This window comes from Barbus barbus, assembly GCF_936440315.1.
Source record: "Barbus barbus genome assembly, chromosome: 23".
Classification (NCBI taxonomy): Eukaryota; Metazoa; Chordata; class Actinopteri; order Cypriniformes; family Cyprinidae; genus Barbus; species Barbus barbus.
Window position 1 is genome coordinate 28152462 of NC_136751.1, and position 72089 is coordinate 28224550.

Below are 72089 nucleotides of genomic sequence, written 5' to 3' on the forward strand. Positions count from 1 at the left end.
GCTTAGTGTTAGTTAGTGATCTCTAGAGATCATTCACTTTACTTTAACTAATCTGTCCTGATTAGACAATACACCCTGACTGACTTCTGGAGGTTTTATAAAAGTGGTCAACAGGGGTCATTGGGGGTACTGCAAGAGGGCTCCCAATATTTGTCTGATCTAGATTTTGTGAAAAAATGGAAATATTTCAACCAAAGCTGAATTTAAGGAGCTAAAGTTTAGCCAAGTTTCACCGCCACTCCTATGCAAAATTCTAGTGCTCAAGTATGTGACTCATTCTATGCACATTTATAATCAATATTTTAATGGCTTGTCTCTCAATTCACCTTGGTCTAAAAAGCATACGTCAAAAGGTCAGCCATCACGGAAAGGTCAACATTACAGGTTGGACTCATCATAAATAAACATTAGCCAACCTATTACCATTACTCACACACAAATGCCCCAACAAACCAGCAAGACATTGACTAGAGACAAAATAGGCATTTTAACCAATTGTTTGGTCCTTTTTAAAATAGGATATGAAAAGTAATGGAAATTTGTAAAAAAAAATCTATAGCCAGTTAATTCAGGGATGGGCAACTTCAGTCCTGGAGGGCCACTGTCCTGCAGAGTTTAGCTCCAACCCTAATCAAACACATCAGAACAAGCTAATTAAGGTCTTCAAGATCATTAGAAAGCTACAGGCAGGTGTGTTTGATTAGGGTTGGAGCTAAACTCTGCAGGACAGTGGCCCTCCAGGACTGAAGTTGCCCATCCCTGAGTTAATTTTATTTATTTAATAGTTATGCTCAGTGTTATGTAGGATCATTGTGTTTATTCATATTTTGAGTTGGCTTTTTTTTTTTAAATCAACATTTTATATTTTACTTTATTTCTTTTTTTTATGTAATTTTCATTACTTTATATTATTTCTCATTTTCATTTAAGTTTTTTAAGTTTAAGTTCCTCATCTAATTTTTATATTCTATTTTGGCTTTATTTCATAACATTTTTAATAGTTCTAGTTTTACTTAACTTATTCAATAGTCATTTATACTAAAATAACTAAAGGTTTATAAACAATTTTCACTCAGAAACTGCTAGCAAATTTCACAATTACAAAGAATCTGCAAATAACACGTCATATTAAACATGAAATTTTGAATTAGAAAGACTGAAATATTTTCTTGTAAAATGTACTTTTTTTGGGGGGGGGGGGGGGGTTATCTTTTCTTTTTGGTCAAAAGCATCACAAGCTGCATTTACTTTATCAGTTCACTTGCATTTGTTTATTGCCAGATTTCGCTCTAAGCTGGTTTTTACTGGTTTGCTTAACAATACTATTCACCAACTAAACTTGAACATTCTCAAAATCCTGATGAGAACACCATCTTCCAAAACTCAACATATGCCATTCACGTTCTTTCAGCAGGGAAAAAGCAGGGCTCTTCGAGTTAAAACACTCAACGCTATCAGTAATGAAGTAATAAAAAGATGTTCACTTTTTCAGTCGTTTGAAATTCTTGCCTCCAGGCATCAGGATTCTTTAAATGATGTAAAACACTCAGATGGTAGATGTTTGCTTGTCCTTGGCAAAACAATCATTGACCGCGGTTACCTCTCCACGGTGCAATTTTGAACCGCGAACGAGGCTCTGACAACAAACAGACGACTCGACTATTTTCTGACAAGAGTCTCTCTGAAATGTCTTCTTGATGGCTGTCATGTGTTGTCTTTGTTCCTACCAAACGTACATCTCAAGACTGTCGCTCTCTCTCTGTCTGTCTCGCTCTCTGTCCCGTTTTAACTCGGTGGTGTTCGACGGCTGCCGAATCAAGGCTCTCTGGGCTTGTTGTAGGACTTTTTAGAAGTCATATGAGATTGTAGTGTCTCGCGAGGCCTACCAACATCAACGCTCAGCCCTCAGGTTCTTCATTCAAAGTCACATCAGTATCTCTGTGGGACCTGTTGGAAAAAAAGAGAAGAAATACAAAGGGAAAAGCGTGATTTTTTTTCTTACTCTATGCAGAATTACAAATAAAAAAAGATCAAACCGTCTGGAATATCTGAGGGTTCGGAACCAGACAGACGTGTAGAGAAGCTACAATGAGCTGGACTACACATAACGCGACACCTTCATGATGAGAACAGAAGTTGACCTGTGTCTAAAGTTTTACTCACTTTGTTGACTTCAAGTTACTTTGTTTTCATTACCCTAAAAAGGAGTGTGTATGAATGAGCATGTGATGTGATAAATAGATGTAAGTTCTCTAAACTAGAATGCTGCAGGTGAATCCTAAAACTCATAAAACTCATGTTCCATGTCCCAAAGTCATTGGGTTTTTGGTTAAATTCCTGATTCTAAGACATTAAATACATCTGTAATACCACACTCATGAATTTTAAAACTTTTACTTGTCTTGAAAATGTGAACAAGTGGCTATATGGGGCTACAGAAGTTGTCTAGGACATTAAAGGTCATCATGCCAAATAGAAAATCTCTTAATGTTCTTGCAAACTAGTCTAACTCAAACGTTCTGACTGGTAGATTTACAATAAAGATTTGTCAGAAGCTTAGTTGTGGTGGTGTTGAAGTTATGCAACCATTGTATAGTTTGTTTATAGTCTACCTTTTATCTTTTCACGTCTAGTGATTGTTTTTTAGGCTTTGGAATGCATAAACATTGAGTTCTTTAATGAAGATTATCTTAACCCTTGTGCATCAATAAAAAAAATGTACACTTAGGTCCATAGTGGACAAAAATGTCCATGTCAAAAACACGGTCATAAAAATTGTTTATGTTTATGAAAAAAGTTTATGAAAATGATTTATGAACAATATTTTATTTTATGAATATTTTATATATTAAACATTTTGAACTCTAAACCTGCTAGAAAATCAAAGCCATAAATCTAAACCAGTTGTGTTCCAAATTTGAGGCTGATATCTCAAAAAATGAGCTTTCAGTAAAATTTTGTTTGGGCGCAGTACCAAATTTTCCCCATTAGATGCCAGCAAAACTCCGCTGGTGCTCACAGTGGTTGGATTTGTGATTTGCAGTAGAGTTTCTCTCTCTCTCTATTTTTCCAAGAACACACACATACACACACACACTTTTTTTATGACACACATACAAACCACACTCTGACATCTATACCAACACACCCACACAATTATAGCTGCATTATTTATCCAATTGGCTCTATAACATGCAAAAGCAGAAAACAGGAATAAAGCGAGTATTTGCTTTATAGACCCTTTATAGACCAAACCTGACAAAATGGCACCATCCTGTAAAAAGATGTATTTTGAAGCCATGCCAACAGAATGAAAGCCTGTTAACAAAAATTGCGTCATTTTACAGTTAAATGGCACTGCGATTAAAAATAGCATTGGGTTTCAATGGGGACATTTTTGTCCAAAGGTTGCTGAGTGGTTCACTTTTTTGGACCTAGTGTAAAATAGATTTATTAAAGGAAATGAGGGTGGAATATTAAAATTCCAATAAAAATACACACCTGAGCCAAAATGTATGTAGTTAGCATTAACACAGGCAAAATTATCAAAAAAAAAAAAAAATGTCCATAAGGGTGCACAAGGGTTAATTAAAAAAAACATGTACATTGTTAGCCACAGAGCTTATTTTCTGCAGTAAGGCTCATTTAAAAAAATAATAAAAAATAAAAAATCCATACTTGCTTTTTGTCAAGGGAACTAGAGTGATGAGAACTTACAAAAATACATCAACCCTGGAGCACTGTGTTGCATTTCTCATGGTTTCCACAAGGTGGAATCTCTAAAATCTCTCAAAGTCCACAGTCGCATTTAGAACAACCAGACAGAATATGCACTGATTCTTCAGGGGAAATCTGTGGAATGGATTTAAATCAGACGATTTGAGGACTACACTGCAAAAATGAGTTCCTTCCTCAGTATTTTTGTCTTATTTTGCCATTACAAATTTCTAAATATTCAAATTTCTATACCCTAATTTAGCCATAAATTGCTTATGTTTCTCTGTTTTAAATCACTTTGCATAAAAGTATCTGCTAAATGATGTAAACATTTTTAGATCAAGATACATCTACTTGGTAACCAAAATTACTTGAGAGACTTGAGTCTTGTTTTCTAGAACAAAAAATAATCATTATGTGAATTTATACTTAAAATGAGACAAACAAAAAGATTTTCTTATCCATTGACAGATTTTTCTTGTTTTAAAAACTCACTTAATTTTGATATTATTTTCAGAAGTGACTTAAGTATTTATGTATGTATTTTATTTATTATTTATTTTATTTTTATTTATTTTTATTTATTTATTTTTTTTGGGGGGGGGGCAGTCTACACTCAAATTTTGCATATTTGTAGTCAAATTAATGATTTTGAAGAAATGTGATCTGGCCTGAAACACACTGATGGTATTTCATCACCTGCAGTCAGTCTGTCGTAAAGATTGTGTCAAACATCTCAGCATAGAAGTTGGCTGAAAATGATACCCCTCAATGGCTTCTTCGACGAGTTCTTTTGATCTTGTGGTTTTATAAATGACTTTTGTCACAGGCAGGCATCAGTGGTGCGCTTTGGCTCGTCAGATGAGGGTTGACGCCTCAACACTTCTGATTAGCATATAACACAGTCCTCTGCTCTCCACACCTGTGTCGTGATCATTCACCTGTTAAACACGCCTCTGCTCAGTGTTGCTTGTGTTAGGATGATGAGTGAGGGGTGTTTTGGCACCTTGTCATGTCTGCTTTCACCACACCTTGTTACTCGTACTTCAAAAAACCACAAGGAGTCACTTATAAACGTGTTTTTCTGTTCTGTCAGGGAGAGAAGAGATGGAATTAATCACACAAACATAAGCAATTACATGTCATTTGTCCTTATGTAATTACTTTGCTGATCATACCAGTGTAACACGTTTAGTAGCACGTTTAGCACCTATACACTGTAAGTTCCTCGAAGAACCCACACAAGGTTTCTTCTCAGTTGTTTAGTATCTGCTATAAGACACATGTTGTAGGATATGCTATGAAGACATGCATGCACACCTAAATGATTCTCAAACAGCATTTTTTGAGATTAATTTGCTGAATTTGTATCATATTTAATTACTTTAAAGTTTCATTGACCTCATTAAATGCTCAGTTTATGGTACAAGCAAGACTTTTGAAATTGTTCCCAAGCTGAGGACAAGCAGTTCTTTGGGTGGAGCCCAACAGATGTTCTGGTCCAATGAGAATAGCCCTCCATTTCTCTCTAGCGGTGATTCGGTTTCAGAACAGAGAGGATTTTCTGTCAAAGCCTGAGGTTTACAGATAAAAACAATTAGAAAGTTTACGTAACGAGAAAGATTTTAGTATCATTGATATACTATTATGGTTTTAGTTTTATCTAGTTTTATTTTTATATTTAGTTTCTGTTTCTTTAGCTACTGTTTTTGCTTTATTTTTGTTTTATTTGTCATATTTATTTATGCTAGTTTACATTTATTTAGTTTGTTATTATTATTTAGTTTTGGGGACCAGTAACTGTTTTGTCACCACATTCCTCGAAATCTACCATGGTATTTTGGAAAGTGTTAAAATATTTATTTGTAGCTTCAATCTGCTGGAAAACCATTGCTGCAATGAGTGACTTAAATACATTTGTGCATCACTGTCGCACATTCTGTTCACCGTCAGAAGAGTGCTCTGTTGAGTCTCATCTCATAAGAACTGGAGCTCTGTTGGTCTGATGCTCTGACATTGGTAGGCTACCGCTTACACAACTGGCACAAAAAATGTGTGACATATTAAATGAAAACTATATAAAGCTATCAAAGGTATTGTACATGTACCATGGTGATATGTTGATCCCATGGTGGAAATACAATTGTGCTCTTTGAAGTAGTACTGTGTAATATTACATGGTATACAAATGTACTATTGTCTAATATTTAAGTTCCTTTTTTTGTAAACTCATTTAAGTAATGTATCTTGTAAGTTTCAAAGCATCAGTCAAGAACACAAAAGGAAAGCTGATACAGATGAAATGTGATCTAACGTGTTAGAAACACTAGATGGCATTGTTGATCTTTCCCAGAGGAATGAACTGCTTTCTCTTCATCCAGTTCACCGGGAAATTAGCCGTTCAGAACGATACTGAGGTTTATTCATTGCCCCACTTGTTGAAATATGACACTAGTTTATATATTTTCCCGTTTCAGAAACTTTCGTCTCTCTCTCTCTCCGTACTGTGGAGGTGCATTACAGACACCAGAGGGCGCGCGAACCAAAGTCTCATCAGTTTCTTTGTGAAGGTTTTTGTGTCAATGAGAAAATATTATACTGCATGTAAACGCACATATATTTACTTTACTAACTACATTTTTTTTTTTGTAATCTGGAATTAGTAACGGACTACAACTTGTATGTAATCCAACCAGCACTGTGTTTGCTTGTTTGTTTATTTACGGAAATGTGATCACTAATATTTGTTTGTTTGAATAATATTATTTAAATCATTTTAAGTGTGATACAAGCCCAGGATTTCCAACTTAAACTACACCAATCCTGAAGAAACAGTGCTTGTTCTCTGGTGGGCATGAAAACTGGCTCATTTTTCAGACTTTCGCTTTGGCTGTTTTCACACAGACTCTGCACACGCGTGGATCTTTCTGCATGTGAGTTATCAGGGCAGAATGAAGTGTGGTTTCTTTTCATGCACGCGCATGCATTCATATTTGGCCATATTGGCTGATTTTTGCTCGTGCATATGGCGAATGGATGGTGCACTGAAAAACTGGTGCGTTTAGTCGTGCGTCAGACACAGAGGTCCTCCCCTTGTGTTTCCATGTTACTGCCCCCCTCTCTCTCGCGCTCTCTATCCCCCTCCCTTCCTCTCTTCTCTTCTGGCATCCCCCATCCCCCATCGCTTTATGTGCTTCTATACAGCCTGAAAAATCAACCGGAGGAGGAAACCTTCACACTCGCGGAGAATAGACTGACCCTCAGCAACCAGAAGATCGCTTATAACCGGGATCACAGACTGGATCAGTGTGACCTATCTAAACCATCTCGCACTGGTAAGTCACGTTTGATGTAGTTTTAATTTCTAAAGTCCAGAAACACCATCCAACCACCATTAGAGCTTCACTGCCATCAAACAGCAGCAATGCTTTTCTCCTGCCAGTGTGTGTGTGTGTGTGTGTGTGTTAGTGATGGTGAAGCTCATTCTAATTTGTCTGATGGTGATTTAAGAGAAAACGAAGGCGTTCGCTTCACCCATTCGAGTTAAGACTATCGATTAACGGCGTTTTCGGGACGGATCCGTGAATGAGAGGGATTTTTCAAGCTGACTTTGTTCATTCCCTTGTCATGCATTTGGACATTCCATAGAGCTGAGACACAGAGACTCTCAAAATGGTGTCTGGAGGAGTTTGAGGCCTTTAAATGCACGAGAGAGCCGATCATAAGCGCTGTTATGAGACGCGATCAAAGAATCAGACGCATCCATGTACAACAATGTAACAGCGATTATGACGCAATAAAGATCTTTTGTTGATCGGTGCTACAATGTAACGCGCGTTCCAGCGACAGTTCTACTTTCTCCTTTTTTTTTTTTTTTTTTTTTTTTTTGTTGCATCCATACACGATGCTTTCGGTTGCAGTGCTATTGATTTTTACGGCGTTATCGATTTAATTTTGGCATATTTTTGCCATTGCATTCCTGGCTGATCGATACAAAGGGAAACAGCACATTGGTCAATGTAGAATAGCAGTCAGTGTGTTTTGGTCATAATCCATCAACATTTCTGTGCATGTTTATGAAATTAATTTCATATCTACAGTATGTGGGTACTTTGTGTGTTAAACAATATGCAAAACAATATTACGTATTACCTCCTTCAGTTACAGATATAACAATGGATGTCAATTTACCTCGTCCATTTGTTTAATAAATATCATTTATTATACTGAGAGAAAGAGAATATGAAAAAATAAATCAATAAATAAAATGTATTAAATTATTTAAAATATATAAATTAGTAAGCAGCTGCTCAAAATGTTTATTTTAATAAATAATGAATTATTTCTAATGGATGTTATGTTTTTATTGAGGTAGTCTAATGATTTATCATCGTGTCAAGATGCAGAAATAAAACAATTTGGACACTTAAACAAAGCTCCTTAAAATATTTATATTTTTATTTGAATTTAATGTGTTGTTTATAATTTATTTATTTTTTATTGAGGTAATCTAATCTATTTATAATTGTCAAATGCAGAAATGTGATTGGACACTTAAATGTAAAGCTCTTCAAAGTACTTATATTTTAAAATACTTATTATTATTAATGGATGTCATGTTTTTATTGTTGTAGTCTAATTATGTATTTATTGTTTCAACTTAAACCTAACATGAAAATAATTCCTATTGTTATATATATAGAGATAGATATTAGTGCTGTCAAATGTTTAATCGTGATTAATCGCATCCAAAATAAAAGTTTTTGTTTACATAATATATGTATGTGTACTGTGTTTATTTATTATCTATATATAAATACACACATATACAGTATATATTTACATGTATATGCATTTATATATTTATATTCTTATATTTTATATTATATATAAATATATTTAATATATAAACATAACATTTTTCTTAAATATATACATGCACGTGTATGTATGTGTGTGTGTATATATATATATATATATATATATATATATAATGCATTTTTCTATCTCTAACCAACAGACGATAAAATGTAAAGTTACCCAACAAAAATGTGAAATGTTCATAATCCAAAGGCCAGAAATCTGACGTTTATTAATCTCGGATGTTTCTGCTCTGCATCTGTGATGCTTGGATTGGCTTCCTCATCATGTGCCGTTCCTGCAATAAAAGCGTCCATAGCTTTCTGATTGATGGTGTTAACATTACAGTGGCTGAAGAGATACAGAAAACGCTTCGTTTGTTTTCATTGATAGTTTCATTATCAGCTCGAAATTCAATTTGTACAGAAAAGCTCCTCATCACAGTATGACTGCGACTTATTAAAGGTTTATGGATTGTGCTGCAAGTATGCTGAAGCGTTTGGGCTTTTGTCATAATTAAAGGATTTCTTGTCGTTTGGAGGAGTAGCAGGTGCTCTGATGAAACAGAAGAGCAGAAATGTGCTTTTCGAGCATTGAGATCACAGTCAGGCCTAATCACAAAATGTCTTAATTAGTGTGCATACTGCGCCAGTGTGAGTAGTTACTACAGCTATACTTCAAATCTTAACCCTTAGTATGAAACCTAAGTGCTTACTTGTTTACTTTGCAAAATTATCCAATTTGTGACAAAAAAATAAAAAATCTGACGAGTGGACTTTTTTTTTAGTATATAATCTTAAGTGGTTATTTATCAAGTAATTAACCACCTAGTAACACCTTAGTGAAAAAATAAACTGTTTTCACTCAGAAATTTCTCAAATAATTACAAGTAACACGTTGAATGAAATATCAAATTTTGAAGTAAACAGGCTGAAATGGTATTTTCTTGTAAAAGGTCCTTCAATAATCGTTGTTTTATTTTCTAGCCTTGAATAATAATTTTTACTACATGCTTCTTCAGAATCTAGTAGAAATGCCAGTTGATGTTTTATGATTTGGATGAAACCATATTATTTTATATGAAGAGTGGATATAAATGGGAAGTGTTTGCATTGATAATGCTTATGTGTAGCTATTGCAGCACATTTTTGATGTTCATTAATGTCATTATATGTGTCTTCTCTAATGTTGGCCTAGAGAACTGTAGCGTAGAGAGGACACTCAAGTTGTACGATTTCGACTAAATTCACTGCTACATTTTCCTCCCACAACTTCCAGACTTTCCCGAGAAGCTCTTTTTCACCCGTACTCTCAGTAATTGGGCCGCTGATATTTCTCACGAGAGCTGAAAGTCCGCAGTTTGCCACAAACATGTTAGCATGCGAGTCTGTGGCAGCGTGTTAATTGTGTCACAGTACGTGTCTGCGCACTTCTGCGTTAATGCGTCTTTTGTGAGACTCCTTTTTCATCTGAGGTGGTTTTATTTTTGAGTGTAAAAATGGACGGAGGTTTTTTGATGAACTGTCTGTGTGTGAGCCAAATCCACAGTGAAATGACAGGATTATGATCGACGGCACCTCTCAGCTGAGAGTTAGCGTATGCATTCACTGTAATAGTGCCTATAGAGCTCAGATTAACCACACACACACACACACCCTGAGGGGATGTTGGTTTCCTCTGATAAACAGGAGCAGAAACGCTCAGAGATCCTGCCTTGTGGCTACAGGGGAATCCCATTAGATTTGCGATGCTGTTTCAGGGTATCAGTATCTCCTCATGAGATCAGCTAACAATAACATGAAACGTAACTTCATATAAAATATAGACTATTGAACATGAGTTTCTTGTGAACTGGAAACAGACCTGCAGTGGCCATATTGAAGAGCATTGTTTGGAGTTTGTGAGTAGCAATCTGTAGATATTAAAGTTTAGATAGTGTTGAGAATTTTCTTTCTTTTTTTTTTTTTGGTAAAAAAAAAAAAAAAACAGTATTATATAAGTTACATTTTTACTATTACCCTGATTTATTATTTTAGCTTCTCCAAATGCAGAACCCACCTTTACAAAAACATCCTGTGACAGTATCTCGGTAAAGTCTATGGTATTTTGGACATGCCATGGTACCTTGATATATGGTACTAAATGATTACTATATTCATTTACATTTATGCATTTAGCAGACGCATTTATCCAAAGCAACTGACATTGCATTCAAATCACAGTTGTTACTTTTTTTTTTTTTTTTTTTCTGCTTTCCCTGGGAATCGAACCCATGACCTTGGCGTTGCTAGCGCCATGCTCTACTATTAGAGCTACAGGAAAGCATTTACCACAGTATTTACGTGATATTTAGTGAAAATTATGTTATCATGGAAAAAGAAATAGTGCCTATTTGCACACTGTTTTTATTTAACTAAATTATTTAATAAAATTTAAACTGAATTAGATTTTTATTTTTATTTTTTTATTTTTTTTAAATGTCGTATCTGTAGAATAAAATTTGAATCAATAATATGCCGATACCAATTATTACAGATCAAGTAGACCAGTAACTAGAGATGCACCGATGTATTGGCCAACAATTGTTATCGGCCGATAAAAGCAATTTATTTCACTATCGGCCGATTATCAGGGCCGATTATATCCTGTCAATCAAAAGGTCGCGGAAAAGCATGTCAGACTGCAACTCATACTGTGAGTGAAGAATATCTGTTGAATTTAGGGCTGTCAAAATTAACGTGACAATACAGCATTAACAGTTAAAAAAGCAACATTAACGTAGGCTTTATTTGACCAGATGAATCACCCCTAGTTCAAGCCAGCAATGCCAGATCTGCAGTTTTTCACTATACACCGAACATTTGTAGCACGCCTCGCATCCAGTAGTCACAAAGAGTTCTGTGCTTTCTTTCTTCTGATAAGAAACAAACTCTCAGCTTTCAAATCCTGTACATTTTATCACGAAATGGAAACAATGAGTGCCGTTTTGACACTTTTAAATGTGACGTGACAGATCGCTATTGCACCTCAGTTCAAGTCTCATCCAGTTTAATAAGTTATTTAATAAGTTGTGACAAAATACTGTCACGCTTGACCAGGAAGCACGGAACAAGGAGACGAGGAATTCACAGACGAGAGTCTTTAATCCAACAGGGAGCATAGGAGGCACAGGAAACACAAGGAATGATGTTCAGAACCGACAAACACTCACAGAAGGACTGGGGCTTTTAAACATAGGATAATAGGGGAAGACGACAAGACACACCTGGAATCAAATTAACACAATCAACATGAGGGAAAAACGGATGCCCGACCAAGGCGGAGCTGGAGGGACGAGGGAGCCCGGTGGAGCTGGTGGATCGATGGGTGACGGTGGAGGTAAGGGAGCTAGGAGCCGAGGTGGAGCCACTGGGTCTATGGGCCGAGGCGGAGTCTGGGCCTCAGAGGCTGGAGGCGGATGTGAGGGATGCTCCAGCCCCGGCGATGCTGGAGGATGGCAGAAATCTTAAAGTATCAAATCTGACTCCTGCTGCACTGCGCGCTTTATGCATGGAGCAGAGCAGACTTTTGGAGCAGAGCAGACCATGCACTGGCACAAATGCGACCACGTCAAATTTTTAACTCGCACATAACTATTGGTATCGGCGGATATCATTCTGAATTAGGGCTGTCGCGATTCGTCGATTTTAGTCGACTAGTCGATTTTTAAAAATCGTCGACTTCATTTTGCTTACGTCGACTAACCAGCAAAATACCGGAAGTGGCGCGTTTCACGGACGAGAATCCATAAAACACATTATTAGACTATTTTCCAAGGCTGCATGATATATTAAACCAATTTAAAAATCATAATTAAGCAGAATTGTGAATTCACAAACGCTATGATTTAATTAAATAATTATAATTATATGTGATGCAGTTTAATTATTTCCATGCGTGTAGTAGGTTAAGTTCGTGCGTCTCACAGCGGCTCAGTTCACAGTATTTCCACAGAAGAATCATTTACATGTCTGGAGCATCTCAAACTCCATCTCTGCATGTTGAGTTTGGGTTTATTATAACGTTCATCTGGGAACGCAACATGCACCATTTCACCAGATTTGTAAAGTAAATCATTTATAAATCTACACAAACACAGGAGAATACATCGCGATTTCAAAATAAAAGCTCAAACCCTCACTCTGACTTTACACGTTTTGATGTCCACATATTCATTTAATTACAGCGGCTATAGCATTTCTGTCCTAAAGAAATGGCCCAATATTAAAGATTAAGTGGCCATTTGAATTAAATGGTGCTTGGTCAATATTAAACCAGGATTAGATCGCACAGTAATGTGTAAAAACAATCATCAGGCCGTCGGTGCCCCCTGCAGGCCTTTGTTGTAATGTGTAATCCACATTAGCTCTATTGTTCATAATTTAGCAGTTTTGTTCAATAAAACCATATGATTTCTTGCTTTTGATACTTTATTTGAACTAATTATTATTGCATCATTGCTATTATATATGTATTTTAAGTCATTTTAAAAGCTATTGTTCACTTCAAATTTTTATTACCACAAAAAAAATGCATTATAATTATTGGGCCCTATGAAATCCGTTTTATTTCCTAATCCATTTTTTTTCCATTTTAATTTTTCTATACTCTATTTTAATGGTTAAATTAAATTAATTAATTGAGTTTTACAGTTTTATCTGTACCAAATTCTGTTTTCCATTATTTTCTGGATTCCATTTTAATGGTTCCATTTACATTTTATATATATTTATTTATTTATTTATTTTATTGTTAATTTTTTTATTTTTTCTGAAATACTGCACATTTACATTTTTCACCAAAATAAATTCTGGTAAATACTCCTTTAAAAAGTGTTTTTTGATTATAATTTTAGTATTAGTAGACTAGAACATGTGGATATGTTGTCATTCATACATAATACTGAACTTTGATTTCAGTGATTTGGACTATAAGATGGACACTTGCTTCTTGCACTCCATGTTGCACTTTACTTTTGCTTTAAAAAAAGGATTTCATAGAAATTAGGATTTAATTTAATTTAATAAAATATTCTTAAGTAAAATTGTTGATTTTATTGTGTGTGTGTGGGAAATTAATTGTTTAGATTAATCGATTAATCTATAAATTAGTCGATAGATTAATTGAAATAAAAATAGTCGTTAGTGGCAGCCCTATTCTGAATAATCGGCTATCAGTATCTGCAGAGAAATTCAGTATCAGTGCATCTCTACCGATAACCGATATTTTGAACCGATATATACTGTATGTCTGAAACTGTACTGTACTGTGTGAAAATGGAAATTAATGTCAAAATTAAGAATAACAAGGAGCTCTGACAAAAACTTTCTTTAAATGATTTTAAGTCATTTTATCGGCAAATCGGTTTTGAAAATGACTGATACCAATCACAATAAAAATACTTAATATCGACGCCGATATTCGGCCAGGCCTATAATCGGTCGACCCCTAATTTATTTAGCATTGTGTGTTACACTTAACTTGCATTTAATGTACACAATTATTTGTTTATTTATTTATTTAGCATTGTTTGCTACACTTAACCTGCATTTATTATGCAAATCGTTTATATATTTATTTATTTTGAGTCTTATTTTATAATTTTTGTCTAGTGTACATCTGGGCATGGTGTTAAAAAGTGAATAAATAAATAAAATATTATTTTGTGAGTACAAAAAAACAAAAACATGGAGTTTTTCTCAGGTTTTCACAAATTCCCTCAACCAAGTAAACAACACGAGTCAGAGATCAAATCAGAGTGAAAAGTGTTTGAGGATAATAACCAGCTAGTGAAAGGTCTGTACTAGAGTTAGCGAGATTATCCTAACGAAGACGCTCCTTAGTTAAGACTATATTATACTCACTTTTATGGTAATTTTCCATTATGAAACTCTCATGTTCTTTGTTTAAAGACTTAGAGGATAGTATATATTTGACTTGTAGAGCTTTAAAGCCTAATTAGAGTTCATTTTTAGGAATTAGTAAGAAAAAAGACCAAAATTTGACAAGGATGTGGCAGTAAGAAGGATTGTGCTGCTGTTAGTGAGCGTGTGTTTGGCGCAATGCTGACGCAAATTGTTAGTAATGTGGAGAACTTACACACGCTGTAGTGTGAGTGTGACACACATACTGTTTGAGGAGAACAAACGTCTACTAAACATCATCTGAGCGGCATGTAGGCTGAGACGCTTCTGGATGGGCGTATTTTTGGACTTTCTGTGGGCAGACACTGAAATCACAGCCTTGCTGAATTTCTCTGTGGGAAAAATTCAACTCCTACCGGTTTTGTGGCACCAAACATATTAAAATGAAAAAAGATTTGTCTCCTTTTCAAGGGAGTAAACAAAGGAGTCTCTGGCTGTGTGAGCGTCCCCAGCTCCTTTGAAAAGCTGCTACAGATCATAAACACATACATGCACATACTCACAGCCACCCAAATACTCAATCAAGTCTATTTCTAGACGTCGCACAACTGTGACACGAGTAACACGTGATTTCAGAGCATTTTAAGTGTACTGAAGGTTCTTTGGTGGTCCTATGCAGCACCGCAGGTTGAGTAAGGAACCTTCTACTTATCTTTTCTCTATTTTGGGGTTCTTGAGTTGCTTTATGGTCCTCTTTTAGGTTCTTGATGCTTCATTATTTTTTTTCATCATTATTTAGTTTCTTTATTGCACCAGATGATTTTCTTGAGACTCAGTGTGATATTCAGTATTATTTATATAATATTTTTAAATTAAATATTTTTGCATATTAAAAAAAAATTGTACATGTAAAAAAATATATATATTTACACTTTTTGTATTTCATTTTAGCTTTATTTTAGTTTTAGTAATTATACCACTTCAACAATGAAAATTGGAAATGATGCATTGGCTACTAAATGAAATAAAATATATTGAAGTTTTTACTCATATCTTTTTTAAGCTTTATTTCAATTGCAAAAAATTATTTTTAATAAATAGTTTTTTTATATATATATATATATATATATATATAATAATATTTTTGAGACCTAGAGGTTTTGAAAGTGTCCAATCAGGCTGTCCTAGTGCCACATTTGTATAAAATTCTTAAAAATTAATTCAAGATTGTAGCTATTTACACATATAATTTGGGAATGTTAGTTCCAAAAATTATGCAAATTAAGAATTAATCCCTTAGATTTTTTGCTTGAGCATAATGGAAGTCGATTGATATATTAGAAATGTTTTCTGTGCATGGTAATCAATTAATGTTAGATGGCAACATTTTATTTGAAAAAATATATAGAATTATGTGTTTGTAAGATTTTTCCCACAGTAGTTATTGTGTAGATGCATTTATGCCACCTCTGTGCTGCATTATAAATCTGTGGAAAACTTTTTTCATGTAACTTGCGCATATTACACAGAAAATAAAAATGTTATATTAATATAATTATAAATATTAATATTTAAACATTTTGTCTTAATTAAAAAAATATATATTTTTAAAAATATTAAAGTATTTTTCATTTTTATGAAATAAAAGTACTTTTAGCATTTTACATTGAGTCTTATAACGTATAACCTGTAAGTGCATGTTTGAGAGAAACTGTCCTAAGAAGCCTTTCTGTTGCAATTGAAGCTGTATTTTCAAAAGTGACATTACAGTTAGACTGCTTCTGTTTTTAGATTAAATGATTGTATTCAGTAGAGTGATAATCTGTTTTATTTCTTTAATTTGCCCCCTCAATCACTCATATCAGCTCACCTTCGTTCTCTCAACACTACTGTAGACCCTCGGGCAACACACACACACACACACACACAGACAGACACACACACTCGTGCCTTCAGGTCAAACCTGCTGGCAGAGTTTTCATGTCCACCTGTTGCCGAGTGTGTAATTGTTTCTGATATCCCTTGATAAAGATGAAACGATGAAACGTGGACTTTGGTTACAGAGTGACTCACTGTGGGCTGTGCACGTGTGTGTGTGTGTGTGTGTGTGTGTGTGTTTGGGTGCCGTTCAGACTGCTAAACGTAATTTAGCGTCACACAAGTACTGAGCATGTTCAGCCTGAACTCCCTCACACAAAAGCATCTGAAGAATGCAGCGGCTTGATGAAACGCTGGACGACACAGACAGAGGACAGAGAACTTCAATGAATGCATGTGTTTGCGGTGGAATACTAGTGTACTAAACACACAGTATATACTGGGTTCTAGTGTGAAGTAGCATGCATTAGGCAACGTTAAAAGTTTCAAGCTATAGGATGCTACATTGTTGTTTAATTCAGAAAGTGTTCAGGGAGTATTTATTTGGGTATATATTTATAACTTTGAAAAATGATCTGAGTTTGGAATGAATACTGTTTTGTACAAAATAGATGTAAATCAGTGCAAACTATGCTGTGACAACCAGCAGTGGTGTTATGTTGTTGTCATCACGTTACATGCATTGTAATGTGGAATTACATTTTCATCCTGATAAGTAGTTATTTAGCATTGTAAATCCATTTGCGTAAAAATGTATTAAACTTTAGCCTAGCAGTCAGATTTGAGAATATGTTCATATTAATATTTCATATTAACAAACTGATGTTAAAAATCATAGTTGACATTGCTTGTTTTATTCAGAAAGGATGCATTAAATTGATCAAAAGTGACAGAAAAGACATTAATGTTCCAAAAGATTTCTGCTTAAAAATAAGTGCTGTTCTCTTAAACTGTTTTCATCAAAGAATCCTAAAATTAAAGTTCATAGGCTATATAAAAATAAGAAGCAGCGCAACATTGATAATCAGAAATGTTTCTTGAGCAGTAAATCAGTGTATTAGAATGATTTCTGAAGATCATGTGACACTGAAGACTGGAGTAATGATGCTGAAAATTCAACTTTGATCACAGGAATAAATTACATTGTACAATATATTAACATAGAAAACGGTTCTATTGTAATAATATTTCACTGTATTACTGTTTTTACTGTATTTTTAATTAAATGCAGCCTTAACGACCCCAAGAAAATTCACGTATTGTACTCAATGCATAGTTTGCTGTAGTGGTTCCAGTCAAGCCCTTTCATAAGAAAACCATTCCCTTCTTTTTTCCACGGAGAAAGAAGGTGTCAAGGTGAAGAAAGGAAAGAAGCTTAAAAATGCAGCTCTTGTGGTGCCGTCGTTAGCGGCGCTGTGTGTGTATGTCGGGGGTAAATGGAGGGAGAAAGAGGCAACAGAAGAACCGAGCTCTGAGTCCTGACAGGGGCATCTCAGCACACCATGTTGGTTTTGAGGCAATTGTTTGCAGGATAATGTCCTATACAAAATGGAGGTAGTGCCTCAGTGAAAGGCAGGATTTGAGACCGAATGGACCTTTTTAGAATCAGAGAGGACAAGCTCTTGCAGGGCAGTTAAAACAATGGCATTTTTTGGAAGAGGGCCACTCCCTTGCCTGTTCTCATTCAGGTCCTGTTAGGGAGCCGCTGGGAAGGGAAGGACCTATTGTGTGACTATTGGTTTTGAATAGCTAATTAAGCTTCTCATGAGTGTTTTTATGAAGTGTGTGTGTGTGAGAGAGAGAGAGGGAGAGATTAAGGCTTGAAGGGGTTCCCTTGGGTTTTCCGGATGGTTCAGGTGAGATCCTTTCTCCTGCACCTGGGAACCTGTAACAAATTACCAGCATTAACTGCAGCTGTGTCAGAGGTTTTCTCTTGTGCGAGTCAAAAGTTAGTGCTTGACCCAGTTAGAGGAACATTCCAGGTTCAGTGCAACTTAAAGGGATAGTTCACATAATTTAGACCCCTTGCATTGTTTCAAACCTGCATGATTTATAGGGCTGTGTATTGGCAAGAATCTGGCGATACGACACGTATCACGATACAGGGGTTGCGATACAATATATTGCGATACTGTAAGCAAGGCGATATATTGGAATATTTCTTATTTTAGGAATAGGATATATTTTTAGGAAAGCTGTCATTAAGAGCGCACCACGATATGCAAACCTTAGCAATAAATAAATAAAAATAGTTTAACCAGAACACACTGGGATCTGCATTTGCAATAATCAGTCCCTGTAACATTCAACATTATTGAACCATTTTTTGTGCAGTACGAGTAAAGGGGGAAATATTCAAGTGCTTGCAGGATTCTTTAGTTAAATGTATGTAGAAAATGTATTTTATAAAAAAGACCATATTTTTAGAAGGTTTACAATTGTTATATACAATGTCATAACATTTTGATCTGAACAAAAAGTTACATCTGCTTAGTATTAATGAAAAATAAAATGGATTCCTAAAGAAAACAAAACAATTGTAAAACAATAAAATAAATACAGATGTTAAACATTCTCAGAACCTTTCAACTTGGATTTCACAGGTTTTTCAGTTTGTATTTATGTTCTGCGTGGAATCGCCGAGGCCGCGACGCGAGCACCGCCAGATAGTGGCATGCTCTAATGCTAGTATTTCCTGTCACTGTTTAAGTTCAGAGATGAAGACTAGCGGTCGGGATATGAACTCAAAACGGAACAACTGCCATGAATCCTGTATGATTATTAAATATCGATATTCCATTTTTGAGAATCGATACAGTATCGCAAAACAAAATATCGCGATTCTCACGTGTATCGATATTTTCTTACACCCCTAATGATTATTCTGTGGAAAAGTAGAGTAGACTACACTACCATACACTACTCAGCAAAAACACATTCAATTAATCAAATTTAAAAGACAGAAAAGATGTTACATTTTGAAATAAATGCTGTTTTTTTTTTTTTTTTGGGACAAAAAAAAGCTTTGAGCATGACTTCTTTTCAAAACATTACAAAAAAATTCTTACCAACTCTAAACATTAAACTAATATAGGTTTTTTTGGTAGTAGTGTATTGAGTGTAGTGTATTTCAATATTGTGTTTTTCCTTTAAGATCTTAAGAAGTTAAAGTAATTAAAAACTAATTTAATTACTGTCTTGGGAGGGGGACAAATAATATATATACTTTTTTTTTTTAGCCAAAAATACATTTGTATGGGTCAAAATTATCGATTTGGAAGATATTTTGTAAATGTCCTACCATAAATATTTTAAAACTTCATTTTTGATTAGTAATATGCATTAAGAACTTCATTTGAACAACTTTAAAGGAGATTTTCTCAATATTTAGATTTTTTTGCATCCTCAGATTTCAGATTTTCAAATAGTTGTATCTCAGCCAAATATTGTCCTATCATAACAAACCATACATCAATGGAAAGATTATTTATTCAGATGTATACATCAAAATGTATAAATCTCAATTTTAAAAATTGACACTTATGACTGGTTTTGTGGTCCAGGGTCACATACGTGTATATGGTTTTTAATAATAATTAGTAGTAGTAGTAGTAGTAGCCATAGTATTAAAGGCAATTCAATAATTATAAATGAGAAATGTAAAAATGATTAAATCATTTAATAATTAATTTTTTCCTGAACTACTCATAATTACTATCTGTGGTAGTCCAAAATTGTGTGTAATGTGGAGCTTAAATTATATTTTATTATAACCTGAGTATTCCTTTTAATTGTGCAGCAAGTTAGTGGTCTGCAATATGAGAAACAGACCTAAAAATTCCCACAAATAGTGTTTATTGAAACTGACATTTAGATGAATCGTAGTAAATCTCGTGGAGGTGGAATGCCGTATTTATAGACTACATGCATGGATACGCGTGCGTCCTTTGTTTTGTATGTGTGTGTGAATCCCAATTACATTCTCAGCTGTTGAAGTGCTTCCTTCACCAAATCGTATGACAGAAATTCACGCGTGGTTTGGCACCGGCGGATGAATGGCTTTCTCTTTGTCTGACTGATTCTCTTGTTATTACTGCAAGGAAATGAGAACCTGTTCTTGTTCAGAACTTGGAATTGGAATCGGAATTCGTAACAACTGTCCTGCAGCTTGAATCTGTAAATGTTTCTGTAAATCACTGTTATTCCCCTCGCACTGATCTTATGGACCTTGGCAAGTCCAAAAAAATGATGCGAGAGCAAGCGAGTGAGCTGATGTGAGGGGGATGGGATGCTGAGACGCTCTGTACCACTGCTGTGAATTTACAGCGCTTCTGCCTTCATCTCGACCCCATCAGCGCCGCGGAACGAGACAGGCTTTGTTAAACACGAGACAGTCTGGGAAGATTTTCATTCACTCAGGTCGTCGCTGAATGTCAGGTAGTTCATTCCTTCATTCACTGCTTCACAGAGTCCTTAAAACGGTTCATTTGTACCACAAATGAATGACTTTTATTGATTAACATTTAGGTGGTAGGCTGTAAAATCTTTATAGCTATTTAGAGAGAACTGTTTTACCCCAGATTCATTCAAAAACATTTGAAAACATAATTTGTCTGCTCTGTTAATTGGCCAAGCAGTAAATTAGTTATAGATTAATATTAATCTATAAATAATTTACTTATTAAAATCGGTAAGATATTTTATATATACAGTCATGGCCAAAAATATCAGCACCCTTGGTAAATATGATCAAAGAAGGCTGTGAAAATTAATCTGCATTGTTAATCCTTTTGATCTTTTATTTAAAAAATTCACAAAAATCTAACCTTTCATTGGATAATACAAATTTAAAATGGGGAGGAAGTGTCATTATGAAATAAATGTTTTTCTCAAATACACGTTGGACACAATTATTAGCACCCCTAGAAATTCTTATGAGTAAAATATCTCTGAAGTATATTCCCATTCATATTCACAATTTTGAGCACTCCAGGGTGATTATGAACATGAAATTATCCAGCAATGGCTTCCTGTTTCACAGAAATATTAATAGGAATCCAAATTCCCTTAATCATCCATCACAATGAGAAAACCCAAAGAATATATTTCTGATGTGCAGCAAAAGATAATTGAGCTTCACAAATTAGTGAAGTGGCTTTAAGAAAAGAGCTAGAGCGGTGAAAATTCCCATTTCCATCATCAGGGCAATAATTAAGAATTTCCAATCAACATAAAATGTTACGAATCTGCCTGGAAGAGAACGTGTGTCTATATCGTCCTAATGCTCGGTGAGAAGGAGAGTTTGAGTGGCTAAAGACTCTCCAAGGACCACCGCTGGAGAATTTCAGAAAATAGTTGAGTGTCGGGGTCAGAAAACCTTAAAAAAAAATGTAGAGCTGTTAAACTGGCAAATGGAGGTTTCAAAAAGTATTGAATAAAAGGGTCCCATTAATTGTGGCCAATGTGTATTAGAGAAAATCTTTTATTTCATAATGATATTTCCCCCCATTTTAAATTCGTATTATCCAATGAAAGGTTAGATTTTTGTGATTTTTTTTTTTAAATAAAAGATCAAAAGGATTAACAATGCAGATTAATTTTCACAGCCTCCTTTGATCATATTTGCCGATATTTTTGGCCATGACTGCGTATGTATGTATGTTTGTGTGTAATAAAATATCTATATATTTTTATATTAATATTAAGTTAATTTGTTTTTCATATTTATTTAATAAGTAATAATACATATAATACATTATAAATTATTTGAAGTTACTAAATACATGTTTAATAAGTGTTTTACTTGATGTACATTGTAAAATTATATAAGAAATAATATAGAAAATAATTATTGATGATAAATTAGCAGAATTAATAATAAAAAAATATTAATTGTAATGTATACAGTAATCTAATAGAGAAAAGCATCACAGCATATTTGTATAGGATGGTATTGGCACAGACCTATTGCATGTCAGTTCCCAAATCTATTGATTTGAATGGTTAGTGGATTTTAAGCTATTTCTGTTTCGCATCAGATATCAGTCAGCTGCACACATTTATTGTAGGCCCAAAATGACCAAATGTATGATCTGATCTGTTGTCAGCTGTATGATGCAGCTCTGGTGTGAAAGTGTCCGTCTTTGACAGTAGCCCATGACACCAGGCTGTGTATTTGTGTGTGTGTTCACCACGGTGCAGGTTAGCTTGTCTTTCTCCCACTGTTTGCACAGCTCACACAGCTGGACCTCACAGCAGAGACTGTTTTGTCCCCACAGCGTGATCACTGGCACACACACACACTCACAGATACACAGGTGGTGGTGTCTGTTCTGTTCACAGCAGCTCTTTAAGCGCTTATTATCTAAATAATTCAGACGCCCCTGTGCTTCAGCCCCTCTCGCACCCTGTGTGTGTGTGTGTGTGTGCGCGTGCCTGTCAGATCAGAGTGGAGACACAAAATCCTCTTTTCCTGTCGCCCCCTAAAGAGACAGTGAGGAACGCTTCTCTTCCATCACCCACACTGCAGGAAAGAAGGGAGGAAAAGACTGCGATGTGTCCTTTATCTCACTTGGTTTGTGTTTTGTTGGTCTGCCTGCGCTCATACCAGCCGTAAGATCTTTCAAATGCTATCTGAACTGAGAATTATGGGATTTCTTAAAAACAGCTTACATTGAAGCTTCATGATGTAAACACCGCTCCGCAGATGATGATCAACGCCTGCTTCTACATCACTGCCCACCGATTCATGCACATAGTAACACGTCTATACGGAAACTAAACGATAAACTGTATTTGATTAATTTTATTTTTAATGAAGTTCCAGAAAGCGTCAGTAAGAACTTGATGCTTTCTTCACTTCATTTTATTATGGATTCGTTTACAAACTAGGCACAATTCGATGCAGGATTTTCAGAAAGATTGAAACTAATAGACGATGCTGTGCCAACTATACTGGATCCAACAGTAATGTCACAACACACAAGTGTGAGTAAATGTTTTTATGATGTGGTCACTATTGCTTTGATATGTACTGAGTACTTATGCGTTTTTGACCTAAATCACAGCAGCGTTCATCTGTGAAGGATGTAGGCTGTCAAACATACACAACTATTAGCCAATCATAGCAGTGGGCGTTTACTTCCAAGTCTACAATCCTTCACGCCTATTCAAACAGAGCATTCTGATGAGGGGGGTTAAAAACAGGGCAGAAAATAGCCTATTACTTCTAAATGATGTTGTTTTTTGATGCAAAAATATTGATAACATTATGTGAACCTCAGAGAACAGTACAAAAAAAACAAAGGCAGTTCATGGCCCCTTTAATTAAGAGCTTGCAATATTAATGTGTAGGCTGTATCTAACACCTGTTTGTCTCTTTCCTGATTTTAGTTCTCAACTTTTGTTAGTGGTGATTGTCACGTCAAGTATCATTACTAGTGCAACAGCCTAGCAACCACCCAGCAATACCCTAGCCATAATGCTTGCATGGGCAAATACCCCACAGATTTCCTTAAAGACTAATGAGAAAGTTCTGAGTTCTGTACAATGACCTCTTAAATTTCCAAAGATCAAGGGAATTTAGATTTCTCAGTTCATGGCCCCTTTAAAATGTCTCTTTCTGAGTATTTCTGAGTATGCTTTATGACTGTTGCGCGTCTTTCTGCTCCACACAACACACCTCTTCATAAAGTAAAACCGGTCACAGAATCCTGGTGTTTTGTTCAGGAATCTGTCAGTGATATTCAGTCCCTATGGCTGGGCCCTCGGGCTCTTCTGTGCTGTTTGCAGCAGCAGCATTAATTCAGTGTTTGTGCTGTTGAGCAGAGGAGAAGAGAGATGTGTTCGCCTCAGGGCCGGTCCACATAACGGAGAAACCGTGAGAAACCGTCTTACCCTGACATTAACTCACAAGTTAGCTATAAAGTCTGTGTGAGATTGACTAGTTCTGCACACAGAGGTCAGTTTATATGCAGTTGTAATGCAGCAGTGTGGCCATTTTGGTCAGTACGGGAAAATAATATAATAAAAAATTTTGGTTGATGCTTTTATGATGGCCAGTGTGTTTTATATTTGTTGTGAGGGATATTATGCTAAAAAAAATTGATTTCTGTCTGGTTAAGCTCCACTCTAGAGTTTTATGCTTTTAGTGAAACAAACGAGGCATCGAAACATTATGATATACAGTAGAAAAAATGCTTTTGATTCTTGACCTGTTACTATCGGATACAGTCTAAAGTTGATTTTTATTATTATTATTATTGATGTTGTCTGATACCAATTTTTGATGCACTAAGGAAAAAGTCACAGTCTTAATGTTTGCAGGGTGTAAAATTTACAAACTCTCCATCCTAGAAATTGATGTAAGATTTTGTATATAATAATTTATGCTCAAGATCTGCATTGTTCCAAAGCCTTTATTATTTTTTACCACATACAGCGATTTATAATTGAACTAAGGATGAAGTATCACTTACAACAGGTGTTGGATGTGCCTTGAGCGGTTTTGATCATCAAAAGACCTGCCGGAGAACCACATGTTCCTGTAATCCTTCGTTGACTTAAATATGGCATCTAGCCTGAAATAGCTTTAATATTCAAATATGAACTGTAGAAGCATGTCAGGTTCAGCTTAATGTGATATGAGTATAGTGAACTAGTGTAATTGTGGAATATTTTGTGCCATTGTGATTGGGGTCAGTAATGTATGTATTTTTTTTTATTAATATTTTTGACCAAGGACACATCAAATTGAGTAAAGACACAGTAAAGACATTAATAATGTCGCAAAATATTTCTATCTCAAAATAAATGCTGTTCATTTTAACTTTCTCTTCATCAAAGAAACCTGAAAAATATATATTACAGTTTACACAAAAATATGAAGCAGCCCGACTATTTTCATCATTGATAATAATCAGAAATGATTATTTAAATTATAATAATATTTCGCAATATTACTGTTTTTACTGTATTTTTGATCAAATGCAGCCTTGATAAGCATAAAAGTCTTCTTTCTAAAAATTTTGGTAGTGTATCTGGATATGTGGATATGTTTGTGAAAATAAGACTGTAGACTGTACAACCTATTGAATGGACAAATGAAATATGGCATGTATGAATGAAAGTCATGACTAAGCAGCAGAAGACAGTGCTTTCATCAACAAAATCTTTTGTTGTTGCAGTCGTACCATTCAGTGCAAAGCATTTCGGTCTGGAATGTGAATGAAGCAGCGTTATTGAGACAGTCACAGGAAAGCACGTCCTGTGCTGCAGGAAGCTGATGTGTGCAGTCGGTGTGCTGTTAGTGGATGTCACGGTGATGACATCATCATCATCATCACAGGGTCACCGCGGGGTCAGAGAGCTGAGTGTGTGTCCTTAGATTTACCCTGACTGCCCAGTCAGCAGAGAAAACCTCCACCGGACTCAACTGCTGTCTAATGTGTTTTCAAAGACACAAGCACCCGCGTGAACCTCACAAATGTTAGTATTTCATTCTCATTTCAAAAGGAAAAAAAACGAAGCCTGTTTTTCACAGTTACATACATTTTTGTTTTACTTTTAAGAATTGTTTGTAATTAAGTTTATAATGATATCAGTGATCTTATTATATCACAAAGCATAAATTATTAGTTTTATTTTTATTAATAATTGTATGACTATTATTTTGTCATTTTATTTTGTTGGTTTTTTACTGCCCCTTTTTAATAAGTTTTTAGGGGGGACTGTCATTTGATTTATATTTTATTTTAATGAATCAAAAAACTATAATAATTTAAAAAAAATGTATTAATTTTTTATTTTATTTTTTTTAAAGATTTTGACGTGAAATATGACCCACACATTTTTGACAGGATTTGTTAGATTCAAAATAAAATAAAAATGACCATTAAAATGTATTTTCATGATCTAAAAATCTACTAAAAACTATATTTTGGTCACAATGAAAATGTTATTATATAAATGTCAATATATACATATAAGTAGAATGCATTTTAAATATATTATTTACTTTCTATAGGTTCAAAGGCTTCGAGCAAGCTCTGCTCATACAGTTTGTTCATGCTGAATCATAAAACTACATCCAGATTCACATCGTCTTGAATATTGTAGCAATAGGCAGATGAGATGAATATGGTTGATTTTGCGTCTGGATTTCCCCTCATCTGGTTTCCCGTCTCCTGATGCTGCAGGGCAGATATAATGAGCAGTATGCAATGCACCTTTCAACAACGTGTTATAAAGAGCAGCGCGTTACATAACGGAAGCATAACTGCCAAACTCTGTGTTCTGCCTGAGAGGGAAGGAGAGGAGCGAGAGCTCAAGGGCACTGCAGTGTGTTCAGATTCACCCTGATAAAAAAGGAGGGAGAAAAAAAGAGAGTTATTCATAGAGATTGAGGAAAGAGGGGGAGGGACGGAAAGGAGGAGGAAAGACGCTGGAATGGAGGAGGTATTGATTTGCTCAGAGGGAGGACGGGAGAGATGGTGAAAGGCAGTCAAATGGAGAAAGCAAGTGAGGAGAGATGACAGTCAGATTCTGATTTGGGTCACAATAATTCTGCTTTCTTAAAGGAACAGTTCATACAAAATTTATATATATATATATATATATATATATATATCAAAAATTGGAATTGGCTGCATTAAAGGCTGGGAAAAGTATTTCAAAGGATGAGACCAAGAGTCTGGTGATGTCTATGGGTCACAGACTCACTGCTGTGATTGTGTGCAAGGGATCTGCAACTAAATAATAGCTTTTAATCTTTTATATCTGCCTTATGTTGAACTGTCCCAATACTTGTGCTCACATCAATGAGTGGGATGAACTCTAAAAGTGCTGTTCTTTTTATTTGTTAAAACATGTATGTGTTGAAACGGTTAATAATAAAATATGACATTCTGTAGTTTTGTCTCATATTCATCTTTTAATCATATTTGCAAATGTCTTGACTCCACAGCCAACAGAGCAATTTTGTCTTTACTGTTCCTATACTTATGGAGGAGACTGTATATATAATTTTTTAGGCAGTATGTTTGTACATAATTTAAGAAAAAAAATATATGCGTGTGTGTGTGTGTATATATATATATATATATATATATATATATATATATATATATATATATATATATATATATATATATATATATATATATATATATAGATATATATATAGATATATATATATAGATATTTAAAAATGATAATTTTTTTAAAATTCTGCATGCTTGTTTCTATATGACGGTTCATAGTCCATATCTGTTGAGATCTAAAAAAAAACAAAGAGAAAGCACAATTGTGCATTATATACATTTATATTATTACATTGTTTTCAGAAATGTGTTTGTGAATGCACATTTTAGATATTTTAATATTCAGAACCATTTATCGATTCCCAACCCTAGAAGTGAGGATAGGAAAGGAAACCCTTAATGAGGACAAGGAGGAAATCTTGAGCACCTGTGTCTCTGTGATATTCTCTCTCTCTCATCTGCATACATCAATATCAGTTAATGCCGTGTTTTTATTGCCATCTCTGAGCTCTGCTATGCATTAAACCAGCTGTGTATTAGCAGTCAGCCATTTTCCTGCACATCTCTTCTCCCATGAACGACTCTGTGGGGACGAAGGAAAGGCAGTCTGGTGCCGCTTGATGCCGAGTGTGCTCTCACAACCCCATTCTCCACCCTTCATCAGCCGCGGTGCGTGTTTGGCTTGTAGAAGAGCACATAAAGCCGTGAATAATACCTGCTCGTGATAATGAGTGCACTTCAATCTGTTCTGTCTCCGATTTTGTGCTGCGTTTTGCTCATTGAGCCATAAGAAACTTCTTTCTCATCTGTGTGTGTGTTTCAGTTAATTGTTCTGAATACCGTTGCTGCTGTTGAGGATTGTGTTTTCTGTATATGTGGTATATATGAAGTTGAAGTATTCCATTGCAGTACACTTCAACTTAACCTAAACAAGAGTAGAAATAATTGATATAAATACCTGAAATAAAATATTTTTAATATGTTATCTTTTATTTGTAAGTCGCTTTGGATTAAAGCATCTGCTAAATGAATAAATGTACATTTCTGTTAATGTTTATTTTTTCAAATAATGCATGTTTTGAAGATAACAGGACTGTATTGCATATGCATTTTTAAAAATTATAATCTGCTCTAAAATTTTTAATTGACTAGATATGATTTTTTTATGATTGGAAAGTTAGCCAGCTTGATCATATTGAGATGCATTTAAATCTCAGCCCTTTTTTATGGTTTATGATTCATATCTGACATACAAATGAAAATCTGCCACAGAATTCTCCATAAAATGATTTGAAAGAGATCATAGTGTAATCACAGGTTAAAAGGTCACTCAGATTCATGGGTGAAAAATGGTAGCATCCCTGCTTCTTGTCTCCATTGCTCAAGAATCAAGTTATCTGGTCTTTCATTTTCCATCAGTATATTTGATAAGAATCTGTGAATCCCGAGGAAGCTGATTACATCATGTCTGGACATGTTCTGAACACACACCTGTTTTCAGTAGATTTCCCAGTTACGTCTGTGTGACAATTGCATTTTCTTCACCATGCCATCAATCACACTGGCCTACTGAGGAAGACATTAGTGCAGAGAGGAGAGGTGATTGTGTTCTGGTGCGAGGAGCACCTTCATCCAGCAGCAGCTCAAGGTGATCCTGTCACGGCCTGATTAATGACCCACAGTCTGCAGAACACCAGCAGCTCAGAGCCGCCCGTGCACATAAAACACAGCGTGCACAAAGTACAGTCAAACCTGCTTTGTCCTTTTCAATTGTCCATTAAACAGCAGTGATGATAACCTGAGATGACGGCAAGCACAGGTGCACGATACCTTCACTAGAGGGCATTGTTGCTTGCTTCTTGCTTATGAAGTCACAATATATAGCCTTAAAAAAGTGTACATGCAGGATTGCATTTCCTACTTGCATTACATTTGAAAAAAGACATTACAGGTATCTACATTCCAGCATGTGTGAATGTGCGGCAAAAGGATCCTCTTTATGGATTTTTTGTAGCACTTTACAACACGATTTGTAGGATATTCAAATGCGTGTTTGCAAGCTCGGAGTTAATTAGAAAGCTAACTATGCATTTAATATGCAAATGACATCAATGTGATGAGATCGTGTTCTTTCAGGCATTTCCAAGACAAGTGTAGAAGTATTTAGATACTTGTTGTGTTGCATTTGGTTTTTGTTAATCAAGCAACCCAGCGCATATACTTTTATTTAGGTAAGAAAATGCAAAGTGCTGCTAGAACATGTGAAATGATAAAAATGTGAAAGTTTAGGCCCAAAATCTGTGCATTACCTGGATGGCAGGGGTTTGTGTTTCAAAAATGATTTCATGGAAAATTGTAGGCTCCTCTAGCCTCTATTGCACATGAATCAAGGGTAATGTGATGTCTAAGCTTTAGTTTTCCATCAGTATGGTTATATTTGATATTTAAGGACAAAGTTATTTTTTCCTGGACTATCTTTTTAAGCACATTAATATAAAGTAATACTTTGCTGAAAATGTTCTCACCCTCAAGCCTTCCAAGAGTTTCTTTCTTCATCAGAACGGATTTGGAGACATCATTTGCTCACCAATGGATCCTTTGCAGTGAATGGGTGCCGTCAGAATGAGAGGCCAAACAGCTGATAAAAATATCCCAATAATCCACAAGTAATCCACACCACATCTTGTGAAGTGAAAAGCTGCGTGTTAGTAAGAAACAAATTCATTGTGTTTTATCTTTTAATTGTTGCTATTCATGGCCAAAATAGTCCATAATAACACTTCCTCCAGTGAAAAAGTCCATCTCCTCCTCTCTCGCATCAAAATCCACTCACATATTTGTTTAGAAATGTTCTGGACTGTTTTGGCTTGTAAACAGTGTTTGATCTGTACAGATTTCTCTCCTGATTCAGACCAGATGACCATTTTACTGGAAGCAATAGAGGACTCCTATTTTAGTCGGAAGTTTAAAAATGCCTTAATGATGGATTTGTTTCTGACAAACATGCAGCTTTTGGCTTCACAAGACTAATGTCTTGATGGAGTGGCGTGGATTATTTGTGGATTGTTGTGTCAGCTGTTTGGACTCTCATTCTGACGGCACCCATTCACTGCAGTGGATACATTGGCGAGCAAGTGATGTACTGCTACATTCCTCCAAATCTGTTCCAATGAAGAAACAAACTCATCCAGATCTTAGATGACCCGAGGGTGAATAAATGTTCAGCGAATTTTCATTTCCATTCCTTTAAGCAGTAAAACTATTCCTTAATATGTAATGATGCAAAATGGATCTGACATTCCTTGTTTGTCCTGCACACTGACCCCTTTAAAGTGAGTGGGAATGAAATAAGCATCTCATTAAAGGAAGTGATATTAAGTGGGTTTGACTGCAGTTTAACTCAAATCTACACGAGAACATTCACAGAACACTGTTCAAATCCAGCTCTTCTTGTCCCCTGCGCCCTGTTATTCACCCCATAATGATCTGTCTATCAGTGTGTGAAGGTGTGTGAGCTTTGATTTCTGCTGCTTGGCACTTTGTGTGTCTCTCTCTCTCTCTTTGCCACTGCTTTGCTCGCTTTATGTTGCTTTGCTGTGTTTTGCTTTGCTCTGCTGTGCTTGTGCTTGATGGTTTGCCTTTTAATCACGACCTGCTCTCGTTTTGTTTGTTTCCTTCTTTTTTTGTCATTTCCAGATTTGCATATCCATTCTTCCTACCTCCTTCATTTGCCTTTCCTTCACTGAGAATGGCAAGCGGGCATTCCACTGACAAATTCAGTTTTCTGTACCCAACAGACACCAGTCAGAACGTTAAGAGGTCAGTCTAGTGCTCAGCACCTTCCACCATGTGTGTGCATGTATTTGTGTGTGTGGTTTTTTGGGGTTGGGACATTATTGATGTTGTGTTCACTCTGATTCCAGCTGTTATGAGCCCATCATATCTGTTGTATGTCATGTTTCTCTCCTCCAGGGTTTGTATGACCTTGATGTGTTTTGTCTCAGAGCAGCACACAGGTTTCACCTGCTCGTTGCTGGGTTTATTCCTCTGATCAAGCTTATTAAAGTCAATATGAAATGTCATTCATAACATATTTTGCTTTCATAATGATGATGTCATAGATTTCTGATTCATATTCAAATGGATTTGTAAAAAAAAAAAAGCCCATTTTGTATCAGGTCATTCCCGGTGAAAAATAAGAGGTCTCAGTGATGTCACTGGAATAATGTGTATTTAAAATGTAAATAGACTTTGATTTCATGTTGTCTTTAAAGCAATAAGAGATGCTTTTACCCTAATTTTACCATAAATGAAAAAGTGCAATAATAATATGTTTTAAATTAAATGTATAATTTATTAAATATACACTTACCATTGAATAGTTTTGAGTCTGATTTTTTTAATATATATTTGTGAAAGTCTTTTTTGCTCACCAAGGCTGCATTTATTTGATCAAAAAACAATGAATATTCCGAAATATTACAATTTAAATTAACTAAATATTACAGTTACATTTATATTTTAAAATGTAATTTATTCCTGTGAATAAAGCTGTGAATTACTATGCTGATTTGCTGCTCAAGAAATATTTTGTTGCATATTTTCGTGCAAAATATTCTTTGATAATTTACTGTCATGTTTGGTCAATTTAATGTATCTTTGCTGAATAATCACAATAATCATATAGAATTCAAGTGTTGTGTATTGACTTTTACAATGCCTTTTCAAGCAGGGCTAATTCAGTATTTTATAACATCATTTTATATCCCTTATTAAGCTTATACTTTATTAAAGCAATAAGCCATGAGAGACCATGCATTATAATGATTTTTCGATAATGGGATTTTGTTAAACAACTGATCCCCCTTAAACATAGTAAAATCATGACTTAATACTTTTATTAAAAAAAATTATAGATTGTATTTTGCATGTTTAGGGGAATGGAAAACTCTTTTTTTTCCTTTTGAGTCTTTGATATGCGTTTCATGCAGTATCAAGCCTCTTTGACTAGTTAGATGTCGTGACCTTGATCTTCCATACATGTGTTTGTGAGTATGTGATCATAGATCATAAATATGCTCGCTCTGACATTTCACCTCTCCCACACACGCGCTCGTGACACACTCACGGCACATCTGAACACATGCTAACAGCTCCAGGCTCACAGCCTTCTCCCATTTCCGCTGTGTGTGGCTGAGGTGCGAGGGGAAGGTTCTGACGCATGATGCCATTTTCGTGTGCTTTTCTTCCTCTATTTCCATCTTCCCCTGACTGACTGACTGACTGATAATGCCATCAGAGTGTTCAGGGGAGATCTGACACACACATGCACGATGAGAGAGGATAACACACACACACACACACACACACTGACAGGAACACTGTTTTCCGTAAGGAGCCACTCTGCTGCTGTTTTAATACTTAGCACTTGTTTTCTCATTTTTAACATTGTTAGATGATTATTTTTTTTATCTTAATAAATATCCATCACATGCAAGATTTTTTCAGACCCTGCAAGGAATATGAGTACCAGGATATGAGGGCTTCTGTTTTTAATAATTAATACATTGCATGAGGGATGCACGATATTATCGGACCAATATCAGAATCGGCCGATAATGACTTTAAATTTAAATATCGGCATTGGCCCAATATGAAAAATTATGCCGATATGTCTTGCCGATAAGTGGAATACATCAACTCGCATGTGCTCAGGTTGTGCTAGCGATTAGATTGTGTCAGCATTGTAGCTCATTCTTGAAGCAAAGTTTGCCTGAATGGTGATTGGATTCACTGCTTTGGATCACTGCATTTAAACTGAGAATGCGCGTACAGAAAGACGCGTTCGGAGTCCGGTGGCCGCACGCACTCTCCTCTCGGGTCCGGGAGCGAGTGGCGGTGGCTTCTTCCAGCGGCTTCGTCCTACTCCTTGGCCCCCGGAGCTTCTGGGGGATTAAACGGCCCGGCATCCTGGCCCGTCAGCTGTAACGGGTGCGGCAGTCTTCCTTCTCGACGCTCCCTTCCTGGACCCGCGAGGACACCAGCGTGCATGCACGGGGAAGAGACCGGTCTCCCGAGGAGAGGCGCGCTCGGCATTTAAACGGCGGCGGTGATGAGGCTCTATTCACATCAGGTGCGCCTCATCACACGCCGCCAGCCCTGGCTGTTTCAGCGCCCCTCCTCTCTCACACACCCACTCCCGTCGGGAGCCTGGTGAAGGGCGGCGAATACGGGACTGGGTGGTGATGATGATAAGGGGGGGAGGCAGCCGACTCGTCACAACCCCCCCCCAAGTGACCGCCGCCCACGCAGGAGTGCAACCTTCCTCAACCAGGCTCCAGCGGTCAGAGTGGGTGGGGCAGGAATTCTTCTCCGGGCAACTCTCCCTCTCGCACCGCGCCGGAACCGGGACAGAGAAACTGGGTATCAGTCGACAGCCTCAACCAACCACGGGGTAAAATGACAAATAGACAGAACGTCACTTACCCCTTTGGTGGCTGGGAGGCTGTCCCCGTTGTTCCTCCGTCCCCGTGCGGGCTCCACGGCTTCTTGCGAGCGAGAGGGGATGATGTCATCAGGTGTTGCCCAACTGCGCTGTCTAGGCTCCGCCTGCCCGCATTCTCCACCACTGTGGCGGGAGGAACAAACGACAGACACAGTGGGCGTGGCGTCAGGCCTCGGAGAGGTTTTTATTAAACAATAATAAACAAAATAGTGTCCAAGGGGAAAAAGTGTCCAAAATAAACAGGGGATCTGGTGTCCTCGTTGTGCTGCGGGGTTAGTGAAGGAGGGCAGTGTTCGCAAAGGAAGGGTCCAGGGAAGGGGCGGAGTCCGGTGGCCGCACGCGCTCCCCTCTCGGGTCCGGGAGCGAGTAGCGGCAGCTTCTTCCAGCGGCTTCGTCCTACTCCTTGGCCCCCGGAGCTTCTGGGGGATTAAACGGCCCGGCATCCTGGCCCACCAGCGTGCATGCACGGGGAAGAGACCGGTCTCCCGAGGAGAGGCGCGCTCGGCATTTAAACGGCGGCGGTGATGAGGCTCTATTCAGATCAGGTGCGCCTCATCACACGCCACCAGCCCTGGCTGTTTCAGCGCCCCTCCTCTCTCTCACACCCACTCCCGTCGGGAGCCTGGTGAAGGGTGGCGAATACGGGACGGGGTGGTGATGATGATAAGGGGGGGAGGCAGCCGACTCGTCACAATACTGATTTATTCATTATGTGTAATCATGTGTAATGTGTTATATATTTTAAACAAATTATGAGCTCTAAAAGATTTTCACAATTTTTACAACTATTTTGCTTTAGACCATTTACAAATGTTAAATCAAAATAAAATGTTAAGGTTACCACTGCGTCTTTCTGAGAAAAAAAATGCAGTGATTAATATATAGTTTATAGTTATTTTAAAATCTTCAAAGAACTTCATTATTCTTTATCTAATTCTAACAAATAAATTCTTGTTACAAACTAACCAAAATAAAAAATAATTATATATCGGCTATCGGCCAAAAGGAGTTGAAAATTATCGGCATATCGGCAGAAATCCAATATCGTGCATCCCTACATTGCATTGTAAATAATAAATTATAACTGTTTGGAAATGACTAAATTATAAATCTTTTGAACTTGTTTCGATGCAAAAATGAAGATTGGAGTAATGATGCTGAAAATTCTGCTTTGATCACAGCAATTAATTACATTTGAACATGTATTTACATAGCAAACGGTTCTTTTAAATAATTGTTTTTCTTTTTTAATTTTTCATCAAATAAATGTAGGCTTGGTGAGCAGAAGAGTCCTCTTTCAAAACCATTTCAAAAATCCCACTGACCCCAAACATTTTAATGTTAGTGTAAACTACAACAGATGGGTAAATTGACTTTAATGGTAATCTAATACTTACATTGAAATGCAAAGTTTTATCATTCAAAATACAACAAAATCACGTGAAAAGCTGCAGTCAAACACGTGAAGTTTTGTGTCTCAACTGAGGCTTTACAGAATCATCTAAAATGTGATCTGAGGTCAAACCGGGCTAAACGTAGTTCATCAAAACCAGGTAAAAATGGCCAGTGACTGGTGTTTTTATGGTATACAGGAAATGTATGATGCATCTTGTGCGAACATTTAGGGCCTACAAATTTTGAGTCGTGTGTTTGAGAGTGTGCATTTTGTCTTCATTTTGATTTGTTTAGGCAGATGATTATGTTGCAGCAGTTCATGCCTGTTTCTCTCTCTCTCTCTCTCTTTCTGTCCGTCTCTCTCAGTAAGAACAGGCTGTCTTCCACCATGAACCCGGTGTACAGTCCAGTGCAGCCGGGAACCCCATACGGAAACCCCAAGAATATGGCATACACTGGTACGTGATGAGAGACACACATGTATTTAACAACAACACAACATGCTTTATTAATAAATGTCGGTGGTCTTGCACTATAATTCATCAGTTCATGTTAAAGAAGAGGTTTGGCTTCATTAAAATGTAATGAACAACCAATGAAAGTACTTTTCTGCTGATGAATCCAAGATCATAAATAATATTAGCCAATATCATCTAATCAGGTTTTCCTATTTCACTCTGAAATATATAGAAATGTAAAAGTGCAGATGTAATAATATCATCTGTAAAGGGATAGTTCACCCAAAAATGACATTTTTCAACATTAGAATGATTTCTGAAGGATCATGTGACACTGAAGACTGGAGTAATATGCTGAAAACTCAGCTTCTCATCACATGAATAAATTACATTTTAAAATATATTCAAATAGACAACAGTTCTTTGAAATTGTGATCATATTTCACAACATTACTCATTTTTACTGTAATATTGAAAAAATAAACATTAAAAATGAAAAATGACAGATGACAGCATTGTTTGTCTGTGATAAGCAGGAATTCTGCAGTGTTTTCATCTGAGCTGTGTGTGCATTAATGCAAAGTTCACCTCTGTTCAGTGTGTGTGTGTGTGTGTGTGTGTGTGTGTGTGTGTTCATGCATGTAGAGTGTTGTGTGCGTCTGTGTCACTCATGGCAGGTGTTTGTCTGCTGCCATGGCAACCGTGTGCTCATATTTAATGTGGTCTTATTGAAGGGATTCTCTGGGTCAATAGAGACTGTTTACATGCCAACATCTCTCTCTCTCCCTCGCTTTCAGTCTTTTCATGATGTCTTTCTGAGGAAATGTTATTGCTTCGAGGTTTTCTCACATGCAAAATATCAGTTTCATTTTAGAAAATTCTTTAGGAGAAATAAAAATAGAGACAGATGTGACCGTTGTTGATGTACAGTGAAAGTATCTCAATTAAGATGAAATAATGAATGTAGAAAGCAGATTATTTCTTGAGATAATTTGAGAAATTAGGTTCTCTAACTTTGATATCGAGACAAATTTGACCATGATTTGAGAACGTTACAAAACTGTTTGCTTATGAAATTAGTGAGGAGAATTTTGTTGGAAAACCTATGTTAAGTTTGTAGTCATTAGTTAGTCAGGGTAGTCTTGAATTTCTTAATTTGAATGGAACAGGGTGTAGAATTGTAAATAGAATTGAATTAAGAAGTAGAATTAAAATGTAATGAAATTCAGTACAAATAGCTGCTGTAAGTGTAGTTTTTCTCTAATACATGTTATATTTCACTATAAATTACCCATACATGTTATCATGTTGACCTAATATAGACTAAATGTATAAATTATATATCAATTAATTTACTAAAAATTTAATACAATTTTATTATATATATATATATATAAATAATTACTGTAGATAATAATTTTATTAATATTATTATTAATATTTACCTGATATTTTCTTCTTTTTTTTTTAAGTAACTTTTTGACACATTCACTTACCCAGAAAAACCCAAATAAAAACAGACTTTCAGAGAGAGAGATTCTCTATAGAAGACAAGACAGACAGCACACGGTTCACTGGACACATTCTTATAATAACTGTACGACATTATTAAAGTGCAAGTGGTTCTGCATGTCTGTTGACGCTGGAATGAACTGAAGTGAAAGAATGATGAAATGAAAGGTTAAAATGCCAGTTTTAAAGGGTCAGTGCACATGCAGGTGGAGAGAGTGTTTGTATCGGGGCTGGAAACACTCTTAATCGTGTCTTTGTGAGCGCTGCTCAATGCATGGCTTTTCCGGTCATTTCAGAGGAAAGACTGTATAGGATGCTCTGTACTTAAACACAAACAGCCTGATCTTCTGGTATCTACACAGATGAATATCACCATATCTTAGGATGGCGTTTGGTGTAGCTTTGAATGCATTTGTCTCTTTAAAAGTGAAGTATGTTATTTAAAATGCTTTTAGTCACTGAACGAGACCACTATATGTATACCATTAAGCTGATTTCTGAAAAGTGTGCCACTTTCAAAGTGTTGTTTGGGAAACTAGTTTGAAAACAGTCATTCTGTTTCCATTTGGTGCAAATAGTAATACGGAAATGACAGATTTCAGCTTGACTAAATGAATTCAATATTTCAGCGTATTTACTTTGTTAAAACCTGTTTCTGCTCCTATTATTATTGATTCATCAGTGCACATTATTCCAACGAAGAAAATATTGGTCTTTTGTAATCTTTCATCATAATATAATTAGTTTCAATATAGCAATTTCAGTCATTGTTTTAGGTTAATTGCTTTCTGAAATCTTCTAAAAGGCTAATAGTCAAGTCACATTTATTAGGGTGGCACTTTATACATTACAGATTGTTTCAAAGCATAATAAAGTGTTAATGTTGCAAAATTCATCAATTATGAAATGACTTGATATTGAATATTTGCTCATATTTGAGACAGTAATTTAATTACAGCATATGCTATAAAAACATGTGGGATAAAAAATGCTCTGGCATGTGAATTTGTATCTCTTGCTTATATATAGTACATCATGCCAGGGTTGAGCATTCTTCTAAGTATCTTCTTACAGAAAAATATATAGAAATGCAATGAGATTTAGTAAAGTGCAATGAGATTTAGAAGTGTTGTCATTTCTGGGTGAACTGTTCCTTTAAGAAGCACATGATCAAACAGATACTCACAGGTTCACTCTTAACAAACTGAACAGCTTTATTTGTCCTGCATCCTCCAGTGTCGATCAATTGCATCCCTTGCAGTGAGCTGTTCAGACATGAATACTCTTTCCCATGATGCCCTGTACGTCTGACAGCTTGTGCTGTTCAGTATGAGAGCGATGCGCTGCCTTTCACACTCATCCGACTGTGTCTTATTGAGACAGACGAGTCGTAATGGAGACCATCTGTGCCCATCCTGTTCAATCAAGAGCTCACCTCGCTCTCTCTGACTCTCTTTGTTCTTTTCATATGATGGCACAGGTTACAGAGCGTGATTTGGATCAGTATGTCTGGAAAAATGAACAGCCTCTTCATTTACAGAAGTGAATCTGCACTTGCTGTCATCAATTTATGTTCTGATGACTTTAATAGAAGGAATGTATTTGGTTGTATTTGGTGTATGCTCAAAATTGTCAGCAATGCCGAGACAATGGGTTTGATTCCTTGTGAATGCATGTACTTGATAAAAATGTGTATTTTATTTTTTCAGGGGTGTTTTTTTTCAGAGAAATTAATACTTTTACTGGACAAGGATGTATTAAATTGATCAAAAGTGACAGTAAAGACATTTATAATGTTTCAAAAGATTTCTATTTCAAATAAACGCTGTTCTACTTTCTATTCATCAGAAGAGAGTATCATGGTTATATGAAGCAGCACAACTGTTTTCAGCATTGATAATGATCAGAAATGTTTCTTGAGCCGCAAATCAGTGTATTAGATGATTTCTGAAGGATCATGTGACTGAAGACTGGAGTAATGATGCTGAAAATTCAGCTGTGCATCACAGGAATAAAATATATTTTCAAATATTTTCAAAATAGAAAATAGTTATTTTCAATTGTAATAATATTTCACAATATTGCTGTTTTTACTGTATTTTTAATCAAATAAATGCAGCCTTGATGTGCATAAGAGAAAATAATACACTTTTGAACTGTAGTATATAAAACAATTTAATATCAGAAAATGACAGCACAAGTTTTTCTGCACAATATTTACTCAATTTATTGAGGAAAATTGTTTATCTTATATGACTGAAACATTACTTTATTAGCCAGTGCATTTCAGTCATTAGAAATGTCCATTATATAATCCAATAAATTGCTCATTTTGATTTCATGTTGATTCTCTGCACGTTTTAGTGTCATTTCTCAACTGTTGTCTCTTTGCATGTGTACAGGTTATCCTGGAGGTTATCCTACGACTGCTCCGACCTACACCGCCAACCTTTATCAGACAGGTAGCCCGGGATACCCACCAGGTGTGTACACACATGCATTCTGTCCACTGATTATGAAGCATTACACACTTACATTAGCAAAAAAATACATGAGGCCGAACACTTACACACTTTAATGATCCATTAACACCAATAAAACAAATGCATTTGTACTCACAAACGCATACGGTCCCTAATGCATTATACTGTCTAGCCTCGTTTTGATGATGCTGGTCTGTAGCTGAACTATTAAACAGTGTATTACTGTTAGTGATGCAATGCTCGAGCTAAATATATACAATACGCGTCACAAAATTGGCTTTATTAGTATTCATGTAACAGTTGAACTTGAACAATACTGATATGGCCACTAATTGTGTTTTGTTCTTTATGAGCTGCTCCCTGAAATGAATTCTGTCAATAAATCTGTTTGTGTCTCGATCTGGAGAGATATATGTGAATAATGCATCCGCAAATGATATTTAGAAGTTTTTCGGGTGTAAACCTGCATGATTTGTGTCTTGAAAGAAAGCAGAGAGCAGTGAGGATGAGGCACGTGGAGAAGGTTGACTTTAAGTACAGATCGTTTCCCATTGGTATTGTGTTAACAGGCTTGTTTGAGCCAGCGGGGACTCAGCATTTAGCATGGTGTTTAATACAGTTTTGTTAAAAGAGATAAACTGGATTTGTGCTGTAAGCAGACATTTTTGGCTCAGGATGTAAATGGTGCAGTAGTGGATTGGTTTGTGAGGTCTGTGGTGTAATCAGTGGCGCCCTGAACAGATGCTTGTATAATTTCTGTCTGTAATGTTATGACATGCCACCTGCCATTTTCAGATGCTTATACAGACTGTCGTAGATCAGAGATCAAGTTGACATTTTGCTGTTGGAATCAGGTTTTTTTGGGGGGGCAAAATTCTGGTTTGCTTGGATATGATCTCAGATATCAGTAGATGGTACTTTTGGTTGACCAGCAGTTCTTTTACACAATCTGATACACTTTCTGACCAAGTTCTTTTGGTTTCCACCCAATATCTCCATTAAAAGCATTTAGAGCTCAAAGATGTCTGCAAGATCTTTTTTTGTCATTAAAAACACCAATTAAAATATGTATTATGGAACATAGACTGTGTGATAAGACTATTAGTAATCAGATGCTAAAAACAAAAAAACTAAATGCATCTAAATGATAAAAAGCATTGTTGGGATAGCAAAAAATATCAGCTTTTAAAAGGGAATTTGATATTTTATGTCCAATAAAATATTGTTAAAATGTCTTGGTGCAAATTCATCATTTGGATGAAGGCAGTAAAATTAAACAGATGCTAAATGGACATATCAAGAATGAGGATGTGGTTTGTGTTTTACGCAATGAATAATTGGATACCATTCAAATCTGTTTTATTTCTGCCACTTTTTTCCTCTTTCCATCTCTTGTACATCCAAATAAGAATAATAAAAGTGTCGGTAATGATTTATTTTAATGAATACAAAATATTCTCATGGTTTATTCATATTGTTAATCTTCTTAGTTTAGCACAATTTCACATTAGAAGGAAAGTTTTACTGTTTTTTAGCAATTAATCGGTTTTCTGCCACATTTTCCAATTTTAGATATCGGTATTTGCAAAAACCACTATACAATTCCATTTAAAAACATTAAGTTGATTTTAATTCTATCCCTTTTTTCTCTCCACTAATTTTACATTATATATTTAATATGACGATAAAATAAAGTTTAGCACAATTTCACATCAGGTGGAACGTTTTCATTCATATTATCGGTTCTAAAAGCTAACGTATTGATTTTAATTGTTAACTGGCCAATTTAATTTTGAATTTTAGTTATCAGTATTTTCTAAATCTACTGTCAGTTGACCAAAATCGACTATCAATTGAAATTACTTTTAAAAGAGTTGAATTTATTTCTGTCTTTGTTTTCTTTCTGCACTAGTTATACATTATTTAGTATTTATTTAATTTGACAGTAAAATAAAAATAAAAAAGCGTCAGTAGTGATGAAGCTTAGCTATTGTGTATTTGTGTTTGATTTTCAAAATGTCAAAATATTCTCGTTAAGTCATTGTTAATTTTTGAAAAAATTTCTGCACTATTTTACAGTTTCTGAACATTTTAATAACTACTAACTATAATCAATTATCAACGATGTTTGCTCTATTTTAGTTATCAGTCTAGGCAAAATCTGCTAGAGGTCGACCTCTACGTATCTATTAAATGTATGGATCTTTCAGACTATTCTTCCTATAGTGTCATAATTTAATCGTTATCATACGTATCATGCATATCATAATATGCATGCATGCACAAGCGCAGGCTGAAGAGCTGCGGTAAAGTCATGTGTGAGGCATCTATGCGGCAGAGTCCCATCATGCCATTGTGTTTCCAGCAGTCTCTTTGTCCCTCTGTTCTCGTGTTTGGGAACATCTCATGAGTTCACTCCATCGCCCCCTTGTGGCTCTGACAGGATTCCTGCATTTGGAAGGAAGGCCTACAGTTAAATACCTTTTAATCAGTTTGCCGATGCGTTTATCTGACGTAACATCCAGTAATCTTATTACAGAGATCCTCCTGGAGTAATCGGGGTTATGTGGCTTTCGTAAGGCCAATAGTTCATGAGGGATTCCTTTGAGTGATTTCAGCCTACAATGTACCTTGCTTAGATCTTTATTCTCTATGCCAACCTCTATGCCGTTAGCATTCTACCATATTTCTAATCCTTTTTTTTTGGTGTATATAACATTGTATGCATAAACTGCACAGATAATGATTTAAACATAAAGTATATGTTTGTAGCACACTACGTGGAATATCTCGCACTGATTCTTCCATTTCCAATGTGGCGAATAAGCCATTATGAACCCAAAAGTAAGACATTTAACACAAAATTGGATTAAAGTGCAAAATAACCTTTCTGAGATTAAATAACTAGACTCCACATGCTGAAGTAAAGATGCAATAGACGGTATTGTATTGTATGCAAGTTTTCCTATCCATTCAATTGTAATCCATAATTCTGATTATGGAATTTTAACTTTTCGAAATCTTTTTGCACTGCCAAATGTTAACACATTTAGCATATGTATGTAGCATATTACAGTTCAAGATATTTATCATGTTTTATATATATATATATTAATTTTTTTAGTTGCTTTTTAAAATATATATATTTATATATTTTGAATGTTTACTTTTTTTAATAGATACATATATTCTTCAAATACAGTATTTATTATTTTAAGTTGATTTTTTAAAATATATATATATTTTTTTGTAATGTTTACTTTTTTTAATAGAAGAATCTTTTGATTTTTTTTCTGTCTTTCTTTATTGCCATTAGAGAAGAATATATCAATGTCGAATAAAGCACATTTAGTATATTACTGTCTTTTATACAACACCACATCCTATATGTGACCCTGGAGCACAAAACCCAGTATATTTGTAGCAAAAATACATTGTATGGGTCAAAATTATCGATTTTTCTTTTATGCCAAAAATCATTCGAAAATTAAGCAAAGATCATGTTCCATAAATATATTTTGTAAATGGCTTACCGTAAATATATCAAAACTTCATTTTTGATTAGTAATATGCATGGCTAAGAACTTAATTTGGACAACTTTAAAGGCGATTTTCTCAATATTTAGATTTTTTTGCACCCTCAGATTCCAGATTTTCAAATAATTGTATCTCAATGTATGATGTATGAATCTCAATTTTGAAAAATTGACACTTAAGACTGGTTTTGTGGTCCAGGGTCACATATTAGGTAGCTAGCTAGCTAGTTTGGTCATTTTAGTTTCACTAACCTGGGGAAAATTCAATGCTCAATTCAGCACCTTCTTGCTTCAGGATTGTGGGTAGTGTAGCCAGTTGAACTCAATACTGAAATCAATGGTTTCTATGGTAGATCTGTCCTTTTGTTGACTAGTATTTTTACTTCTGGAGCCCTACTTTTGGGGTTTGTTAATGCAGGTTTACTGATGGACTGTGAGTGGAGGAGAGGAGTGTCTGGGCGATTTTTGGAGATAAAAGATGTGGCCACACAATAGTGGCGCATGTGTGTAACTCTTCTTGTGTTGTTGTGTTTGTTTGGGACAGTGCTGCTGGTGAAGCAGGCCTGGCCCCAGACGGCATCTGCTCCGGGGGCCGCAGAAGGCTCCTATGACCTGGCCATGGACGCTGGCTCAGAGAGCAGGCAGTACCAGGCCTCATCTACAGCATTCAGTAAATATCATTACTATACTCTACTGTAACTGCTGTGTGTTCCCTGTGACTCTATAACACACAAACACACACCCTTTCCCCGCACTGCATCTGAAGAACACTTGCCCTCATTGTTCTGTTTCCCCCGAGCGCACGCACACAAACACACCGTTTTGATGCTGCAGGATTTGATCACATAATGACTTTCATGCATGCTGTGTAAAAACACTTTACAACAAGTTCTGTTGCACACTTTACAACAACTGCTTACATAGGCAACTATAAAGCAGCATCCTAAGTCAAAATGATTTTTTTTTTTAATCACTTTTTATGTTTATTTTTTTACTGGATATGATTTTTCTGTATTTATATTGATTTCCATATTTTCAGACCTGAAGTATGACCCATATGAATTTCGTAAATACAAAAAAAAAATGCTTTGTTTATTATTATTTTATTGCCCAATAGAATTATTGCAATAGTAATCTATTTATTGTTTATTATTGATTTGTTAAATATTTTAAAAATAATATAGTAATAAATATTATTTTGGAATAATTATTATGCCTATTAATTAACATTCTTATTTATTTTGTTATTTATGTTTGAATTATAACAGCAACTGACATGAAGTGCTCTGGAGACTCAATTCTTAATTTTTTGCAATACAATTTGACATATAGATAAATATATTTATAATTGCCATTTCTTTCCACATTGTATGCCAGTTTGAATGCATTCTGGGATTGTCCTCACCGCAAAAGATAATGCTATAGTAATTTGGTCAAAAATGATCATTAGTATGATCATTGATGTATAATAGAGTTTTTATTAATATATATTAATTTATTTTCCATTTTAGTTAGTTTTCGTAATTTTGTGGTGTGGTTTTGTCATTTCTATTAGTTTGTTTTTTATTCATTTTATTTTAGTTTCAGTTATTTTAATACATCAACTAGCTGAAATGTATTAAGCTGAAGTATTTTATATTTTTAAAATATATTTGATGTCAGGTAACGCTGAAAAGCAACATATTTTCTTCTGTGTCAGATTGCGCTTATGATGTCTTAAAATGCTTTCTAGGTAGGCGGCTCGCTAGGGTTTGTGACGGGTAATATCTCACATTGCATAATGAAGACACAGTCTGCGATCTAAGGTTTCATTCTCACTGTAGACAGTCAGCAGGGCTTTTGGACTTGGATTGCAGCATTAAATGAGTGTTGCGGGATTGAATTAGACCGATTGAATGGCTCAGCTAGACTAAAGAGAGTTGAATCCGGTGTGTTGCATCAGTGGTGGTTAAACGTGTAGAAATGACTGACAGCGTTTCTTCGGTATGTAGGGAATCTGTTGGTGTGTTGTGTAACTAATAACGCCTCAAGCAATGTATTCTTCCCATTTGTGCAGCTGATGTGACATTCAAATTACAACTTTGTTGTCAACAATCCTCTAATAAAAGCCAGATGGTGTTTGTAGAAAAGAGAAAGTCTGTCAGTGAGTGTTTGATTGTTCGATATATGTGATATTTCTGACTTGAAAGGGTGTGCGCGTGTGTTTGCACTTCATATATGGCACACTTGTAGAATTGCAGTGCACTCCCTCCTTACAACTCTAGTGTGCTTTACTGTTGCTTACCAGAAGGGGGCGACATGGAGGTTTTGGAAATCCAACCATGAAATCAACATGAATGAGTGTAAAAAACAATATTTTTTAGACATACGTGTTCATTCGATTGTTGTTTGGCATATGCCTGCTTGACCTGACACTCTCTCTCTGTCTCGTTCTGTATTTCAGGATATACTGCAGGAACGCCTTATAAAGTGCCCCCTACTCAGACCAACGGAGCCCCTCCGCCCTATTCCCCATCTCCTAACCCCTACCCGGCCATGTACCCCATTAGAAGTGCCTATCCCCAGCAGAACCTCTATGCTCAGGTAAGACCCTAATCTGACCCGGAACAAACTGGAATTATACCACAGTCCATGATTAGCTTAATGTTTTCTTGTGTTTTGACTAGGAGAGTAATCAAAGTTGACTCTTCTAATCTTATTCTGCATTATTCATCAGGAAAAAGTGTTGTTTTGTCATGTTCTTTCAGAATGTGTTAATTTTCTTGACCTGAAATAACATCATCTAGGTCAAACCATATGCAAGCATTGTAAAATCTTGCTAATAGTTAATGTATTTGTGCAATAAAGATGACAGCAGTAATATCAAACAATGATTCAAATAACAGTGAAATCAGTTCCCAGTTAAAAAAAATAATAATTTTTGTCCTTATAGAATATTGTTTTACCCAAATAATTCACATCAAAGAAGTAAAATGGACTGTTTGAGTATCAAAAAAATACTTTTGAGTCTAATAAATATGCTAGTCATTTAGTACAGTGTTATTTTAGTATTATTCATAGTATGCTTTAATATATTGAATTAGTTTTAATTTTGTATTTTCAAGTTTAATTTTAACATTTGTAATATTCTGTAGTAGTTTTTACTTTTGTTTTAAATATTTATTTTTATTTTTAATTTGTTTTAGTAAGTTAAGTTTATTTCAGCTTATTTCTAATTTTCATTTAGTTTAGGTATTTCATCTAATATTTATATTTTATTTCAGCTTTATTTGAATGACCAAAAATGTTTTGCAATAGTTTACTGCATCAACACTGATATAGTAATCTGACTGTAGTAAATACTAAAGTAATGTGGTTTAGGATCTAAAAGCATCACTAGAGTCATTTTGGTTGCTTGATGTTTTGTAGTCAACTTAGACCCATTATTTGCCACACAACCAGGACTATTGGGATTTGTTCCCATAATACCCAGCATCACAACACAGTGAATCATCCCTTACAGGTTTTGAACCTTCAGCCTTTCTGCTCCCCGTCACCGGTATTTTATCATTTGAGTTGGTCTTATTCTCAGGGTGCTTATTACACACAGCCAGTGTACGCCGCCCAGCCTCATGTAATCCACCACACCACCGTGGTCCAGCCCAACAGCATCCCCTCCGCCATCTACCCCGCTCCTGTACCCGCGCCCCGCTCCAACGGCATGGCCATGGGCATGGTGGCCGGAACAACGATGGCCATGTCTGCCGGTGAGACCCTCAAAAATGAGAATATTGTTGAAGCCAAGAAATTATATTTAAAAATGTCAAATTAATGTATACTTGAATGTGTATTAAAAATACAGCTACTGATACGCGACTCTTCTACGTCAACGGTAGGTATCTTATATATATATACATACATATATAGTTTTAGAATAAAAAATATTTTTTATTTTATAATGAAAAAATATATTAAAATAAGTTTTACAATTTATATAATCACTGTTTTTAATACACTTTGTTTATTAACTAGATTTATTTCAATGCAACTGCTGCCATCTCTTTTAAAACTCTTTTAGTTCAGTGTATTTTTTATTATATATAAAAATATGTCTATGTTACGGAAGAGGATTAGAGCCAAGCAATAATAAAAAAATAAAACCATCTCGAGATTAAAGTCATTGTTTCGAGAAAAAAAGTCAAAATAAAATGTTGAGAATAAACTCATTAAATTACGTGAAAAAAGTCATTAAATTGCGAGGGAAAAAAAGTTGAGTTAAAATATTGAGAATAAACTCATTCAATTACGAGAAAAAAGTCGTAAAAATAATTTGAGAATAAAAATTTTGTGAATAAAGTCGTTATGTTTCAAGAAAAAACTTGTTCAGTTTTTTTTATTTTGAAAAAAAGTCAAAATAAAATGTTGAGAATAAACTCGTGAAAATTACGTGAAAAAAGTCATTAAATTACGAGAAAAAAACTTTTCCGATGAGATATGTGATGAGAAAAGGAAGAAAAGAGAGTTTGGCAAAAGACGGACTCAAACCCATGTCGATCGTATCATACGCTACTCCCCAGCGAATGACTCTCCACCCTCTGCCACTGCAGACACTGAATAACCTTGTCCAACAAAATTAAATGAATATGACACGGGTGTGTTTTTCTCAACTTTTTTCTCAAAATTTAACAACTTTTTTCTCGTAATTTAATGAGTTTATTCTCAACATTTTATTTCAACTTTTTTCTCGAAATTAACTATTTTTTTCTCTAAATTTAACGACTTTTTTCTCATAATTTAATGTTTATTCTCAACATTTTATCTCAACTTTTTTTCCTTGCAATTTAACAACTTTTTTCTCGTAATTTAATAAGTTTATTCTCAATTTTTTCAACTTTTTTTCTCGCAATTTAACAAGTTTTTTCTCTAAATATAATACATTTATTCTCAATTTTTTCAACTTTTTTTCTCGCAATTTAAAAAGTTTTTTCTCGAAATATAACGACTTTAACATTTTATTTCAAATTTTTTCTTTAAATTTTACGAGTTTTTTCTTTTTATTATTACTTGGCCCTAATCCTCTTCCATACTATGTTTAATATGTTTAAATATATATTATTTTTATTATATATTTCTAAATATATTTTTGGGAATTTTAGAATGAAAAATATATTAAATTTATATAATGTTTGAATTTATTAATTAGATTTATTACAAGTAATAAATCACAATAAAACACTATATATAATTGTGTGCATAACATATACATATATAAATAGTAGGGCTGTCAATTTAACATGTTAACTTAATTATTTATGAAATTCTGATTATTATAATTAGTTAAAAATAATGCAATTAAAATATTTGAATGCAGTTAACGCACTGACCCCGCCCTCAGACCTGTTTCAAACCTGAATGACTTACTTACTTTTGTGGAACATAAAAGAAGGTATTTTGAAGACTCTTGCTAACAAAGCTGTTTTGGTTACCAATGACTTTCACTGCATGAACAAAAAATACTGATATGTTTCTTAAATTATATTTTTAATTTAAGATCATTTAAGATATCATTTCTTTTGTTCCATAGTTTATGTTAGGCCGTTATAGCCTAAACATTTTTGTGTAATACATTTTATGTTGAATCAAGTCAAATATTTCTTTCTAAAGCTACTATTTGTAATGTCAACATGATACTTTCTCATTTAGAACAATAATAGCTTTAAATAAACTTTTGTGGGTATGTTCACAGCCAAATTTAGTTTGCAATTAAAAAATTTTATTGACTGACAGCCCTAATAAATATACATACATGTATGTATATATTTGATAGCATTTTTGGTTAAATATAAATACATATTTAAAATAAGAAAATCCTTAAGTTTCAGCAGAATTTATAGAAATTACATTTTAATTGTATATTAAAAATTAGACAAATGTATTTTTAATCAAATTTATATTTTATATAAAATATTTTTTTTATCATTTATAAGAGTTATTTAAATGTATTAATATTGTAAAAGTTTTTAGTTTATTAATTTGATTTATTAAAAATCGCATCTACTGGCATATATGGCAGCACAGTATTATTCTTATGTCCGTTCCAGGACTTAATGTGTTTTGTGTAATAGTGGATTTTGATTTAAAAAAATGACTCTTGAATCTCTCCCAATAGGAACGCTGCTGACCACCCCTCAGCACACTCAGATCGGAGGACACCCCGTCACCGTGCCAACGTACCGGCCCCAAGGAACACCTGGGTACAGCTACGTGCCACCTCACTGGTAGAGCCCACCTGCCAATCATGTGAGTTCCCGCCCACAAGACTCATTCATTCACCCAGCGCAGAGCAATCGCTGACTTCATCTCGTTTTCTCTCTCTCTCCTTCACAGATCTGGAGTCAAACATTGTATGCAACTACTCAAGTCTTACATCGGCGCTCTGTGCTCAACAGTGAGGCGCTACGTCTGTTTGCAAGAACAAAAAGAGAAAAAAGTGCAAGGGTCACTTTATGCATTCTTACGTGTTTTTGTAAAAGCTGCTTTTTTATCTTTTTATTTAATTTTGATTTTTTTTTTCTCTTCTCATTTTTTTGGGATGATGTTTTTGCATTAGGTTATTTTAATTCTTCATTGTTCCATAGTTATTCTATAAGAACTCCAGAATGATTTCGACCAATCACGGCCCGTCTTTGTGTTCAATATAAACGCTGGTGTGTAGGAATGTACCGACGCAATATCAGCACCACTCGGATCATAATCATCCACTTATGCTGCCAAATTTGATAACCTTTAGATATTAGCACAGGGTTCGTTTTCTTTTATTTATTTACAGCAGAGTTTCATTTCAGCCTTCCCAAAGCGCTTGGGAATCGTTCGAGGAAATTTCATTTCTCCCTCATTTCGTTCTGTCATCGATAACAAGGGTGTCTTCCAGCTTGTAGCTGTTCATGTAGATTTGTAAGGAATATATCATTAGTAAGGCAGTGCAAACGTGGTTTAACCTTCATTAGGATATCGAGTACATACAGTAATCTTAGTTATTCACTAAATAGAGAACGTTTGAGTGAGCCGGTTACTTTATTAGCTTATGTGTCAGGATAGCGTAAGCTTCGAAACTATAACGTGTTTATGCGATTTATAAAAATGTGCGCGCATGGGTGCTCTGGCGGCATGCGCTCACGGTGAATATTGAGGGGAAAAAAATGTATCAGTGGCACTTAGCTGGAGCCTCTGGGTGCGATGTCGTCCCGCGGGCATCGACACGTGTGCCAACTTTGAGGCCAGACAGGACGGATGCTACTCTGATGAAACGATTAGGATCGCATCCGGTTCAAAGGGACTTTGCGGCATCGTAGATAGCACTAAAAGCAAAAAAAAACAAAAAACATTTCCAATCAGCTCCAGGTCTCGAGTGTGTCTGACCCCTGGTCCTCTGTGAATCCTTGGGCCTTTAAGCCCGTAGTTGCACAGATTTTAGACGTAGGAACGGAGTTGTTCAATGCAATAATACGAACGGCCTGCTTGAATGGCTTTTAATTGCAATTTACAGCATTTTTAGAGAGAGATAAACAGAGAATTTTGATTTCCTATCCCAAGGCCTTGCCTGTATCCATGAATAGTGTACTCAGACGTGACATATCAAGTATTCTATGAAATCTTATCATACCGAAGCATTGCACATTGACAAATAGACGTAACTTAATAACCAATTATACGGTACACTCTCATATTTAATGATGTAATTAAGAAAATCAAGCATTTACTCTGCAAACCATTAGTCTTGGTGATGTCTCTGGAAGTAATATTATTGTCAGTACAGAACAGTATCACTCTTTTCGTTGTTTTGTTGGCTAAGCGACCACTATTGCGATATATAGTACACTCAAAAGTGGGAAGAAGCGATTCTCTGATCTTATGTGAAAGTCAACGTCTAGTAATGCATGTGTCATGCGGGTGAATGCAGTATAGTGTAATCAGATGGAAACTATGCCCTTGCGAAGCATGGTTGCATCATGTTGAATTGCAGCTTCTGGATTGCTTTTAATAATACATTTACATTACAGCACATTCCCTTTGGTATTTTTCGTTAAAGTAAAGGGAGAGAGTGAGAGCGCAGAGTGACTCATGAATCTCATGGAATATATACGTATATAAAATCGCATAAATTAAGTGAAGCCTCTTTTTTTTTGTTTTTTTCAAATTCTCATTACTGTAAAACATCCTGTAGTTTTTTTAATGGTTATTTGTATAACTCTAAATAGTGATTCTTTATAGAATCTCTGCAATATTGTAATTTTTTTTTTACAATATTTTTCATTTACATCAGCAAAGGCAGTACAACAAATAGTACCATGATTCATGGATAATTGATCTAAATTTCAGGAAATTGTCATGAAAATAATAATAGAAAAATCTAAAATAGGCTTCATTTTCTTTATGCAAAAAAAAATTCTATATATATATATATATATGTTCTTGACAGGTTGAGATTCATCTGAAAATGACTGTAACTTCATTGCAGTATAATCGTTCTCCTGCCGTTTGGCAAAAGCGAGTCAAAAGACCTTTGGTATATGTCGTATTGTCTAACAATGGAATTTTATTTACACGGTGTCATCAATTAGTAATGCAAATCAGTCAAACCAGCTTATTTGTTGATTATTGAATGCAAATCTCATAATTCACAGCATGTTCACATACTCTGTCTCTGTTTTGATGACATTTTCCTGCGCTCTGTGCCCTACTCTTTCCTTTTCTGGTCTTATACAGTATTATATCAAGCAGTGAACTATATTTTCTGTCTTTGCATAAGTTTGCATCACAAGACTTGATTGATGCATTTAATCACTGTAGTCGACATATGACACTGAACTCTAGGACTAGAGTGACCTGCTACACTGCAAAATGAATAAAGGGTTTTGATTCTGAAATAGAGGACGTTACCATCCACTCTGACATGTAATGTAGGCGCTTTTTACGTAAGTGTTATTTAAAGTTTTAATTAATGATTGATGTTCATTTTTCTTATATAGGAGATCTTTATAGTTGATCTGGAGTGGAGTGATACAGTCCATGTGGTTGAGAGGCATTTCAGAGCACAAGTCTTCAAAGGGTTTCCTCTTCTTCTACATCTGTCTTTCTCTTCTTCTTTTCTTTTCTTTTCAAGGAGGACAGAGTTCAGCGATTCTGGAGCTGCGGCTAAAAATTAGATACGAGCAAATATATGTTGAAGTTACAGGCATGTAGGACATATTAATGCAGGGTCATCATCATGAATTTAAAGGGACAGATCATCCAAAAATGAAACATTGTGAGGAAACAAGTCAAAATGATAACAGAACTTGAATTTTTGGATGAATTATTCCTTTAATCAGATATTTTCTTGCTCGCCACACATTATTCCAGCGAGGGTTTTTGATGTGTTTCTCCTGTTTTAAAAATAAACTGATCCATTTTCCGTGTGAAATCAGGTGGTCTTTTCAGGGTGTTTTTTCGCCCGGTCGTGGTGTGGAAGAGGCTTCGGTTTCCGTTTTATTTATTTTTTTCTGTTCGGATCGTTTTGATGTTGCTATTGCAAACCCATGCACTGTTCTATTCTTTGGTTACGGGGCATCGATCAAAGGATTGTTTACTAGCGCCCGTGATGCATGCAGCGGGGTATTAGCTCTAGTGAAGTCAGTGTCACGTCACCAGTATGTAAAGGTATTTCTAAAGTAATTGTGGCACTGCTTTCATGCTCTTGCTGAAAACCTGTGATATGTACCATAGGCTTTGACGCAAACAAACGAGGGGTTGCTATTTCACGCTACTGTTTAGGAAAACAGCTATTTGTGTTTGACCCGTATGGAGAATAAGACTTTGTTGTTTGCATTCTAAATGTAAAGCAAAAAGGGGAAAGTCTTCCAGAATTTATCTCCCTTCAGTGAGTGTTCAAGAGCCCTTGCCCCATAGTATGTATGACGCACTACTGCGCGGTTCTGGCAGCACGGAGATCTCGTTCCTGCGAGGTTCTGGCAGGTCCGAGTGCGTTTTCGTCAGTGTGGTCTAGACCGTGCCGTTCCACCGTTTGAGCAAGGAGACCCACATCAGGCTTGTGAAATGAAGTGTAAAACTGTTTTTATTATTTTGGGGTTTTTTTTATTGTTTTGGTTTGTTTTTGAAGATCAGTTAGTGATCTTTGTGACATAATTAAGCCAAGTTTGTAATTGTATAATATTTACTGTAAGATGTAGAACATTCAATAACTATTAAAATCTTTCCAAAAAAAAAAAATAAATAACAGTTGTTGTTGTTTTTCCTGCCACATGCTCAGTCGTATAATTCTGATGATGGATTGATGGGTTGTTTTTTTTTGTCTTGTCAATTAAATTTAATGTCAAATGGTTGAATTATTATTAAAAGAAAGATTTACCCATAAATAACCGTTAAACCCTAAATAATGGGAAGAGGCTTCTATTTACTGCAAGGTATGACATAGTATAGCAATATTATATATTATAGTAATAAAACTTATAATATTTAAATATCTGATATATTTGTGTGTGTGTGTGTGTGTGTGTATATATATATATATATATATATATGTGTGTGTGTGTGTGTGTGTGTATATATATATATATATATATATATATATATATATATATATCTCCCTCTGGTACCGTGTTGCCTCCAGGCAACATACTTTATTAATTGTTTTTTTTTAAGTGGTCACGTGACCCATAGTGGTCCATTTTGCTTCCAATTTCAGGATGTGTGCACGTCACATGACTCCCTATTTTTTCCAATGAAAAATGCATTTATCATCAATTTTCATCCATATAATTGCATTTTCCAAAACAGTAAGTAAATAAGTATTTTCAAAAACTTTACATTATAAATCATCAAATGTTAGGAAATTACAAAAAAAAAAACATGTTGCCTCAAGGCAACATTGTACCGTAATGGAATCACAATATATTAGGTTATAAATACAAGTATATGATATTTGGAAATAAGGAAAAGAGTTATAATTATGTAAATGTATTTGCATTTTTGCTAAATTTTGTAACGCATTTGTAAAAATAGTCATTCAGATACTATATCTGCACTTATTATGACTTTTCTGTCGAGAGGAATTGCTTTTACAAGCAGTGAGGTGTCATTAGTGAGGAAGGAGATTTTACATGCATGTGCTTGTGTGTGTGTGTGCATGCTTGTACAGATAAGGTGCATATTAGGATAAGGTTATGCTGATTTTTTATTTTATTTTTTATTTTTTACCTTGAAACATCTCTGATTGTAAAGTTTTGATATGATAACTGATATGATGGTTTGGTTATACTTGTGATCCACGATGGTACAATGTTGCCTGAGAGCAACAGCTGGATATGAAATAGCATTTTATTAAATATGAGATATGCAATACATTGAAAACTAGATAAAACGAACTGTTCAAGTATTTAGTTAAAGAAAATTATGTTAACAATAAATATATTTATTTTTTATGCATGAAAATGTCAAATGTTTAAATTTGTCCGTTGTGGTACAATGTTGCCTTGAGGTAACAAACATTTAAAAAAAAAATAATAATAATCAAAATGTTTATTGATCATTATAGTATCCGATTTTAAGCAGGAAAAACATCACAAATAATTTTTTCCTCGTTGATGTCATATTGCGTACCATAGAGGGATATATATACCTCTGTTTATCAATTTGCACTAATAGCTGCTCGCATAAAAAATTAAAGGCATTAATGTTTTCCTACAAAACCACCACTGGCTCTGCACCTAAATTCATTTCTTCAGACGTATGTGCCCTCTAGAAGCTTGCCTTCTGCAAGTGAACGCCATCCAAAAGAGGCACAAAATCACTTTCACAGACTTCCCTCCTGGTGGAATGACCTGCCCAACTCATCTTCAAGAATTGGCTAAAAACACATCTCTTCTGTCTTTATTTGACCCTCTAACTCTAGCAATCTCTATTCTAATTCTATTCTTTAAAAAACCTTGCCCCTTTAAACTTGCACTCTATTCATTTACTAACTGTTTGTTTTCTTAAAAAAAAAACTAACACTAGCTTCTCTAATCTTTTTGTATTCTACATATCTATTTGTTTTCTTTTTATTTATTATACAATTAACAAAAGCAAAAAAAGGCCTCTAACACTAGCTTGCTCTATTCTTTTTCTATTTTATGTTTTCGTTTTATTATATAATTAAAAAAAACTTTGTTATGTGTACTGCATTAAGCTAACTGAGACTTGTTATAGCACTTGCATATCAATGCTCTTTTGTTGATTTTGATTGCTTTCATTGCCCTCATTTATAAGTCGCTTTGGATAAAACCGTCTGCTAAATTACTAAATGTAAATATATATATATATATATATATATATATATATATATATATATATATATATATATATATATATATATATATATATATATATATATATATATATATACACACACTGTATATACAGTGCCCTCCAAAAGTATTGGAACAGTAAAGACAAAATTGCTCTGTTGGCTGTGGAGTCAAGACATTTGCAAATATGATTAAAAGATGAATATGAGACAAAACTACAGAATGTTACATTTTATTATTAGCCGTTTCAACACATACATGTTTTACCAAATAAAAAGAACAGCACTTTTAGAGTTCATCCCACTCATTTACTCTTTACTCTTCCAATACTTATGGAGGGGACTGTATATATATTATTCAGCTGAAATATAATTGTTTTGCTGAAATAGACACCCTTTGTAATATAAATGTCTTTACTGACATTTTTGATCGATTTAATGCATTGTTCCTCAATAACAGTATTAATTTCTTTAAAAAATAAAAACTCTTACTGACCCAAACTTTTGAACAGGAGCATATAATCTTATGAAAGCTTCCTAGATAAATACTGTTCCTCTGAACCTTCTATTCATCAAAGAATCCTGAAAATAAATAAATAAAACAATTGAAGGAAAATGTTTTAAACCAGTTTTGAATAACTTGAAAAATGATTTAGATTAAACCAGTAGTCTGAACAGCTGAACAGCTGCTGTCAACAAAACTAGCTTAAAAATGAAAAATCTATCATTAATTCCAAACCTGTTAGACCTTCATTTCCAGAACACAATGGAAGATATTTTTGATGAAATCTGAGAGCTCGCTGACCCTGCAGCAACGCAGTTGAAATGTTCCCAAGCCCAGAAACATAGTAAGGACATCATTAAAATAGTCCATGTGACATCAGTGGTTCAACTGTAATTTTATGAAGCAATAAGAATATTTTTGTGTGCAAAGAAAACAATAAATAACAATTTTATTCAACAATTCTTCTCCTAAATCATGTTTTCCGCCAGTATTGAGAGTATGGACTGTTTTACAGATGTCCTTGCTATGTTTCTGGGTCTGGGAACATTTGCTTTGCTGTCTGGTCAGAGAGCTCTCAGATTTCATCAAAAATATCTTCATTTGTGTTCCAAAGATGAACAAAGGTCTTACAGGTTTGGGACAACATCAGCGTGAGTAATTAATGGCATGATTTTTCATTTTTGTGTGAACTATCCCTTTAAATCTTTAATCATTTCACTTAACTTCACTCATATTTTAGAAGCAGACACCAGACGTTGTTTTGCAACAAACCCTGAAATGTGAATGAATCTCTTTAAGCTGTTCAAGTGTCAGCAGGTCATCTTTTTTTTCTTCTGCATTTGGAAACGGTGGATATACTCGTTCCAGCACGTGGAGCCATGTTTCCTACATTCCCAGAGACTTCCAGTGGCAGCAGAGACCAGGTGCAGATGTAACATCTACAGTTTTGTATAGTTCACAGACTACTACCAATATACCTGCAACCTTTTCATAACAAATATTTGCACATGCCAAAAAGTAATAGTACATTGAGAAAGACAAGATTATAATATTGAATTTAATTCAATTAAGTTTGGGGAAATGATTTTGCTTCAATATTTCTTAGTGCTTAATAGTTTATATTTATTCAGTTGTAATTCTTAACTGTCAAGAACATTGTGTTAAAAAGCAACAGTGGGGTCTATAGATATATGAAATAAGCCACTAGAATATTTGAAAGAGCTGATACGCTAAGTGTTTCCTATTTAAAAAAATTACCTTCCCTTCACGTCGAAAAGTGACGCGAAAGGGGTACCTTGAGCGTCAAAAAGCGACGCAAAAACCAAGCGTCAATATGTGACGAGTTGGGATGAGACTATGTTACAACAGTCTGCAAACCACTTTAATGCTTAAGTGCATATAAAAAGAAAAAAATAATAATAATTATGTAACCACAGTGTCACAGTTAATCAACTTCACAGTCATGATTAACTGTATTTGTTCAGTATCTAGTGACAGGGTTAACATCTGTCATTCTTGTTAACTTTTAACCAGCAGTTTAGAGATGGAATTCTAGACAAAGGACATTGTTTAAAAATAATATATAATCATGTATCATGCCTTTTTTCCTGAAAATTTCTAGTGAAGAAGTGTCAATCAGGCAGAAAGATAACTTTATTAAGAATAAAGTGAATCACCATAACTTGTTTGTGTTCAAACAAATATAGCATTTTATCATTACCCTCTTACGTAAGCTCTGTTTATTCCCCCCGTAGTTGTTTTCCAGTGAAATTTTAGAGGACTATTATTATTATTATTGAATCTGTCCCAAAAACACAGTTAGAGGTCATTTCTGGGTAAATTTAGAGAGGAGGTAACGGTCATTTGTGTAGCGCGTGTCCATTTCCTGCCCTAATCAACCCAGTCATCCCAGCTGCATGCTCCCGGCAATCCAATTAACCTAATTAATTAGCATTAGTACATGTGTGCAGAATCATACAGGCATTCTCTGTTGTCAGCTGGGGATCATGATCACAGACCCAACACCGGACATCAGATAGAGATGGTCTCAACCATTTTCATATGCTTCCTTTGGAGGTCTCAAACCACACAGATTGAGGTTTTGAAGGCATTTCAAGAGCTCCGGGGCCCATAATCCAGCCCTGCCCTGGACGGAAATGTCTGTTAGATCTTAAGAGGCGCTTAATTAGGTCTGATGTTACGAAGAACCTGAACTCCTGCATCCCACTCAACATGGCTGGAACATGAGCCGTTAATAATGCACATGCTCTGACACGTTCAGTGTAGGCGATGTGATGCATTTCCCAATCCCATTCCCATTCATTTATTTTCCTTACTCGCTACTATGACAAACATGAAAAGAAAAAGAAATGAAAATGAGCCTAGATTTGGATTCACCTGTACAAAATAGATTAAATAATGGTCTAATTACCAATAATTGTGGGGGGGTTGCCTAGAGTCCTCAAATGTCACCATTACACTCTTAAAAATATAGGTTCTTAATTGGAATCTATGGTTCCATGAATAACCTTTAACATCCATGGAAACAAAACATTCGTTACACTTAAAAATAAAGGTTTAAAAAATTGGTTTTGGCAGAGATGCCATAAAAGAACCATTTTTGAATTCCACAAAGAACTTTCAGTGCTCGGTCCCTAAAATAACTTTTTGTGTGTGTGTGTAAAGAACATTGTTCATCTAAAGAACCTTTTTTTCACTACAAAGTATTGTTTGTGGAATAGAAAGATTCCATCGATTCCAAGATTCCATTTTAAGTTCTTCAAGCAACCATAGATGATAAGTATTTTAAGAGTGTATAGTCGAAAAAGGTTCTTTAGATTGTTAAATTATTCTTCAGATAGTTCTCCATAAGTATTGGAACAGTAAAGACAAAATTGCTCTGTTAGCTGTGGAGTCAAGACATTTACAAATATGATTAAAAGATGAATATGAGACAAAACTACAGAATGTCACATTTTATTATTAGCCGTTTCAACACATACATGTTTTACCAAATAAAAAGAACAGCACTTTTAGAGTTCATCCCACTCATTGATGTGAGCATAAGTATTGGGACAGTTCAACATAAGGCAGATATAAAAGATTAAAAGCTATTATTTAGTTGCAGATCCCTTGCGCACAATCACAGCAGTGAGTCTGTGACCCATAGACATCACCTGACTCTTGCTCTCATCCTTTGAAATACTTTTCCCAGCCTTTAATGCAGCCAATTCCAATTGTTGTTTGTTTTGGGGAGTTTCTGCCTTTACTCTCCTCTTCAGCTGCTGAAATTCATGTTCATTTGGATTTAAATCTGGAGATTGACTTGGGCAATCTAAGACTTTCCATTTCTTTGCCCTTATAAATTCCTTGATTGAACTGGCAGGGTGACAATCCCAATGAATCTGGTGGCATTTTCTTGAATATTGGTAGGCAAGATGGTTTTGTACCCTTCCAAATTCATTCTGCTACTGTCATCATACATTAAGTCATCAGTAAAGTTGAAAGGGTCTGTTCCAGAGACAGCCATGCATCCCCATGCCATGACACCACCTCCACCATGCTTTACAGATGAGGCTGTATGCTTGGGATCATTACAGTTCCTTTTTTTTCTGCACATTTTTGCTTTCCCGTCACTTAGATAAAGGTTCATCTTTGTCTCATCGGTCCATAAACACAGTTCCAAAACTCTTCTGGCTCACCTTTGTGATTTTAGCAAACTCTAATCTTGCCTTTCTATTTTTGGTGCTGGTCAGAGGTTTGCATCTTGCTGTGTAGCATCTGTAATTCTGTGTCAAAGTCTCCTGAGGACAGTAGATTGTCAGAGCATCACCCCAGCTTTCTGGAAGTTGTTGGTGATTTTACAGACACGTCTTTTAGGGTTCATTTTCACAGCTTTTATGATTTGTCTGTCATCAACTCCTGTTGATTTCTCAGCCGATCAGGTCGTTGTTGGTTGCTGGTGTCGCTGGTGGTTTCCAAACTCTTGATTTCTCCATGCCCTTTATTTTTGCTATAACTCTAATTGACTTCCTCTTTTCTTTTTGCATCCAAATTGCTTGCTTTTCTCTCAAAGTCAGCTCCCTCATCTTCATCCTGGTTTGTGTGTCATCATTGAATGCAGGATTCAGAATACAGAAGTAATGGATATAACTGATACGACACATTCCCTGCTTTTAATATGTGAAGACTTAATGCAACAGGACACAGCTGATCACTTAGAAAGACCTGTGAGGCAACTGCTCCAATACTTATGATCACATCAGATAGAGGGATGAAACTCTAAAAGTGCTGAATTTCTTAGCTGGTAAAACATGTATGTGTCTAAACGGCTAATAATAAAATGTGATATTCTGTAGTTTTGTCTCATATTCATCTTTTAATCATATTTGTAAATGTCTTGACTCCACAGCCAACAGAGCAATTTTGTCTTTACTGTTCCAATACTTTTGGAGGAGACTGTATATATATATATATATATATATATATATATATATATAATTTCAACTTCAAAGAAGATTGCTTTATTTAAGACTACATTTACTTTTCATATAGTTTTATGAATAAAATATAAAAGCAGTATCATTGCATTCTGTTGAACTTGTTCACTTGAATCTGCATTTATACAAAACCTCTTCCAGTTTAACTGAGCATTACTGGATCCATTAGGCAAAAAAACATGTAATGCTAAATGACCCAGCTTCTGTTGAATATTTGCTCTTATTCACTGGAAATTAAAGCAAAGCATTTTCATAAACACTAGAACCTCCTTCAGTCTTACTTATGCCAAGTTTTAAGAGGTCTGTCTGAAGTTGCCAAGTTTTTATTTGCATACTTTTGGAGCAACATAATGTGTGTGAAAAGAAATTCTCAGTTTGTTTTGATTAAAAAATGATGTAAATATCAAGGTGGACTATTTACAATACTTTTGATATGCCTGCGCACATACCTAAATGCTTTAACTTGTTCTTCACCATTACAAATGAGCAAAAACATGAGGGGTTTGCATGGATCACATAAAATAAGTTTGCACCATGCCTTTTAATATTAGTCAGCTGCCAAACAGCTGGGAAACTTTGGTTAAACCTTTTTTGGTGTAAACAGCAGACACCTGCCTGCAGGCCAAAATCATGTACAAAAGAAAAATGTGTTGATTGACAGTTGTTTGTTGAACTTTGTCCACCAACTTTCTGTGAGATAGTAAGAAGCCTACACAATGTGCCTTAATGTGCCAAACTATAGACTATTTATAGAATGAATACATGTATCTACAGAAGTTTACACATACAATTTCGAAAGCAAAAAAAAAAAACCTTATCAAAGTCTTTCAGCCAATCAGACGTAACGTTACATGATTAATATTCATGAGAAGGGGGCGGGTTACTGTAAACCCATGTCATGACTCTCAAGTGCAGAAAGAAGAAGAGAGCACTGTAGAGTAATTCACTACTTCTGTTTTCTTCGTCTCTCTGAGGAGATTCACTTTTTCTTCAAAGAAAGAGTTGTTTACTGGTGTTCAACAGGGGAAATAACTAAAGAGTGGATGCAAAGGTAAGTTTAGGAAGCAATTAAAACACTTTGTTTACGAAATTAAAATCAAGTGGCATGAAATGATTATTTGCATCAGTTGTTTATTATGGGCACGCATATTGATGTTTAGCTACTTATGCATGTAGATACTAATAAATCATTCTAATTCCTATTCCAGGTTTTGTTCTTATAGAAATATAATATATTCTGTTGCCTGTCATGGTTTTACAAAATTAATAATAGCCTACAAAACTGCTCTAGTGCTACAAATCAATATGTAACAGTGAAGCATTAAAGAAACTGATATTAATTACAATAACAAATCATTGCTAATGATTTCATGCTGGATTGTTTTGATGTTAAAATTAAAAATGAATATCAAAAACATGGTCTTGATCATTTTGTAAAATATAGATTTTATAAGACAAAACCTTTTATGTTCACATTTCAACTATGTGCTGTGAAATCCTTAATCATTTATTTATTGATTCAGTAAATATTTGATTTATTGATTGATATACAGTTTCAGATCCACACCATCTGTGACGTTCATTTATTTTGTACAGTGATGTTAGTACAGCGTGTTGTAAATCACGTCTCTATGTCTGAAAAGTATCATTCTGTCCTGATTGATTTCAGGACAGAATGATACCTGTATAAAGAGCTCTGTGGAAGTATGATTCCACAGAATTGCTGGATTCCACTGTAAGTCATTGTTTGCGGTGCAGATTCCAGTAGGTTAGTGATGCTCTAATAGCTTCTGTGCTCTATGTTTCTTTTATGTGCATGTAGATGTGTCAGTAGCGGAAATAACATCATAGTGTAGGAAGAAATGTTTGTAGAAAAGAAAACATTCCAAGAGGTTGTTCATCTACAATAGCCTTCTTTTTTTATTCTTTGACCTTCTTAAATTCATCGCAATGACAGCCAGTGGCACCAAGGGGCGGTTTGTACCCTCAACAGAGAGAAAACACGAGCCAAACACTAGGAAAAGATAAAAGAGAACAATGTCCCAGTCAGAAACATGACTTTCCTTGCCAAAATGGCAAATTTCCTACTGCTATTGGTTTGTTGTAATAATTGTGCTGTAGAGAAATGTCCCTACTTGATGTTTCTTGGAAGCAAACCCATGCTCGACTGTGCTATTTTTGCACCTGACTAGTATGATAAATGCTTGCAAGGTAAATGACCCTCTCACCAGTATCTGCTTCCATTTTCATGCCCACGAACTGACACTATGTCACTCATTTATGCTGTATAACCAGGGTTTATTTGCCTTGGGTGTTGTCACAATGCAAGTATTCAAAATCAATAAAAATGAGCATGTCAAATATGGCTTCAAGACCTAACAGGAATTTTTTTCTCCCATTTTTCAATTGCAACAGTGTTTTGTTTGCTTAGCATATAAAGAATGCCTTGTGACAAATTTCCCAGAAAAAGGTGTGGAAGAGAGTGTTTGGAAGAGGGCAAATGCCATGAACGTGAACCCATAATGCTCTCTTTCTATAATTCTATCACGCAAATCTGTCTGAAATTTGCGTAAGAGCTCATCATGTGGAGTAACTGCTAAATTAAGACTCTTGCAGTTTCAGGTTCTGTCACCACCCCTGCAGATATTTGCATAAGTGTCACAAGAAATATATTTAGTCACACAAAAACTAATCTCCATATAGAACACTCTTGACTCAAACAAGTCCTGATTGGGGTTTCTTGAGCTCTAGCCAGCAGACAGCTGACAGATATCTCTGTTTGCTTAAATAAACAGCCTTAACCACCACTCCCTCTCCGATCCACTCCACGAAGCTCCACAGTCTCAGTCAACATTGTTACATTAATGCACTCAAGATGCAGGTCACATTCTACCATAAATATGACAAACTCCAGCTGCGGACTATTTTTGTCTGTGACTCTGACTTCATGCAAGAGCTCAAATAACCCTGGGGCAGAGTAGAAGAATGATGCTTTTCTAGACAACATTTATATATACTTTTATTTTTGACTTACCAGTATCTAATGAAAATGCAGCCATCAATGTTGGGTTGGAGATTTATGATAATCTACAATCTTTAAATCTACAGTTTTTGCCTGGTGGACAACAAAATTATACAGACTCGGTGATAGGCTAAGCAACTACCTAGCAACTGCATCCCAGCATCCTAGCCATCACCGACAACACCATAGCAATTGCATAGCAACTCTCTGACAATGCCCACAACACAACACTGCAACCACATAGCAACACCTTGGCAACCACTCAAACCAATCTAGAAAGTGCATAGCAACATCCTGGCAACTGCATAGCGACACCTTAGAAATGACTTAGAACAATCTGGCAGCTCCGTAGCAATGCCCTGGCAACAACCCACAACACTCTAGGAACTGCATAGCGATGCCCTGGCAACCAATCTCACCATTCTAGAAATGGCATGTCAGCATGGCAACACCTTCAACATCATGGCAGCAGCATAAAAACCACCTAGAAACCACCCAGAACACTCTGGCAGCTGCATAGCAACGCCCTGGCAACCACCCACAACACTGTAGGAACTGCATAGCAACACTCTAGCAACTATTACAATGCCACAGTAACACCATAGCAACCACCGAGAACACTGTGACAACTGCAAAGCAACACCCTGACAACCACCCACAATGCCAGAATAACACCATAACAACTACAACTGCATAGCAATGCGCTGGCAACCACCCACAACACTCTAGAATTGGCATATCAACACTATTCCTTCAACATCATGGCAACAGCACAGCAACACCCTAGTAACCACCTACAATGTCCTAGAAATGGCATACCAACACTAAAGCACTAAGGCAACATCTTCAACAGCATAGCCACACCCTAGCAACCACATAGAACACTCTGGCTACACCCAGAATATCCCAGAAACTGCATAGCGACACCCTAGCAACTACCTACAACCACGTTTTCCAAATAAGGAGGTCGGCTTGTCATACTTGGAGAAATCAATTCCTTCTAATTCAATTAATCAAGATATAATAATTAAAAATATAATATACTATAATATAAATATAAATTATATATAATACAAATATTAATATAAATATAAACTAATATAAAACCTAAATATATAAATAAAAACATAAAAATACCAAGTCAGAAAACCAAACTGACATTCCTCTCTTCCAGAACTCAGTGTTTTATCTCAGTCCCACCTGAGGCTGGTCAGATGTGTGTATCTGAACCTGTCTAGACAAATCCAGCCTTCTGCTTTCCCTCCAGCCGTCTCTGGGATAAATGATGAAGAGCTGATGAGCTGGGCTGGGCTAGACTAATGATAAGGAATCAGCAGAATCAGGCACTCCAGCAACAGTAACTGAAGACAGACTGTGTGTGCAATCAGACAACTGCAAAAACCACTGGATTAATAGCATCTGCTAAATACTCACAGGCATTAGTACTGGGCAGACACACACACACACGCTCAGACAAAGAGACGTTTTTGTGAAACGGAATGTCTCATGTCTGTTGTTGCACAACACTTTTTGATAATGACATCAGACGCTGTGATGAAAGACAAGAACTTTAGGGGAAAATCTTTAGTTCATCTGCTGCAGTGAAGCTTTCAATAATCATAGTGTAGATAAGCTCATGAAGATGAGGTTTTATGCAATAAACACACATTTACTGATCGCATTACCTTTAATGATGTGTGTTGGTGTCAGAAATTATGCTTTTACTTGAATGTGCATGAATTGGGAATCGATCCAGACAGCAGGATTTTTGCAAAAGCTATTCTGTGTACATAGACCTACAATTAAAAAATGATGAAGTATAAGGACATGCTCTACGTGAACAACTATAGAATGAATCTACCAAGGATTAATGAATCTATTCAGATTAATATTGTAATTTTACTCTGTTTATTTTACTCTGTATGCGTATATATATATATAGGAATTGGACATAAAAGCAAAGAACACATGAATGGAGACTTTGAGGAATCTTTGTGGCCGTCCTTAATCACCGTTCTCGTGAATGTTTTGCCTTCTTTGATAGTAAGAATGGGGCACTTCATTTAAATATGAATCAACTCATTCAAACTGGGAACTGAAAGGAGTAAAAGAGGAATGCAAACTCTTTCTTTTCCTGTGTCTTTAGCAAGCGTGTGTCACATGATTTGTGTCGCTTTACTATCTATCAAAAGTGCAATGAAATCTTTTGCAATTTTAATGTAACTTTTTTTTTCTATGTGCCTAAGAGTGTGACTAAGAAATTGCTTTATGAATGGTTCAAGAATGCTACATTTAGCTTTATTTAGTGTACAGTATCTTTTTATTTAATGTGAACAAAGGTTTTTGTCTCTGAAAAATAGATTATCAGAAATAAAATGCTATATCAGGATCATGAAAAACAGAAGTGTTGCAATTCCATTTGCTGCCACTAGTGGCACAGAAATTGCACACTTTGCTCTGCAAAAAATGGCTCATCTTAGTATTTTTGTCTTGTTTCTAGTCAAAATATATACAAGATACTTTACTAGATAAGCAAAATATTTTAAGATATTTAGTCTTGTTTTGTTTTTGTTTTGTTTTTTTTGGGGGGGGGGGTTGCATTTTGCTTAAAACAAGTAAAACTGTCTGCCGGGGTGGGGGTGTATTCTTAAAACCCCACTGGCAGATAATTTTACTTGTTTTAAGCAAAATGCACTTAACATTTTTACACAGCAGACACACTCCACTGCTGGTCGAGTGACGCTTTCCTGTCTTCAATTTTCAAAGCGGCTTCTTGTATTTTAGTAGTGACACCAAATAGAATTATAATTCTAATATTCTCATGTGAAATTACATCTAGGCAAGTCACATGTGAAAATGTCTGTAAATCCAGTCATGTTTATATATTAACCATCTGACATGTGTCTTAACATTCAGTGTTATCCAACACCAGAGAATCTAGAGTAAAATATAGCAGTGCTTTCACTCGGCGGTATGATTAATAAAGTTGCCCAGCAGTGGCTCCTGAGAGTCTGGCAAACACAGTTAGCATGGATCCTGCAGCGTTATTGAATGATTTTACTCTAATTGGGTTTGAACGAGCTATATTTTCTCTTTAATTTGGTTTTTACTTATTATGTTTGGACTGTATAAATGTGCTTTGCATGCACACGCTGAACGGATGTGCGGTTTGCGACATTTAGGGATCCATTTGTTTAGTTCTGTTGGAAAGAAAAATCACTATTGAGATCTTTTTAAAGTCAGTGTTCAATGAGATTAAGCAAATGGAGAGATTTGCTGAAGTCACCTGATTTTCTCCAGAGAAAGACTCCAATAATTTCTCCTATGATTTTTGTGAAGAATCTGAATAATGCCTGGCAGAGATTTCAATATGAGCTTCATTTGTGTCTATTTTAATTACTTGCAACTGAATTTTTAGGAGAAACATACTGAGACAAAGATGATACTCAATGAGAACTCTCCAGAGCTGTGAAAAAGCATCCATTTGGCAATTTTTTCTTCCGGATTATGCTAAATAAAATATGTTTTGGTCCTTTTTTGAAAGGATAGTTTACGTTGGGGAGGGATCTATACATTTATTGATTTAGATGTAATAGAATAAAATATATACTGGATGATGTTCAGTTAAATTTTATTTTGTGATCATGACTGGCTTACATTTAGTCATTTAGCAGATGTTTTTTATCCAAAGCGACTTACAAATGAACACAACTGAAGCAGTAAAAATCAACAAAAGAGTTAAATATGTGAAGATGAAATATTGATTCATAATCATTTCATTAGCATTTTTCATTTATGTTATTTTTAAAGAAAATAGTTGATTACAATGTACAAAACAATCAGCCTGGCAAAGAGAAACACTGCAACAACAAGTTTTATTTTCATTTTATTTATGTATTATTTTTAGCATTTATTAATACTATGAATTAGCTTTTAATGTAATAGTGTTTTAGATTTCATTGTAAGTTTTAATAATTTAATGTGGTTTTATTTCTATTTTTAGGATTTTTGGTAATTTTATTGCTTAAAAAATAACTTAACTTATAACTTTTTTTTATTTTAAACTTATTTAAGGCAATATTTCTAACTTTAAAGTTTTTAAACGTTTCTGTTTTTCAGAATGTGAGGCATTATCCGTTAAGATGACGTCTCTTAACCATTCCACCTCCGTTCTGCCTTCCTGCACCTACAAGGAGGACTTCAAGCGCTTCCTCCTCCCATCCGTCTACAGCCTGGTCTTCATCTTCGGACTGCCGCTCAACTTCATCATCATCCTGCGGATCTGGGGCTCCCGGCGCGCTCTGACGCGGACCAAAATCTACATGCTGAATCTAGCGGTGGCCGACTTCCTATACGTCTGTTCCCTTCCGCTTCTCATATACAACTACGCCAGCAAAGACTACTGGCCCTTCGGCGACTTCACCTGCCGCTTGGTTCGCTTCCAGTTCTACAGCAACCTGCACGGAAGCATCTTCTTCCTCACCTGCATCAGCTTCCAGCGCTACATGGGCATCTGCCATCCGCTGACGGTGTGGCCCAGACAAGGCAGACGCAGGCTAGCATGGTTGGTCTGCGCTGGCGTTTGGGTGGCCGTCACCGTTCTCTGCGCTCCAACGTTTGAGTTCGCCGCCACCGGCATCCAGCGCAACCGCACGGTGTGCTACGACCTCAGTGTTCCAGAGCGCTCCACAGCGTACTTCCCGTACGGCATCACTTTGACCTGTCTGGGCTTCGTCGTGCCCTTTCTAGTGATTGTGGTGCTGTACTGCAAAATGGCACGGGTTCTCTGGCAGGCCGGCGAAGCCCGAGAAGCCGCGGCCGTAGAGAGGAAGAATAAAGCCGTGAGGATGATCATCATTGTGATGCTGGTGTTCGCCATCAGCTTCTTACCGTTCCACGTAACAAAGACGCTCTACCTGCTGGTGAGGACCTTTCCCACGGCCCCCTGCGAACTGAGGAACCTGCTGTCTGTGGTCTACAAAAGCACCAGACCCTTCGCCAGCATGAACAGCGTTCTGGACCCCATTCTGTTCTACTTCACCCAGCCGCAGTACAGACGCAGCACCAGGAGTCTGCTGCTCAAGATCACCTCACTCAAAGACAAGGTTGACAAAATCTGACTGGATCAAAAATTACTGTGTTAAAGCAAGGCACTACAGTCATAGCCATTGTTTTTTTTGGGGGGCTAAAGTTTACAGATTAGTACCTTTTGAAAGGGCAGTGGAAAGAAGAGTGAAGTGGAAAAAACATTCAAAATCAACATTTAAAGGTGCAGTACGCAGTTGATATTTGAAATCACCAAAAGAAAACCCCTAACCAAAAAAAATCACACCCCTGATAGCCCCGCCCCCAATTAATTAACATGCTTTGCAACACAGGCACCTCCCCCATCTTTAGTGGACACACCCCTTGCTGCTGATTGGCTTCAAGTGTGTTCTGGTGTTCTGTCCGATCCACTTTCAACAGCCTTTATCAGAAATCGCTTACTGCACCTTCAAGAGTTTATTTTGACACTATCTGTGTCTATGGATTTCAATTACAGAACATATCTCTAAAAGCTCTTTTCTCAAAATTACTTTTTTTTTTTCATACACTAATCCAAAAATCTCCACTTCAGCAGCACTTACATCACACCAAAGAAGGGTTTAGAAGGGTTTGTTCAAGGGTTATTATAGTTAACACACTCTAAAAAATGGTGGGTTAAATACAACCCAGCGCTGGGTAAAATATGGACGAACCCAGCGGTTGGGTTACTGCCCAGAAGGCTGGGTTAAACATTTAATCCAACTGTTGGTTGAAAACAACCCAGCATGTGTTTTGTCCAATATTTATTGTATTTAATCCATCATTTCTTAGAGTGTACAACTGAACCCCCCCCCCCCCCCCCCCCCCCCCCAAAAAAAAAAAACAAGAACATTTTTAATATTTGAAATAAAATAAACGCTAACTGAAATGAAGTAAGAATAGAGTAGAAAAAAAATATTTAATTAAAAATGTGAATATTTATTTCAGCTGATTGTCAAAGCAACATTTCTCATTTTTGTTTAATTAGTGTGAAGTATTAAAATAACGAAAACTAAATAATATTAATAGAATTAATAAAAAATTTATAGACATTTTAAAAATACCAATGAAACAAAAAGACAACAAAATTGCTAAAAATGTTACTACAATAAAGTGAAAACAAATAAAATTTAGAATACTTACAAACACTATAAATGTATATCAATGATACTGAAATAACACTGTTTTGTTAAAATAACATTCACCTAATTTATATGATATTTTATTTTCTGAAAACATGATGAAAATATTTTTTTTTTCCTGGCTGTCGACAGAATTTGTTTTTGGTGGCGGGATAAAAAGAAATTTCCCAAATCCCCTCCCTAAAAACCTTTTACTCTATGCCAACAAAATGAAATTTTAAAGAAATTTTTAAGAATTTTAAACCTGACTTCAATGTTCCGATTTCTGCTCTGGGAATATATTTCAAATTAGTGAATTTTTAATTAGATAATGTCTCATACGCATATTTAATCATAACTTGTAATGTGATTAGTTAACTAGAAAGTTAGTTAATCATTTACTAAGTTAGTTAGTTAATCATGCACTTAGTAGGCTGTGTGGATGTTGAAACCAAAAAAAGTCAATATTTAAATACAAAACGCCCAGTGCATTACGTATACCTGTACTGTGAAGGTTTTACATAATGGTTGAAGGAAGTCATTCTCATAGACTGATTCAGTGTTACAAAAATTCATTTATGATGATTGGAACTATCGTACATCACCCTATGGACATTTACATTTGCTTTGAGAGAACAGCCCACAGTAGAGCTGTGTGTCTCGCATCTGAGGGTTCGAACCCTGTGAATGGCAGCTGAACGAGCGCACTAGTTTGTCTGAGTGTCAGGATCAGCTGATCTCTCCTAACCGGGAAACAGGTGGAGCACTTATGAACATTTTATGAGGGCAATTTGATGTAAATGTTGATATAAGAATTACAGAGCTGAGAAAGCAGAAATGTCTTGCCAGTTTTATATTTTTGGGTGCAAATTAAAAAAATAATTGCAAATTTTTGATAATTAAGTTGCACAGGTTTTGCAGGTATAAAAACGTGTTTGTTTAAAAACACAAGGAAAAGAAATCACACATTCATTTAAATAGTTTTATTGATAAAAAACAGAAAATCTTTAAAAAAAACCTATACCACTAGATTAATATATATATATATAGTGTAGGGTCAGTAAGATATTTTTAAAGAAATCAATACTTTTGTTTAGCATGGATGTTTTAAATTCATCAAAAGTGACAGTAAGTGTAATTTTGTAAAACATATTTCTAATACATGCTGTTATTTTGAACATTCGATTCATCAAAGAATCCTGAAAAAAAGTATCAGTTTCCACAAATATATGGAAGCAACACAACATTTTCAACATTGATAATAATCAGAAATGTTTCTTGAGAAATCATGAAAGCATCACATGAATAAATTACATTTGAAAATATATTCAAACAGAAAACAGTTATTTGAAATTGTTCTATTTTTTCACAATATTACTGTTTTTGCTATTTTGAGCGAATAAATGCAGCCTTGGTGAGCGGAAGAGATTTCTTTAAAAAAAAACAGCTTAGCAACCCCAAACATTTGAACGGGATATATGTGTGATATTTAGGATAAATAGATGCATTGAGACAGTGATGTGTGGAATTATGGATGAGGGAGAGATAAATGAAAGCATTTGGAATGGAAAGAATAACACCATCTGTTTAACATACAACATCTGCTGCACGTTATCTGAAGGTCATTATCAGATGTTTGATGGTTTAATAACACTTTGTACAGCTCAACATGCTTATGATGTAACATCTTGTCCTACAAGAGAAGGATCTTGTGTTAACAACACAGAGCTCACGTACAAAGACATATTTGTACTGCCTGTGTGGTCCTTGTGTTTTCATGAAGCAGTTTAATCGTAGCTATAGATATCATATGAGTTATAAGCTTTTCTTTGAAGTTTCAACATGACCAAAAACAGTATGGGAAAATAAATTCTGTTGCATTGTTGTGAGTGTGAATGTGTTTTAGGCCAGTATTATCTTTGTGAGTTTTTAAATATGAATGAATTTTGCCTTATTATGTCTGATTGGAGAAGAGCCTTTTTCTTCAGTCTGCATGAACATGAAGCACTCTAAGTTCGGAGTGAAATATAACTACTATATACTGCACTGTAATACTGTATACTATACCTTGTTTTTAATTTAAATTGTTTGTGAAACTGTATGCATTATACAGTGATAATCATGTCAAACACATACATTGTTGTTATGCAACCTTTTTTAATGCTATTTTGCATTTTGAAATCCAGTTTTGTGCCTGTCTAATGGCTTTATTTTGGCAAATATAGTAGATCATTTAGGTATTCCATACATTCAAACAATCTTTATACAGT

At 35.4% G+C, this 72089-nt stretch overlaps 2 protein-coding genes across 7 annotated transcripts; both read left to right on the forward strand.

Annotated features, from left to right (window-relative positions):
* The first annotated feature begins 6795 nt into the window (after positions 1-6795).
* On the forward strand, positions 6796-53522 carry fam168a (family with sequence similarity 168 member A). Of its 6 annotated transcripts, XM_079374000.1 has the most exons (10): positions 6796-7052; positions 31094-31216; positions 35664-35755; positions 39670-39750; positions 43831-43956; positions 45730-45869; positions 46858-47032; positions 47128-47157; positions 49435-49565; positions 49653-53522. In XM_079374000.1, the coding sequence occupies exons 2-9, from the start codon at positions 31146-31148 to the stop codon at positions 49545-49547; spliced, it is 828 nt and encodes a 275-aa protein (XP_079230126.1). In that variant the 5' UTR covers positions 6796-7052; positions 31094-31145; the 3' UTR covers positions 49548-49565; positions 49653-53522. The 6 variants fall into 6 exon arrangements, with proteins under 6 accessions (XP_079230126.1, XP_079230127.1, XP_079230128.1 ...); XM_079374001.1 differs by lacking the exon at positions 47128-47157 and having other exon boundaries at positions 6891-7052; XM_079374002.1 differs by lacking the exon at positions 31094-31216 and having other exon boundaries at positions 6891-7052.
* An 8001-nt stretch (positions 53523-61523) lies between these two features.
* p2ry6 (pyrimidinergic receptor P2Y6) lies at positions 61524-69522 on the forward strand. Its single transcript, XM_079374358.1, has 2 exons — positions 61524-61663; positions 67754-69522. The coding sequence occupies exon 2, from the start codon at positions 67777-67779 to the stop codon at positions 68752-68754; it is 978 nt and encodes a 325-aa protein (XP_079230484.1). The 5' UTR covers positions 61524-61663; positions 67754-67776; the 3' UTR covers positions 68755-69522.
* Positions 69523-72089: the final 2567 nt, after the last annotated feature.

What these genes read in the sequence shown, in the direction of transcription:
- fam168a (XM_079374000.1), top strand. Translation starts at nt 31,146, where the DNA reads ATGGCAAGCGGGCATTCCACTGACAAATTCAGTTTTCTGTACCCAACA. An exon ending in GGCCTCATCTACAGCATTCA is followed by an intron (nt 43,957 to 45,729) that starts GTAAATATCATT and finishes TCTGTATTTCAG; the next exon opens with GATATACTGCAGGAACGCCT. An exon ending in AGCAGAACCTCTATGCTCAG is followed by an intron (nt 45,870 to 46,857) that starts GTAAGACCCTAA and finishes TCTTATTCTCAG; the next exon opens with GGTGCTTATTACACACAGCC.
- p2ry6 (XM_079374358.1), top strand. Translation starts at nt 67,777, where the DNA reads ATGACGTCTCTTAACCATTCCACCTCCGTTCTGCCTTCCTGCACCTAC.